The following is a 72,089-nucleotide window of genomic DNA, read 5'->3' as shown; positions in this document are numbered from 1 at the left end:
CCACTAATAATAAAACAGGAATACTTTAATAGAAATATAAAATGATAAACCTTAGTAATATAAATGTAATAACGAAAATTAAGAAATAGCAAAAATAAACTAAAGGAAGTGCAAGTATACTAATTTCCTCATCTTTTGTAGTGAGCAATCACTAGAGAAATTTAAAAATTGATACGCAAAGAATGGAAGTTTGAGTACAATATTTAAGCTATAATCACAACTATCAGGAAAAGAATGATATATAAGTAACAACACTGGGGAGACAGAGGGAAGGAAAGTGGTAGCTAGTTTAAATGTGCTTATCTTCTCATTTATCTTTGAGAAGATAAATCAATTTATCAATTGATTTTGTTGAAAATTGATAAATCCTAGATTGGATCCTGAGACAGAAAGAGACATTAGTGGAAATCCAGTGAAATCTGAATAAATTCTGTAGTTCAGTTAATAATATTACACTAATGTTATTTTCTTACTTTTGATCGTTGATCTTTTTTTATGCTTGTGACAGATGCTAACATAAGTAAAAGCTGAGGGAATGGTATATGAGAGCTCTGTGCTCTATTTTGCAATTTTTTATGTCTATGTTATTTCAAGCTTAAAAGCTTTTTAAAATTGATAAATCAATAAATAATGCTATAAAATTATTAAAATTCATTATGTTACTCACCAGAAGAAAAATAAGGCAAAGAGGCTTTTTCTTCACTTTTATATCCTTTTTCAATGTCTAGAAAATGTTAATCTATGTACATAAAATATTTTTAAAGTTATTTAATTAAAAATCTTAATATTTTACTTGTCTGTAATATTTGAAAAATATATTTAAAGCATGTTTTATAGTTAATATTTTATTTATTATTATACCTTATCTGAACAATTTAAATTTCTTATAAAAATATTATGCTGCAAATGAACTAAACAAACATTCTTGTGATTTTTGCTTATCATTTATGATGGAATTAAACTTTATCATTTATTAAAAGGATGATCCATAAAAATCCATGGGGGAGTCACACGCATGGTCCAGTGGTAGAATACTTGTCTTCCAAGTGGGAGACCCAGGTTTGATTCCTGGGCCATGTACCCTCCCCACCCCCAAAAAATCCATGGGATAACTTGGAAAAAACATCTATATAAATACTTCAAATTGTCCCTATATTTTAATTTCCAGGGTTTTATACTGCTTGTCCATGTTCTTCAAAATATTAATTACCTGTTATTATATATTATCATTAAAGTTCCTAAACTAGGTGAATAACATGCAGTTTTTTCTTAGGCTGGCATGTTACCTCATCATATTATTTTCTAAAAAATGGGCTGAGGTGGGAAAAGATGGTGGTGTAGGGAGGTTTATAATTTAGTTTGTCCTTCAGGGCAGCTAGTAAATAGCCAAGAATTGTCTGGCACAACTGTTTGGGGGACTCCTGTGACCACACACACATTGTACTCGGCCAGAATGGGTAAAAGGGTTGAAATCATGGTGCTGAACTGTTAAGTTCTTCCAAGCCATGAAGGCTGTCACCCCTCTGCCACTGCCACAGCAGGCTGTTTTGGAGTTAGTTCCCTGGAAGAAAAAGCAATCTCTACTAGAAGCAAGGGAAGGTAGCTCAACCAAGTTCCAATCATGGAATTAATGAACAAATTTGGACTGTGGAAAACAAGCTCTGAGCACAGATAAATCTGGAGCAAGCATGAAAGGTACCAGGAGGTCTCTCCCCACCAAAGAGGAGGCAGGGCTGAGAGATAAAATAAAAAACAAAAACAAAATAGAGGATTTTGGAGTTGGCAAAGCTCTGGATTGGTGAACCGGGGGGGTTGGGGACTGGCACAGAAAACAACTTTTTTCCATCTATCTATCTATCTATCTATCTATCTATCTATCTATCTATCTATCTATCTATCTATCATTTTTCTCTTCTTTCCTTCCTTCCTTCCTTCCTTTCTCTCTTTCTTTCTTTATCTCTTTCTTTCTTTCTTTCTTTCTTTTTTTCTTACTTTCTTTCTTTCCTTCTTTCTTACTTTGTAGCAGCCCATCAAATAAAGTTGCAATCAATCTCAGGTTTCAGCATGCCCCAGGCAAGGGATGTGGACCTTCCTGGCAAGGTGGGACAGAAATCCTAGAATGAGCTGGGATTCAGAGAAAACCTTCTCGACAAAAAGGGAGAAAAATGAAATGAGACAAAATAAAATGTCAATGGCTGAGAGATTCCAAACAAAGTTGAGAAGTTATCCTGGAGGTTATTCTTGTGCATTATATAGATAGCACCTTTCTAGTTAAGGTGTAATGGAGAGGCTGGAGGGAACTGCCTGAAAAAGTAGAGCTGTGTTCCAGTAGCTATGTTTCTTGAAGATGATTGTATAATGATATAGCTTTCAGAATGTGACTGTGTGATTGTGAAAATCTTGTGTCTGATGTTCCTTTTATCTACTGTATGGGCAGATGAGTAAAACATATGGATTAAAAATAAATAAATAATATGGGGAACAAATGTTAAAATAAATTTAGTAGATCTAAATGCTAGTGATCAATGAAAGGAAGGGGTAAGTGGTATGGTATGTATGAATTTTTTTCTGTTTTCTTTTTCTGACTTGATGCAAATGTACTAAGAAATGATCATGATAATGAATATACAACTGTGTGATGATATTGTGAATTATTCATTATATATCAAGAATGGAATGATTGTATAGTAAGAATGTTTGTGTTTGTATGCTGTCATGTTGAATGAAAAAGCAAAATATAAATAAAAATTTTAAAAAATGATATGTCTGAGAAATAATGTGTAACAAGTTAGGTGAAGGAGACAATTGTCTAAAGGGTATTTCTTCCCCAAGAAAAGGTGGGGGCATGGCCCAGCACAAATAGTGGCTCTGATTTAAAGAATTCAGACCCCAGAGGCCAGGAAACAGGGACAGTTTAGGCCCACCTTCTGCCTCTGCCTCTGTCTCAACAATACCCCTGGAAGGGACAGTGTCTGCTGAGAATTAAAGGCATTGTATCACTTTATGCTGGTGGGGAGCTGCAGGCTGACTAATGCCACCTGCTGGGAGGGATAAGAAAAATACAGAATCAAGAGGCCTCACAAGAAAGACTGGCACCCTTCCAGCCAACACCCTCCTCCTGTCTACATGGGACATGACTCCCAGGAGTATGGATCTTCCTGGCAACATGCGACAGAAATCCTGGAATGAGCTGAGACTCAGCATCAAGGGATTGAGAATACCCCTAGAATGAGCTGAGACTCAGCATCAGGGGAATTGAGAAAACCTTCTCGACCAAAAATGGGGAAGAGTGAAATGAGACAAAATAAGTGTCAGTGGCTGAGAGATTCTAAACAGAGTCAAGAGGTCATCCTGCAGGTTATTCTTAAGCTTTAAATAGATAGCACCTTGTTAGTCAAGATGTAATGGGGAGGCTGGAGGGAACTGCCTGAAAATATGGAGCTGTGTTCCAGTAGCCATGTTTCTTGAAGATAATTGTATGATATAGCTTTCACAATGTGACTGTGTGATTGTGAAAACCTTGTGTCTCATGCTCCTTTTATCTACCTTGTCAACAGACGAGTAGAAAAAATGGAATAAAAATAAATAATAGGGGGAACAAATGTTAAAACAAATTTAGAGTGAAATGCTCGTGATCAGTGAGGGGGAGGGGTGGGGATTATGGTATGTATGAATTTTTTTCTGTTTTCTGAATAGATGTAAATGTTCCAAGAAATGATCATGATGATGAATAGGCAACTATGTGATGGTATTGTGAATTACTGATTATATATGTAGAACGGAATGATAAAAAATAACAACTGTTTGCGTTAAAAAAAAAAAAAAAGAAGACTGGCACCCTGACAGCAGGGAATCTTGATACTGATTATACTCGCATCATGAGTCCTGGACCTGTCTTGTCTGGGAAAATCCAATTGGAGTCAATCCTATCTGTCAGGGCAAGAACCAGAAAAACAAGAGCTGAAAAATTCTGATCAGCTTAACAGAAGCCATGCTATAGGTCTAGAATAAGTTGAACTGAATGTCAAAGAGCATATATAGAACAAAGTTAACCAACAAGAAAACTCTAGGTAAAAGAGAGGAAACAACATCCAGAATAAACTAAACAAAGGACATCAGATGTTTAGATATCAGCAAAAAATTGTGAGTTATACTAGGAAGTAGGAAGATATGGCCCAAAGGAACAAATTAGCACTTCAAATGAGATGCAGAAGCTTACACTAATTAAAGATGTTCAAACAAATCTTCTAAATCAAATAAAAAATCAAATCAATGAGGTAAAGGAAAATATGGCAAAAGAGTTGAAGAATACTAAGAAAACACTGGGAGAGTTTGAAGAACTTGAAATCTTGAAAAAACAAATAGCAGAATTTATGGGAATAAAAGGCACAATAGAAGACATGAAAACACAATGAAGACGTACAACAGCAAATTTGAAGAGGCGGAAGAAAGAATCAGTGAACTAGAGGACAGGACATCTGAAATCCTACACACAGACAGGGAAAATAATGAAAAAATATGAAAGGGTCTCAGAGAACTGAATGACAACATGAAGTGCAAGAATGTACATGTTATTTGTGTCCCAGTAGGAGAACAGAAAGAAAAAGGGGCAAAAAGATTAATAGAGGAAATAATCACTGAAAGATTTCCAACTGTTATGAAAGACATAAAATTACAGATGCAAGAAGTATAACATACCCAAAATAGAACAGATCTGAATAGACCTACTCCAAGGCACTTACTAGTTAGATTGTCAGATGTCAGAGACAAAGAGAGAATTCTGAAAGCAGCAAGAGAAAAGTGAGCCATTATATACAAGGGCATCTCAATAATACTGTGTGTGGATTTCTCAACAGAAACCATGGAGGTAAGAAGGCAGTGGTGTTATATATTTAAGATACTGAAAGAGAAAAACTGCCAGCCAAGAATTCTGTATCCAGCAAAACTTTCCTTCAAAATAAGGGGAAGTTTAAAATATTCTCAGATACACAGACATTGAAAGAGTTTGTGAAAAGGAGACCTGTTCTATAAGAAATACTGAAGAGAGCACTACAGGCAGATAGGGAATGACAAGAGAAAGAGAGGATTGGAGAATGGGGTAGAAATGAAGATTATCAGTAAGGATAAAAAGGGAGAAAAAAAAGATATGAGATATGTGCTCATTTAAATTTGTGGACCCCAGAAAAGTCATGTCTTTTAATCCTCATTCAATATTGCTAGATGGGAGTGTTTTGATTATGCATTAAGATGTGAACCATCCAATTGAGGGTATCAACTTTGATTAGATGATTTCCATAGAGGAGTGTCTCCACCCATTTGAGGTCAAGTTGCTTACTGGAGCCTTTTAAGAAGGAAGCACTTTGGAAAGAGCCATAGAGCCCATGCAGCCAGACACCCTTGGAGATGAAGAAAGAAAACATCCCCAGGGGAGCTTCATGAAACAAGAAGCTAGGAGAGAAAGCAAGCAGATGCTACCGTGTTCACCATGTGCCTTTTCAGTTGAAAGAGAAACCCTGAACATCACTGGCCTTCTTGAACAAGCATATCTTTTCCTGGATGCCTTAGATTGGACATTTCTATAGCTTTGCTGTAGTTGGACATTTTTACAGCCTTAGAACTGTAAACTTGCAATTTATTAAATTATTCTTTTTAAAAAGCCATTCCATTTCTGCTATATTGCATTCTGGCAGCAAACTAGAACAATATATAAAATTCAAAAGACAAAGTAGTAGAAAAAAGTACTGCCTTTACAGTAATAACATTAAATGTTAATGGATTAAACTCCCCAATCAAAAAACTTGCAGAATGGATTAAAAAAACAAGACCCATCCATATGCTGTCTACAAGAGACTCACTTTAGACCCAAGGACAAAAATAGGTTGAAAGTAAAAGAGTAAGGCTAGGGGCATGCATGATACCAGAAGAAAAGACAGGGGAAAAAAACCTGGGACTGAATAACAGCAAAACCTAGAGTGGACAGTGATGGTGATTAAATGTACAAATACAAGAGTTTTTCACATGAGAAAGTACAAATGAACATCACCATTGCAAGTTGTTGAAAATGCAATGGCATATGGAAAATATACAATCAATGCAAATTTGGGTCTATAGTTAACAGTAACATTGTAATATGCTTCTACTGATTGTAACAAGGGCAATATACCAAGGCTGAACATCAGTAAGAGGGAGATATAGGGAAGAGCATGGAATTCTTGTTGTTGTTTTTCCTTTTTATTTTTTTATTCTTCATTTTTTTTCTTTTCCTTTTCTTTCTTTATGTAAGAAATGGAAATATTCTCATACAGATTGTGGTGGTGCATAACTGTGATTGTGTTGGGAGCCACTGATTGTTTACTTAGGATGGAGTGTATGGCACGTGAATAAAATTGTTAAATATAAACAGAAGCATACAAGTGCTGGAGAAAATGTGGAGAGAGTGATGTACCAATTCACAGTTGATAAGGAAGTGGAAGGGTGCAGCCCCTCTGGAAAGGCAGTGTGGTGGTTCGACAGGAGGGTACATATAGGATTGCCATATGATCCTGCATCCCATTATTAGGTGTATTCTTGGAAGAACTGAAATCAAGGACATGAAAGGACATTTTCAAACGGATGTTTATGGTGGCAGTGTTCATGATTTGTAACGGATTAAGGTGGCTTCAGGATACAAAAACTGATGAACATAGGGGTGAACTGTGGTGTATACATACAATGGAATATTGACCAGGTGAAAGAAGGAATGAAGTTGTGAGGCATTCAGCTAGATGGATGAACTTTGAGTACAGTATGTTGACTGACATAAGCCAGAAACAAAAAGACAAATTTTGTAAGGCCTCACTAGTATGGACTAACAATAATGTGCAAACTCTGAGAGTTGAATTTGAAAGCATAGGTTATCAGGTGATAGAATAGGAGCAGAGATTGGGCAATCAATAATTAAGAAGTGCAGAATGTTCAATAAGACTTATTTTAAAGATTCCTATATTGTAAGCTTTTATAGCAGTCACATTTTTTCCTGAGTTTTAACTGTTATTTCTAAATTTTGAGGTGCTGAGTGCTATGTAAAACCTGGTCATTCCCTATGACTTTGTGACACCTGAGACTCAGAGATAGACTTCTGAAGCTCTGAAAGTCAACATTACCCTATATGACAATGGTTAAAGAAGCTAAAAAAGAGATCAGACTTCAATTAGAGACATGAATGAAGCTATCTGATTAGGACTGAGGTAAATCAGAATACAGGGTAAAGGATGATATCAACTATGCTTTAAGACTTCAACTTCTGTGTGAAACCATAGGAAGAGATGTTTATTTGGTACAAAGTTTATATTTTCTGTAACACACTATCTAATTTAACTTGTATGGTCAATTTATTCAAACATAATTACATGGAGTCTTGAGTAGGGAATGAGATCTCATTATCTTATTCAGGTTAATGTAATAACCCTGATATATCCCAGAGTAATATGAACAGAAAATAAAAAAAGTATTTGCAAAGTCCCCTTGAGGGACTGGGAAAAATGTGGAAATATGAACTTTCCTATCTGGGGAATTCCTGATATTCTTGCAAGCATTAGGGACTCTGAAGTTAATAAGTTAAGCCCTTGATCTTGGGGCTTGCCTTTATGAAATTTATTCCTACAAGGGAGAAGCTAAGCTTATTTATAAACATACCTAAGAGTCACCCCTAGAGAACCTCTCTTGTTTCTCAGAGGTGGCTTTTCTCTGTCTATGCCAACTCTGCAAACAGACTCACTACCCTCCCCCATCCATTGGATATGACTCCCAGCAGTTTGAGTCTTCTTGACAATGTGGGGCATGACTCCCAGGGGTAAGCCTGACCCTGGTATCCTGGGCTTGAGAAAGCCTTCTTGACCAAAAGGGGGAAAATAAATGGAATAAAGTAAAGTTTCAGAGGCTAGGAGATTTCAAATATAGTTGAGAGGTCATTCTGGGGGTTATTCTTATGCATTATATAGATGTTCCTTTTCTGTTTCTGGTGCGTTAGACTAGCTAGACGGAAATGCCTGAAGAGTTTGAACTGTGATCCAGTGGTCTTGTTTCTTAATGATGATTGTATAGTTATATTGCTTTTATCATGTGACCATGTGATTGTGATTGTGAAAACTTTTAGACTGACATTCCTTTTATTCAGTGTATGGGCAGTTGAGTAATAAAATATAGACAAATAAATAAATGAATAATATGGGGAATAAAGAGTATGGGACATTTTAGCCATTAAAAATATTTTTTTGAATAATGAAAATGTTCTAAAATTGATTGTGGTGATGAATGCAGAACTACATGATGATACTGTGAGCTGATTGTCTATTTTGAATGACTGTGTGGTGTGGGAATATATCTCAATGAAATTGCATACAAAAAAGTCATGCTATGATTTTTCCTTCAGCTAAGCTGTCTTAAATAAAACATTGACTGCCTATATTCCAGGGATTTTTTTCTAAAATATATGTGTTTAGGTAGTACTGACTTTATCAACCAGACTAATTATGATTATATTGACTTATGACTTTCTCTTTGCTTATATGTCATCTCTATTCTTCTAAAATGATTATAATTAAACCATAAAGTTTTGCTAAAACTAGATGGGTTGAAGGTTTGGAAGGCTGCTTGCACAAACAAATTTCAAATAGGGTTTGGGGGGAAGGGATACGTTTCTCAGGATTCAAAAAATATTCTGTGCAAATTTAAGAAACGTTTTTTTCTTGAGCTATTTCCAATAAGCCCAAAGATGCAGGGATCAAATGTATTCAATTATGGATACCTAACAAGTGGATGAGAAAAATGTCAGCTTGTGGATTTATGCAAACTTTTTTTTTCCACCTCCTCAATGGAAAGAATAACAATAATGTAATGAGAATCCTGACTCTAAAATATGGACTCAATTGCACAGGTAGAAATTTTGGTCATTGCTTGAGATAACCAAAAATCTTTAAACCCAAAGAAATTTATCTGGATTCCCTTTGTTTATCCAGCTGATAATTCTACTTTTTCAGCATACAAATGAAATCAGAGACTCAATGATTGGTGAAAGGAAAGTTGCCTGCCCAGGGATAAGGATGTTGCCTATGAATTGGTTTTGGCAAAAATGACTACAGTTCTAAGGGGAAAAAAAAGAGTGTACTGTTTTCTTGATGGCATTTTTAACATATTTAGGAATTTTTTAAAACTAAATTTATGCTTGAAAATTGAGATATAATTCACGTACATCAAATTCACCATTTTAAAGTGTACAGTTGAGTGTTTCTTAAATTATATTCAGAAAGTGAAGTGACACAATCATTACCAGTATCTAATTACAGAACTTTTATCACCCCCTAAGTAAGTCTTATACCCATTAACAGTCATTTTCTATTCCTTCCTGTCCCCAGCCATATTAACCATTGATCTACTTTCTGACGCTATGGATTTGCTTATTCTGGGCATTTCATATAAATATGATAAAAATATGTGGCTTTTTTGTGTCTGGCTTCTTTCACTCTGTGTATTTTCAAGGTTCACTCAAGTTGCCTCATGAATTAGTACTTCATTCCTTTTTATGGATGAACAGTGTTCTATTATATGGCTGTACCATGTTTTGTTTATCCATTCATCATAAAAGGACATATAGGGTTGTTTCCAATTTGGGCTGTTATGAATAATGCTCCTATGAACATTTGTGTATGAGGTTTTGTATAGACATATGCTTTTAATTGTCTTAGGGTATGCATAGAAGTGTTGGGCCATATGGTAGCTGTGTGTTTAACCTTGTAGGAACTGTTAACTTATTTTGCTAAGTAACTGTACAAGTTTACATTCCTATCAGCATCATATGAAGGTTTCAGTTTCTATACATCTTTGCCAGCACTTATTATTCTAGTGGGTGTGAATGGTATTTCATTGTGTTTTTATTTGCATTTCCCAAATAACTAAGCATTTGGAACATCTTTTCATGTGCTTATTGGCCATTTGCATTTCTTATTTAGAAAGTATTCAAGTCCTCTGCCTATTTTTCAATTGTTTTTTTTTTTTTTGCTTCTTTATTATTGAATTATATGAATATTTTATATATTCTCGATATAAGTCCCTTTTTAGGTACATGATTTGAAAATACTTCCTCCCATTCCCTGGATTGTCTTTTCACTTTCTTATAGTGTCTTTAAAAGCACAAAAGTTTTAAAGTTTGAGGAACTCCAATTTATATATGTTTCTTTTGTTGTTCTTGCTTTTGATGACATATCTAAAACATCATTTTCTAGTACAGAGACATGGAGATTTACACTTCTCTTTCTGAGAGTTTATAGTGTTTTCTCTCACATTTAGGTCTTTGATACAAAATTGATCAAATGTCTGAGATAATTTTTTTATGTGGTTTGAGGTAGTGGCCCAAATTCATTCTTTTGCAGGTAGATATCCACTTGTGTCTACACCATTTGTTGACAAGACCATTCTTTCCCATTGAATTGTCTTGGCACCTTTGCAAAAAAACCAACTCTCAATTCTGTTCCATTGATTCTTATACCAGTCTCGATTATTATAGCTTTGTAGAAAATTTTGAAATTGGGCAGTGTGAGTCCTCCAACTCTATTCTTCCTTTTCAAGATTGTTTGGCTATTCTGGGTCCCTTGCAGTCTCTTCATGACAAGGGATGTGAAATTTGGGATCAGCTTGTCAATGTCTCTGAAAAAGTCAGCTGAGATATTGTTAGGGATTATGATCTGTAGACTATTTTGGGGAGTATTTATACCTTAACATTACTAAGTTTTTTGGTCACTGAGCATGGGATATTTTTTCATTTGCTTAGGTTCTTTCATTTGTTACAACAATCTTTGGTAGTTTTCTGAGTATGTTTTGTACTTCTATTGTTAAATATATTCCTATCTTGTTCTTTTTGATTCTATTGTAAATGCAATTACTATTTTAAATTTATTGTGCTTTGTTCATTGCAATTTTATAGAAATATAATTGAATTTTGTGTATTATTATTATATTCTGCAACCTTGATTAGAGTTCTATGTTTTATCTTTTAAATTTTATTCTAGTAACATATGTGACCTAAAGTTTTGCTTTTATTTTTTGCATGAGCAGGCATCGGGACTCGAACCCGGGTCTCCGGCATGGCAGGAGAGAACTCTGCCTGCTGAGCCACTGTGGCCCACCCTAAAATTTTTCCTTTTAGTCAATAATTTCTAATAGTTCTAATGAATTATTAGCATTTTCTACATTTAAGGTGATGCCATCTGTGAATAGAGATAGCGTTACTTTTTTCTTTCTTTTCCAAATGTCTTTTATTTGATTTTCTTGTCTTATTTCCTTAAGTAGAACTTACAGTAAAATGTTGAATAGAAGTAGTGAAGGTGGACATTCTTATTATTTTGTAACTTAGAGACAAACCATTCAGTCTTTTACCATTAAGTATGATGTTATCTTTGTCTTTTCATAGATGCCCTTTATCAGGTTTAGAATGTTCCCTTTTATTTCTAGTTTGTTGAATGTTTTTATTACAAATGCATTTTTAATTGTGTCAAAACTTTTTCTGCATTTAATGAGATTTTCATGTAATGTTTGACCTTTATTTGATTGATATAATTGAGGTTTATAATTAATTAATTTTTGAAAGTTGAAAGTACTTGGGATTTCTGGAGTAAATCTCAATTAATTTTTAATGATGTATAATCCTTATTTATATATTGCTAGATTTGGCATGCTAGTATTTTGTTGAGGAATTTTGTATCTACAGTCATAGGAGATAAATTCTATGTAGTTTTATTTTCTTGTGATGTCTTTGTCTGGTTTAGTATCAGATGATAGTGGCCTCATGGAATTATTTGGAAAATGTTATGGGTTGAATTGCATCACCCAAAAGATATGTGGAGTCCTAAACCCCAGTTCCATGAATGTCATCTTTTTAAAAAATAAATCTTGAAGACGTGATTCAGATGAGGCTAAATTGGATAAGAGTGGGTCCTAATTCAATATGACTCATCTTACAAGAAGAGGAAATTTGAACACAGAGAAAGAAAGAATCTGGGGAGAAGGCCAGGTGGACATGGGGGAGACAGAGTTTGGAATGATACATCTGCAAACCAGGGAATCCCAAGGATGGTAATTAAACAACAGAAGCTGGAAGAAACAAGGAAGGACTCTCCCTTACCAGTTTCAGATGAAGGATGGCAGTGCTGACAACTTAATTTAGGACTCTTTGTCCCCAGAAGTGTGATACAATAAACTTCTGTTGTTTTAAGCCTCTTGGTTTGTGGGATTTTATTATGGCAGCCCTAGAAAATCAAGACAGGAAATGTTTATTTCTCTTCTCTATCTTGGAAAAATTTGTAAAGAATCAGGATTAAATTTTCTTTAGAAGTTTGGAAGAATTCAGTGGTGAAACAATCTGAAACTGAGTTTTTCTTTAAGGGTAGTTTTAAAGTTACTAATTTAGTCTCTTATTATAGGCCTGTTTAGATTTTCTATTTCTCCTTGAGTCATCTTCAGTAATTTGTGTCTTTCTAGGAATGTGTCCACTTCATTTAAGTTATCTAATTTGTTGATATACACAGTTGCTCATATTATTTCTTTAAAATCTTTTGTATTTTTGTAAGGTCAGTAAGTAAAGTCCCCTCTCTCATTCCTGATTATGGTAATTTGAGTTTCTCTCTGTCTCTGTCTCTCTCTCCTGTCCATCAGTGTAGTTAATGGTTTGGCAATTTTACTGATCGTTTCAAAAAACCAACTTTTGGTCACAATGATTTTCTCTAGTGTGTTTTATTCTCTATTTCATTAATTTGTGCTCTAATCCTTATTTCTTTCCTCCTGCTTGCATTTGGTTTACTTAGTCCTTCTTTTTTCAGTGTATTAAGGTGGAAATTTAAATTACTGATTTGAATTCTTTTTTCCTTTATTTTTTTTCACATAAGCACTAATAATCATAAATTTCTCTTAAACACTACTTTAGCTTCATCTCATAAAGTTTGATATTATTGTGCTTCTATTTTTGTTCATCTCAAAGTATTTTTAAATTTCCATTAAGATTTGTTATTTGAATCCTTGGTTATTTAGGAGCATATTGCTCAATTTTCACCTTTTGTGAATTCCCCAAATTTCTTTCTGTTACTGATTTCTAATTTCATTCCATTGTGGTTGAAAAACATACTTTGTAAGATTCAAATTCATTTCAATTATCAAGGTTTGATTTACGGTTTAGCATATGATTTATCCTTGCAAATGTTCCGTGTGCACTTGAGTGAAATGTGCATTGAGCCATTGCTCAATGGTAGAGTGTTCTATACTTTTATGATAGGCCTTAGTGTAATATCGTGTTGTTCAAATTTTCTATACTTTGTTGATCTTCTGCCTATTTTTTCTACTCATTATTGAAAGTGAGGTGTTGAAGTCTCCAGTGATTACTGTTGGACTTTTTCTCCCTTCAAATTTTGTCAATTTTTGCTTCATGCATTTTGGGGCATTCTTGTTAGGTGCATATATATTTTTTCTCATTCCTCTATCTTCTTGATGACTTTAGTCTTTTATCATTATATTTTGTCCTTTTTGTCACTTGTAACAATTTTTTTTGTCTTAAATTCCACTTTGTTTGATATTAGTATATTTACTTCAACCTTCTTTTGGTTACTAATTCCGTGGAATATTTTCCCATCCTTTCACCTTCAACTATTTGTATCTTAGGACCTAAAGTGGGTGTGTTGTAGACAGCATATAGTTGGAACATAGTTTTTATCTGTTCTCCCAATCTTTGCCCTTTAATTGGGAAGTTTAATCCATTTGTAGGTTAAATATAGAAGAGCTTCTGCCACTTTACCATTTATTTTCTGTAAGTTATATCTCTTTATTCCCTCAATTCCTCCATTTATGTCTTCTTTTTGTTAGATTTTTCTAGTGTACCATTTTGACTCCCTTTTTGTTTCTTTACTATATATTTAAGCTTCCTTTAGTCACTGCCTTGGTAATTTCGATTAACATCTTATTTTATAATCATCTAGTTCAAATTATACCAACCTAGTTTTGGTAGTATACAAAAGTTTTTGCTCCTACAGAGCTCCACTTCACCTTTATGTTTTTAGCACCGCAAATTTCATCTTTAGTCATCATATTCATTTTTATTCTTTTTTTCTTTCTGAGATTGAATAATATCATTTGGCTTATCTTCAAGTTCATTTAATCCTTTCTCAACCTGCTCAAAACAGATGTTGAGCTCCTCTAGTGAAAATTTCATTTTAGTTATTGTACTTTTCCAGATTTTGTTTTTTTTTTTAAATAATTTCTAGATTAGTAATGATCTTCTCTGTTGAGACATCATTTACACACTTTCCTTTACTGTTTAAGACATTGATTCCTTTAGTTCTTTGAACACATTTAAAATAGATATTTAATTTCTTTGGCCAGTAAGTCCTACATCTGTGCTTCCTTAAGGACAGCTTCTGTTGACTGCTTTTTCACCTTGTTTCTTTGCACGTCTTTTAATGTTTTGTTGAAAACTGGACATTTAAAATAACATGACAACCTTGTGAATCAGTTTCTCTAACCTCAACAGGTTTTGTTCTTGTTATAAATATTTTTTGGTTGTTTGTTTAGTGACAATTTTGAATTAATCCTACAAAATCTGTATTGCCTGTCATATGTGGCTACTGAAATCTCTGCTTGGTAAATGCAGTGGTCAGTTAAGGATTAGACAGAACTTTTAAAAATGCCTGTTAATATTAAGTCTCTCAGCCTTTATCAAGGGGGACCTTGTGTGCGTGTTGTAGCATACTTCCAACACTCAGCTGGGCTGTTTATAATTCTTCTCTAGCAGTTACGTCCTCATTGTGCAGACCCTGGAAGTTAACCCGAGGTGGTCTTCGGCTTGCTTTTGGAGGTCTTCCAGCAGCGCGCACACTGCTCTGGGAATGTGTAAAGCCCCCCTGCCCCCGCCCCCACATGTTTGGCTTCTTACATTTGAATCTGTGGCAGTTTTTCAAAGTCCCTTATGGACATCTCATTTCTCAGATTTTTCTTTTCAGATTTTTGGTTATACCATTATTTACTCCAACAGGTATCCACTGCCTCAAGCATCCACAATGTTAAGCAATTGCTTCTAACTATAAGAAAAGTTGTGTGTTAACAGAAGAATCCTGAATAGAATACACTCTATTATTATTATCTTGCATTGGTATTGTACATTTGTTACACTTTGATGAAAGCACATTTTATAACTGTACTACTATAGTCTTTGGTTTAACTTAGGGTTCACTGTGTTGTGCAGTTTAATGGATTTTTAAAAATAATTTTTATTCTAGTAACATATGTTTAGTCTAAAATTTCCTTTTAAAACACATTCAAATACAGTCTTAAATCCTGGGAGTTACATTCACAATGTTGTGCTCCATCACCACAATCCATTACCAAAACTTTTCCATAATTCCAAATAAACTTGTATATTTTTTTCAAGTTCCTGTTCCCTACCCTCATCCCACCTTCTCTATTCAAGATTCTGACTCTTTGAGTTTGCTTATTCTAATTATTATACATAATAAATTTGATGGTGTTTTTCCATTTCTATAAATAAGGGTGTTGGAATTTTTACTGAGATTGTATTACATCTATATTGCTTTGGGTAGACTTGACATCTTAACCATATCTAGTCTTCTAATCCATGAACATGGACTGCCCTTCCATATATTTAGGTCTTCTTTGATTTCTTTTAGCAATGTTTTGTAGTTCTCTGTGTCCAAATCCTTTATAAACTTGGTTGAATTTATTCCTTGATATTTGATTCTTTCCATTGCTATTGAAAATGGAGTTACATTATTGACTTCTTCTTCCAGTTGTTCATTATTAGTGTACAAAAACACTACTGATTTTTGGGTGTTGATCTTGTACCCAACCATTTTGCTGAATTCACTTATTAGCTCTAGTAACTTCATTATGGATTTTAAAAGGATTTTCTGTACATAGGATCCTGTCATCTGCATTTAGGAAAAGTTTTATTTCTCCCTTTCCAATTTTGATGCCTTTTATTCCTTTCCCTTGCCTAATTTTTCAGTCTAGAACTTCCAGCACAATGTTGAATAACAGAGGCGACAGTGGACATCTTTGTCTTGTTCCTGATTTTAGAGGGAAAGCTTTCAGTCTTTCACCATTAAGTATGGTTTTAGCCATGGTATTTTCATATATGACCTTCAATATGTTGACAAGTTTTCCAACTGTTCTTTTTTTTTTATCAAGAAGAGGTGCCTGATTCTGTCAAATGCCTTTTCTGCATCAATTGAGATGATTATATGTTTTCCCCCTTCATTTTGTTAATGAATTAATGCATTACGTTACTTGATTTTGCTACGTTGACCCATCCTTGCATACCTGGGATAAATTCCACATGATTATGGTGTACAATCCTTTCAATCTGCTTTTGGATTTACCTTGCTATATTTTGTTTGAGGATTTTTGCAATAATATTCATAAAAGATATTGGTCTGCAATTTTCTTTTTTTGTGCTACTTTTATCTGGTTTTATTGTGAGGGTGATAGTGACCTTGCAGAATGAATTGAAGTCCCCTCCTCTTCAATTTTTTCAAAGACTTTGAGCAGAATTGGTGTTAATTCCTCCTAAAAACTTTGGTAAAATTCCCCTGTGATGTTATCAAGTCTTGAGTTGTTCTTTGTTGGGAAATTTTTGATTACTGATTCAATCTCTTTAGTAGTTATTTATTTGTTAAGATCTATTTCTTTTTGAGTCAGTTAAGTAGTTTGTGTTTCTAGGAATTTGTCCATTTCATCCAGGTTATATAATTTGTTGGTGCACAGTTGTTCATACTATCCTTTTATAGTCCTTTTCATTCTGATGGGGTCTGTAGAAATGCCCCCTTTTCTTATTTTAGTCATTGTGTCCTCTTTTTCTTTGTCATTCTATATACATTTTTGTCAATTTTATTAATCTTTTGAAAGAACCAAGTTTTTATTTTGTTGATTCTCTCTATTGGTTTGAAAATTCTCTGTTTTATTTATCACACTTCGGTGTTTGTTATTTCTTTCCTCTTTCTTGCTTTAGGTTTCGTTTGCTCTTCTTTTTCACATTCTTCCAATTTTTAGGTTAGATCTCTGATTTGAAATCTTTCTTCCTTTTAGCTGTAACCATTCAGAGCTATAAATTTCCCACTCAGCACTGTGTGTGCTGCATCCTATACATTTGGATATGCGCTGGTTTGAATGTATTATGTAAGTCAGAAAAGCCATGTTTTAATCCTGATCCAGTCTCATGGGAGCAGCCATTTCTTATCTAGTACTGTAGGTTGGAAAGTTTTGATTAGAAATGAAGATGTGACACACCTAGTTGTGGGTGTGACCTTATGATTAGGTGGAAATGTGACTCCACCCATTCCAGGTAGGTCTTGATTCATTCACTGGAATCCTTTAAAAAAGGAAACATTTTGGTGAAATCTCAGAAACAACAGAAGCCACACCCCAGAGCTGACACAGATGCCAGCACCTGGAGAACAGAGACATAGATGTCTGGAGATACCTGAAGCCCAGCAGACATTGCCATGAGATGTTGAGCAAGTCAGAACCTGGAGAGAGCCAAGGGAAGCCAAGGGATGAAAGCCAGCCCCAGAGAATCAAGGTGAGGAACCCCAACAGGACCAAAGGCTGAAAGCAACAGACACCAGGAACAAGGGACAAACAGATGCCAGCCCTGTGACATCCCAGTTGACACAGATGCTCCAGACCCATCAGCCTTTCTTGAGTGATGATAACCTCTTGTTGATGCCTTAATTTGGACACTTTCACTCCTTAGAATTATAAATTTGTAATTTATTAAATTCCCTTTTTAAAAGCTGTCACATTTTTGATGTATCACATTCCAGCAGCTTTCAAACTAATGCAGATATGTTGTATTTTCCTTTTCCTTTTCCTCAAGATATTTCCTAATATCTCTTATGAGTTCTACTTTAACTCATTCATTGTTTAAGAGTTAAGGTTTAATTTCCACATGTTTGTGAATATTCCATTTCTCCTTCTTTTTTTAATTTCTAGCCTCATTCCATTGTTGTCAGAGAAGATACATTACATGATTTCAGTGGTTTTGAATTTTGAGATGTGCTTTGCTACCGAAGATATTGTCTATCCTGAAGATGACCTGTGTGCACTTTAGAAGAATGTGTATTCTGTTGTTATTGGGTGAAGTGTTCTATGCATATCTGTCAGATCTAGTTGGTTTAGAGTAGCACTCAAATCTTGAATTTCTTTATTGGTCTTCTATCCAGAAGATTAGTTTTAATACACCATTGAAATTGGTGTATCAAAGTTTCCTACTATTACTGTAGGATCATTAATTTCTCCCTTCAAATCTGTCAGCATTTGCTTCATATATTTTGGTGCTCTGCTGTTAGGTGCATATATGTTTATAATTGTTACATCTTCTTATTGAATTGACCCCTTTATCAGTACATAATGACCATCTTTGTCCCTCATAACAGTTTTTGACTTAAATTTTATTTTATCTGATGTTAGTATAGCTCCCCAGCTCTTTTTTGGTTACCACTTGCATCATTTATTTTTTCCATCCTTTCATTTTCAACCTACTTATGCCTTTGAATTTAAGGTGGGTCTCCTGTCAAGAGCACATAGTTTGAGTAGTTTGAGTCATGCTTTTTTTTTTTTTAACCCATTCTACCAATCTGTCTTTTGGCTGGAGAGTTCAATCCATTTACATTTAAAGTAACTTTTTTCTAAGATTTTGCTATTTGGTCTTTGTGAGTTCTTTACATTTTTTCCCTCTCAATTCTTGATTACTGCCTATTTTCATATGTATTTGATTTTTATATTGTACTATATTGAGTCCCTTCTCATTTCTATCTGGATATATTCTTCATGTAGTTTTCTTGTTGTTACCATGAGGTTAAAATTTAACATGCTAAATATATAACAATCCTATTTGGTTTGATGCAAAGTTGACTTCAATAGCATATACATATATTGTTCCTAACCCCTTCATCTTCTGTCCTATTTTTGTACTTATTACAAATTATACCCTTGTACATTGTATATCAAAAACCATAAATTTAACCTTACTTTTTATGCATTTGCATTTCAGAAACTGTTAGAAGTAAGAAGTGGAGTTACATATAAAAATAAAATACCATGCAATTGTACTGGCATTTATAATTATCCAAATGGTTACCTTTATAAGAAGTCTTTATTTCTTTATGTCATTTTGAACCACTGCCTAGTGTCCTTTCTTTTCAGTCTGAAGAGCTCTACTTAGCGTTGCTACTAGGACAGTCTAGTAGTGGTGAACACACTCAACTTTTGTTTATGTGGGAATGTCTTAATCTCATCTCATTTTTGAAATGAAGTCTTTCTGGATACAAAATTCTTGGCATGCAATTGTTTTCTTTCAGCACTGTAAGAACTTCAACCTACTGTCTTGACTGGTTTCTGCTAAGAACGATGCACTTAATCTAATTGGGATTCCCATTTATATACACGGTGCTTTTCTCTTGCAGGATTAAGAACTTTCACTTGTCCTTTGTATTTAACAGTTTGATCAGGATGTGATGGAGTGTATTATTATTATTTTGCTTGGGCAGGTATCGGGAATTTAACCCAGGTCTCTGGCATGGAAGGCGTGAATTTTGCCACTGAGCCACCGTCTTACAGCCCATTTTTATCAATTTTATCCTGTTTGGTGGTCTTTGGTTTCTTGCGCACATTCATGTCTTTTGATAAATTTGGGAAGTTTTCTGCCTTTATTTTTTGAATATTACTTCTGCTTCTTTTTCTTTTTCTCCTTCTGGAGCCCCCACAATATGCATATTGGTACACTTGCTGATGTCCCTGAGATCTTTTAGGCTATTTTCACTTTCGGTAATTTTTTTCTTCATGCTCCTCAGCCTGACACATTTCATTTGTCTTCCATTCAAATTTTCTGATTCTTTCTTCCATCAGCTCCAATCTGCTGTTTGGGTTGCCAGAAGTGCTTTTGTTTGGGGTTTGGCAAACCATGGTAGATAGCAATTTCTTAGCTGAGGCTTGCATAAGAGTAGCCTCCAGAATAGCCTCTTGACTCTATTTGAACCCTCTCAATCACAGATTTGGTTTCTTTTAAAAATTTTATCCCTTTATTGAGATCATCATATTGTTCATTCATTGTTTCCCTGATATTCTTTCTCTGAATTTGTTTCATCTCCTTGAGCATACTGACTCTTTTTTTCTGAAATCCTTTAGTTCTTTCTTTGTATTTTCCTTCATCTCCTTGAACATATTGAAGATCAATTTTTAAAAGTCTTTGTCTGGTATGTCTTCAGTCTGGTCTTCTTTGGAGATTTTTATTTTTTATTGTTTGAATTTTTATCCTCTTCCTTTGGATGCTTCATTGTTTATTTCTTAGTTTGCTTGCCTTTTAATCTTTTGTTGTCCACTAAACAACTTAATATTTTACAATGTTCACTCTGGGATCTATTCCCTGAAATTTCTGTTTCTTAAGCTTGTAACCAACTGGTAATATGACAGAGATTTTCCTGAGTGTCAGGGGTTAACCAAAAAAACAAGCAAACCTAAGCCAAAAAACAGCTTTCACTGTCTTTGAAAATTGGCTTTGGGCTGGCTGGTGCTCTCTGGCAGAGTTCAGCTCTCCTATCAGGATGGTCAGCCCAAGGCAAATGCGAAGTGAAGGGTCCTCCTTGTCATTTCTGTTCCTGTGTTTTGTTCCTGGCTTGTGCTTGCTAGTAGGAGTTAGCCTGTTTACAGGATTTTCAATGTTCCCTCTGCTTCCCAGAAAACAGACCTTCTCATTCCCCAGGTGTTCTACTACAAGACTTAAGGCAGGTAAGCCTTTGATCCAGGCTGTCTACTTCAACTTCTGGGAAGGGGAGTTTGTTGGAGAGGAGGTTCCCAAGTTAGCCTTTCTTAGCTGAAACAAGGCTAGGGACCCACAAATGGAGTATCAGCCAGTTCCAAACTGTCCTGGGGAGAGGCTGAGAAAGCAGCCAGACAAAGCATCAGGAGCTTTCCTCATGACTATCCAACACAGCATTTTAATGTTGCAGCTCCTACCCAGCAAATATCACCCTTCAGGTATCGTCTGCAACTCTGAATAAGCACAATCTTTCAGTCTCTTCTGATGCCTTTGTCCATGCCAGGTTGAAACAAAAGGCCATCCTTGGAGCAGGGAACCCAGCAATCCAAAATAGTTAATCATAAGCATTCATCAGCAATCAGCTCATGACACCCCTTCACCCACCGCTGAAAACCCAGGGAACTGGATTTTCATGTCCCTGTCTGGCACTAGTAAGCTACACCAGGGTCCTTCTCCCACTGTTGCCTGCTGCAAGACTGAGGGACTGGCAATGGTATCCATCATTCAGAGAGAGTAATTTACTGACATTTATCAAAATTTATCAATTTCTTTCTCTACTTTTTTCCCTGGATGCTGTACAGTGTTCTTCTGTACTCCAGAGATTTAAAATAGTTGATTCAGACAGGTTCCTTCCTGTTTAATAGTTGTTTTGGTCCAGAGTGGTGATGATTATTTCTGGATTTTGAGAGGCTGTTATATATGTATAACATGATATTTAGAGATAAGAATGAAGCTGAACAGGTTGGGGTTAAAGTAATTCAGAACATAAAGTTAAGGAAGACAGTGTCTATATTTTAGAACCACACATACTCTTGGAGACCAATGGAAAAAAGGTTTGTTTGATCTGGAACTGAAATTTCCTGTAGTGCCTAATCTAATCCAACCTATCTATATAGCTCATTTGAACAACTGAAACACTGGGAGCCCAGAATAAGAAAGAGGTCCTTTGATCCTGCATAGTTTATTGTAATGCCTGGAAGCATCCTAGAGATTATTAGGCAGATAATAAAAAAGAATTGGCAAAGTCCCCTAGAAAGAATATGGAATCATTAAACCTTACCATCAGGGAATTCCCTGATACTGCATCAAATTTTAGAGACACCCAAATCAATAGGCCATGCCCTCGATCATGAAGCTTACTCTTGAGAAGCTTATGTAGGTAGTATAGAAGCTTAGACTACCTATAGACATGCTTAAGAGTTACTTTTGGAGGACCTCTTTTGTTGCTCAAATGTAGCCTCACTCTCTCTAAGCCCAACTCTGCAAGTGAAATCATTGCCCTCCCCCCTATGTGGGACATGACATCCAGGGGTGAAAGTCACTCTGGCGACATGGGAGATGATTCCCAGAGATGAATCCAGACCTGGCACCATGGGATTAACAATTCTATCTTGACTAAAAGGGGGAAAAGAAGTTGTAATTAATAAAGTGTCAGTGACTGAGAGAGTTCAAATAGAGCCAAGAGGCTACTCTGGAGGTTGCTCTTATGCAAGCTTCAGTTAGACCTTGTTACCTATCATAACCTGTCAACCCCCAACCAAGATGTTCCAGTCAAGCCTATAGAACACCTAGGGCAATATATAAGATTCCAGAAGGGTTCAATGCACTAGAGTAACTTTCCAGAAACCTACAACCTCCAGATGGGTCCCTGGTCCAAGTAAGTCTTGAAAACTAGCCTAGCCCCTGCAGAACATCAGATGGTTCCATCTCCCTACCCCATATTAGTGACAGACCCTTCCAATATCAAAAGTTAAGAATTGCCATAGCCCAAACAACCCCAATAAGAGGTATGGAAAGATCAAAGGTGATGGTGGAGTTATACATAGAAGATAGGATTTAACAAATGTATATGAATGCTGAATCATTAAATTGATATCTCTTTTAGTCTCTAGTATTTTAGAGCAAGTAAAAACCTAAAACTGTGAAATTGTAACCCATGTCGAAGTCTGAAATATGTTCTACAACTAATTGTGGTGCTGTGCTTTGAAATTTATAGCTTTTTTTGTATGTATGTTATTTTTCGCAAAAAAAGGAAAAAAAGGTTGATTTTGATGTTAAAAAAATATTTATTCCCTCTAGCCTCCTATATTCTGGAGCAGGTAGAAAGAAAAATATAAGACGATTGTATGGTAGCCCATGACAAACTCTGGAATCTGTCCTGTAAACACTTGTTGAAGAGTGCTTTGAAAACTATTGCTTTTTTTATTTCTTTGCTTTGTATATATGTTATCCTATACAATAAAAAAAGGTTTAAAAAAAAAGCTGTTTTTGTGGAGGAACTGAACACCTACTCTGATGTTCCTACTCTGCCATCCTCCCAGAATTTTCTCTGTTTTTGATTGTTTTTAAACAAATAACAAAAATGCAGTTTGTACTGGGAAGATTCGGAGTCAGGTGAAGTAACTATTGTCTTGAGAGTAGAAACTTCCAGAAACCGCCATCTGACAGGTCAAAGAATGAAAATTCTCTGGGAATGGGGCTTTGAAGGAGTTCCAGCCCTGATTTTCTTCCCCCACTGGTTGCAAGACTGCCGGTTTTCACCATGATTACAGCTTACTGGTTTTCAAGGCAATTGCGGCTTGAGAAGGGGAGATGGGATACTGCAATTTAAAATGCCACACAGCTTGCTATTAGATTCAGCAGGTTTTCTTGAATAAATACTCCCCAGATTGTTAAAACCTGTGGTTTAATTTCAAGCATTCTGAAAATATTGATTCTGACCATTGTTGTCAGTACTCTCACTGCTCTTACAAAGAAAATAACTTAGGGGATGTCTTACTCCTCAGTTGTCGCTGATGCCACTCACTAAAGTCATTTCGGTGACAAAACCAGACATCTAATTACAAATCCTTGATACTATAGTTTACCATAGCATTAGACCATTTTCTTACAAAGCCACATGATTTTTGAGACCTTGTTCACGAAGCCTTGCCATTACAATAACACAATAAATGGGACTTTTGACATACAATTGATGTTGGTAATTTGAATGCTTTGTCAAAATCCATGATCTTGAGAAACTGCATACCGTATACTCCCAAGAACTAACTACATCCTTATGTGCTCCCCCTCTAATGAATGGTTGTATTGCAGAGAAGCCTAAGCTGCCACCGGTAGGCTATTATCCTGTCCTTACAAGTGTAGGGTGAGCTTCAGAAAACGGATCAACCCCAGAGGTTGAAGCTTTGCTATGACTTGGTCACCTATTCACATCATGTGACCCTGGACAAGACAGAGAGCTCTTTAAAGTGTTCTGTTGTCATTATAAATGAACAAAGAAACAACAAACAAGCCTGCACCTATGGAGATGAAACTAAAGATTAAAGCATAGATACCTATCTATTCAAGCGAGAAAATAGAAGCTATACTTTTATCTGTTTTTCAGTTCCAAGGCACAGTCTCTCTTTTATGATAGCTGTCAAATCACTTTGAATTGTTCAAAGAAAGGTATTAACTCCCTGGATACAGCCACACAGCCAAGTAGCAGACACCCTTCCTTTTCACCTTCTCACCTGCTCCCAGCCTCCTTTCTAGACACACCCAGAGATTTCTTTTTTCCATTCAGTCTTCTGGGGGTAATTGCTGGGAAAGTGGAGAAACTGAGGTTAGAATACAATGAGCGGAGCTTTCCTTTTAGGGAATTTGGCCTAAATTCATGTTTCTTTTTTTTTTTTTTTTCTGAGCAGCAAATTTGACATGGGTTCAGGAAGAGTTTCTGCCTGGACTCATCCTGCAACACTTGATGCCACACCTTATTTCAGAGTTGCCCAGCCTTGGTATGCATAAGGTGTGGCAGGGAGGACTGATGTCAGTTAAAATCTCAGATGATGCGTTGCCAATATCCTCTTCGCTGCATTATTTTCTTCTTTTTTGACACTAGTTTATTATTTAGCCTTGTCCCCTCTCTATTAAAACTCCCTTCAGGGAAAACACGTGATAAACTAATCAGCTTCATAAAACAAATGAAAGATCAGGTTGAAGAAATATTCCCTCCTGGAGCATTTTAAATTTAAACTTAAGCTATTACTTGAGGTTAAGGATGAAGTTTTCCTAACAGATTTGCTGCACCAGTAGGGCTGGCTAGAGAGCTATTCTGGGCAGATAGTGTGTTTTACTTTTTGCCTTAACTCCCAGATGCCTTCCTAAGGCAAATATGAGAGTTTGTAAGTTCTCACACCCCAGGCAAGGCCCTTTTCCACACCCTTCTTCCAAAAAAGCAGAAATATGACACTTTATCACACTCTCTGTCTACCAGTCAACACAAAGAGCCTCAAGTTTCCTTAAGGACTTGGGTTTCCACACTGCTTTCTACCTCATCCACTGCTACTATTTCTTTCTATCAAGTCCATTATTTTCTTACTTTCATTAAAGTTCTAATTTTATAAACTATATGAAAGTGGGTATTGGTCTTGATCTTCCTCTGAAGTGTCTTCTTCCCTCTGACACATCCATCTCTTGAACTATTGCCACACTCTAGTTCCCTTAATCAACTGCCATTTTTTTTTAAATGCGCTCTAGGGTCTCTGTATTATACCATTCTATCATTTCTCTACTAAGTGCTTTCTAGATAGCCTGGTCTAAAATTTTTGGCACGTTGGCTGATGTATCATTTTGGCCTTGCCAATCTTGAAACTCCAACAGAAACAGCATCTAATAAATTGGCTTTTCCCACTAGAAATTCACACAGTCTAATCTAGTTAGAATCTTCAATACTGTCATATGTTTATTTTTTTCTAGTTGTATCCTATCATTAGCTTCCAAGTCCTCACATTCACTTGATTCCTCTTAATTCCAGTAGACATTTTTTTATTTTCCCATGAAACCCTTCATACTCAGAACAAGGCTATTTGACATGAATTATATTTCCTGCATGTAATTATACTGATACAATGTCACCAACCAGTCTATTTTTATTTTCTTCAAATTCAGAAAAATAAATTTCCCTCATTATTTCCAAAGTTAGTGTCAATAGCTTGAACCTATATGTTTGCATTTCCTGTAAGATCTTCCTCCATCAATTCATTCTTTCTTGTATGTCTCAATTTCTTGGATTCCATGATATTAATCTTCATCTGATTTTATTCCTTATTATTTGATTTTATTCCTTTCATTTAGTACCTTGATTGAAATTATAATGTCATTATTCCATTTCATCAGCTGTCAGTTCTGTCATTACTATCATTACTGTCATTTCTGGTCTGTTTCTAGTCACTAATTTTTCTGCTGGTTATGGGTCATAATTTACTGTTTCTTCAGATGTCTGGTACTTTTTAATTCAATGGTATGCAATGTGAATATTATAATGTTGACATCTGGATTTTGTTGTCTTTTTAAAAGAGTGGTTAGTTTTGTCTTGAGAGACAGTTAAGTTCCTTTTGGATCAACTGAATCCTTTCAAAAATTTTTCAAAAGCTTTGCTAGGGAAGATTTTTTTTTATTGTGGAAAATAACATATATACAAAAAAGCAATAAAAATATCTGAGTACATTTTAAACAAGTATTAATACAACAGGTTTTAAAGTTTGGTATGGGTTACAGTTCCATGATTTTTCATTTTTTCTTCAAGCTGCTGCAAGACACTGGACAGCAAAAGAAATATCAATATGTTGATTCAGCAGTCATATTCACTTGTTAAACCTTATCTTCTTTATTATACTCTCTCTTCTCTCTTTTTTCTTTTTTTATGAAAAATAGCATATATACCAAAAAATCAATAAATTTCAAAGTACATTGCAACAATTAGTTATAGAACAGATTTCAGAGTTTAAGATGGATTACAATTCCACAATTTTTAGACTGTTAAATTTTTTTCTTTATTAGAGCAGTTGTAATTTTTTCTTTCAGCAGCAAAATCATGCAGAAAGCACAGAGTTCCATATTCCAGCTGCTTCAAATGTAGTTTTCCCTATTATTAATATTTGCCTTAATATGGTACCTTTCTTACAATTGATGAAACAATATTATAATTATATTATTAACTACCATCTATGATTACATTAAGGTTCACTTTTTGTGCTCCAGTTTTATAGGTTTCTTAAAATTTTCTGTTCTTGTATGCTTTTCATGTTTAATGAATTTTCTACATTCTGTCTTTTCAGAAGTTGCCCATTTCCTGCCCTATGTAAGCTCCAGTGGTTGTTTGGTTTTAGTTTCCTAGTATTTGTTCTTTCCCCAGAAGTTGCTCCTTATCTAGTCTCATGGACCCTGTCCTTTGCATGTCTAATGTAGTATTCACCTAAAGACTTAAGGAGATTCTGTAAGTAGACTTCTGGAGTTCTTTCTTGCATGCACTTTCTTTCTTTCTCTCTCTCTCTCTCTCTCTTTTTTTTTTTTTTTTTGCAAATTCCAGCTGCCTTTCTGAACTGCAATCTCTGTCTACTCAACTAGCGAGACCACTGGGCTCTGTTTGGGTTCATTTCTCCTTTTATTGTGGTATCCATGAACATGATATATTCCACTAGTTTTTAAGTCCTATGTAATATCTTTAATAAAGTTTAACAATTTTTCTCCCAGAAGTTTTTATTCATCGCTTGTCAGGTTTATTCTCTGGTCTCTTTGTGGCTATTGCATATTTTATCTTTAATTTTACTTTTCATTTCAAACACAGAAATTTTTCAAATAATAGAAAAATTTTAAAGTCAGTGAAAAGAACTACCTTACAATCCAGATGAACATTTAAACATTTTGCCATATTTGCTTTATCATTCTCTCTCTAAACTTAAAGATACAGGTATAGATATAAAATTCCTTCAGTCATCTGAGACTAAATTTCATGTATCAGGTAACTTGACTCTATGTTCGGTTATAAAATTAAGGAATAAATGTTTTAACAGGATTTTAATTGAAGCTATAGTCAATATTTCAGTTTTGTCTCTTGCATCAATAATGCCCTTTATAGCAGTGATGTTTCCAGTATAGATTCCAGTCCAGCATCATGTATTTCGTCTAGTTTTCATGTATCTAGTGTATTTTATTAGGAAGAGTTTGCTGTTCATGCCATTGACATTTTTTAAGAATACAGGACAATTATTTCATAGATTGCACTTAAATTTATGTTTTCTGATGTTTGCTCATGAGTAGATTCAAATTTTGCATTTGTCATGATGTATCCTTCTCAGAGATACAAGTGATAATTTTTTGCCTCTTATTGGTGATGTTACTTTTGGTTACTGTGTGTAAGACTTTTGCCTGGCTCCTCCATTGGTTAGTTACTATTTTTTTCTTTTGTGATTAATAAGTAATTAATCACTATTAATTTAATAATGAAAAGATAACATCATTTCTTCCATTCTTTCCTTCATAATACTGCTCTGACTATGCCTTGATTTTTTTTTTTTCACATGGGCAGGCATGGAAATTGAACCCAGGTCTTTGGCATGGCAGGCAAGAACTCTGCCTGCTGAGCCACTGTGGCCTGCCCTGCCTCAATTTTTGATATGTTCTGTTTCTGTATTTGGTCATGCTAAATATTTAAAAATATTTATTCCATGTTTATCTTTGACCCATGAGTTACCAAGAAATGTGTTTTTAAGTGTTCAAACATATAGGTTTTAAAAGTTATCCTTCTATTACTGATTTCTAACTTAGTTTGATTGTTCATAAAATAAGGTCAATGTGATACTTATGGATACTTGACACTTTTCTTTCTCTCCCATTCCAAATTGTACCCACCAGCAAATCTTTCCAGCTCCGTCTTCCAAATACACCTGGGATATGTATGTCCTATTTCCCACCTTCCCCACTAACAGTTATTCCAAGTCACCATCGTCTCCTACCTGGATTATTGAAACTTCTCCCCTCCCTAAATATTTCCTTTCAAATCTTCTGATTTTCCATAGTCCTACTTACCACTGATATTGTATCCATCCTTATCTATCTAATCTATCTATCTCTCTCTCTCTCTCTCTCTCTATCTATCTATCTATCTATCACTGAAATATAAGCTCCATGAAGGCATGTATTGTTTGCAATATTTCATTTTTCTCATCGTAGCATCCTCTGCAACTCAAAAAGTGCCTGAGCTATTTTAAAATATTTATTCACTGAGTCAATTAAAAATTTTTGTATCCTTGAGAAGAATGCACAGATTCTAATTGTTTTGTACAAGCTTACATTAAAAAATGCAATGTATTTGATCATTACATTTTTTTAAATAGCTTAATAATTTTTTTCCTGATTGTTGTCCCATTGTGGAGGTGAATTTCTTAATCTGCTTTGGTAATTTTATATACTTCTGCTTTTGGAAGTTTTTTAACGATTTGTTTTGAAATATTTTCAAACTTACAGGACAGTTACAAAAATAATACAAACCCCATACAGAGAACTCTAACATACGTCTATCCCCCCAGATTCTCAACTCCACCAATTTCAACATTCTGCCACATTTGCTGTATCATTCTATCTATCTATCTATCTATCTATCTATCTATCTATCTATCTATCTATCTATCTATCTATCATCATCTATCCGTCTATCTCTATCCATTTTCGGAAGTGTAGGTTGTATACCTCATGCTCCTTAATACTTAATATTGCAATGTACATTTCCTAAGAACAAGGATATTCATCTGTGCAACTACCTTAAATGTAGTTTTCAAGTTCAAGATATTTAATTGATGTAAGGCTTGAAGTCTACATTCCTATGTTTTCATATTTCCCTATAATGTCCTTTTGAGCCTCTTCTCCTCCCTTGCTAGATTCCACCCAAGATCACATGTTGCCTTTGATTGCCATTATCTCCTTAGTTGCTCTTTTTCCTTTTTTCTTTTTTTTTTATTGTGGGACCAAATATACAGCATGTTCCATCTCAACAATTCCCAAGCATATCATTCGATGGATCAATCACATTCATGATGTTGCAGTACCATCACCACCTTCCTTTGCTCAAACTTTCCCAACTCCCCCAACAGAAGCCCTACAGCCATTCTGCATTAACTCTCCTTTCCCTCTGCACACTACCCCTGGCAACCTGTACTCTAATTTCTGTCCCTATTAGCTTAAATATTCTCTAATATTTTCTTTGTGGTTACCATGGGGCATAAAGTTAGCATTCTTAATCCATAGCAGTCTCCTTGTTTTGATGACAGTGTAACTTAAAAGGTAAGCACAGACAATGCCCTTATGCCCCTCTGCCCCACCCCACCCCAACTTTAAGTAGTTCTCATCACTAATTACTTGTTTACAGAGTGTGATTCCAAAACCACTGATTTATTGTTACATTTCATGCCTTTGCCTTTTAGATCCTGTAGGAAGTAAAATGTAGAGTGACAAACCAAAAATGCAATAGTACTGGCATTTATAGTTACCACTGTTATCCTCACTGGAGATCTTCATTTCTTCACGTGGCTCTGATTTATTGCCTCTTATCCTTTCTTTTCAACTTGCAGAACTCTCTTTAGCATCTTTTGTAAGGCTGGGCTAGTGATTGCTGCATATATTTGTAACTGTTGCCTCTTATCTGCCTTAACATGCGCTGACATATCCAGACATCTCTCGTTCTTGCAAGCCTTGCTATTCTAACCCCCTGCCTAGCAACTCCTGAGCATATATCGCACCACCTTTTCACCTCTTCTTCATTGGACCATGTACACTCCTCACCTCACCACCCATTATAATATTCAACACACCTCCTAGCCAATCCACGTCCTACACGACACCATACCAGCTGCCCATCAAAGTTTCTTCACCTCTGATTAACTCCCCCTCACCAACCCTATATATTCTTTGTGTTTCCTCCTGTTGGGGTCTTAGCCTCTAAGCCTTGCCAGCCAGCTAGGTCCCGCGAGCCCTTATGCAATAAACTACTGCTATTATTCTTTAGTCTCGGTTTATTGTGCTCGCGCGCCCTCCAGACCTTCGAGCCCCGTGGTCTCGGCTGACGCCGCTCCCCAGCCGAACCACATCCGAGGACGAGACCCCAGTGCGGTCAGGCTAGGCAAGCCCCAAGCCGCAAGTGATGATGAAATGCCTCATCTTTTGTCTACCTTGGAATGTCTTATTCTTTCCCTCATTTTTAAAAAACTTTTTTAAATCATATAATATAACATATATACAAAAAAAAGAAAGCAAAGAGCAATAATTTTCAGAACACTCTTTAACAAGTAGTTACAGGACAAATCCCAGAGTTTCTCATGGCTTACCATACCATCCTCTCAGATGTTCCCTTCTAGCTGTTCCAGGGTGTAGGAAGCTAGAAGGACTAAACATTTTCGTTATCATTACAATCGCCTTTTTTTTCTTTTTTTGGTGAAAAATAACATACATAGAAAAAAGCAATACATTTCAAAGCTCAGCACAACAATTAGTTGTAGAACATATTTCAGAGTTTGGTATGGGTTACAAGTCCACAATTTCTAGCTTTTTATTTCTAGCTGCTCTAAGGTACTGGAGACTAAAAGAGCTATCAATATACTGTTTCAGCACATACTCATTGTTAACCCTGACTTTCTCTGTATAACTACAGCATCTCCTTGATCTTTCTATCCCATTCTTTAGGGATATCTGGAATATGGCCATTCCAACTTTTTCATGTTGGAAGGGGCTGTCAATAATACGGGGTCGGAAGATGTCTCTCCCTCATTTTTTTAAAAAAATATTTTTATTAATAAAACAACATACAAACACACAAACATTCTTTACACACAAATATTCCATTTGTGGTATACAATCAATGACTCACAATATCATCACCTAGTTGTGTATATATCACCATGATCATTTTTTTGAACATTTGCGTCACTCCAGAAAAAGAAGTAAAAAAAGAAAAAAGAAAAAACTCATGCATACCCTACCCCTCTCCCTTGCCTCTCATTGACCACTAGTATTTCCATCTACCCAATTTATTTTAACCTTTATATACCCTATCATTTGTTTATTTTTTATCCAAATTTTTTTTACTCATCTGTCCATACCCTAGTTAAAAGAAGCATCAGATACAAGGTTTTCACAATCACACAGACACATTGTAAAGGCTAAATCATTATACAATCATCTTCAAGAAACAAGGCTATTGGAACACAGCTCTACAGTTAAGGCACTTCCTTCAGTCACTTCAATACACCATAAACTACCAAGGGGATATCTCTCAGCCACTGATACTTTATTTTGTCTCATTTCTCTCTTCCCCCTTTTGTTAAAGAATATTTTCTCAATCACTTGATGCCAGGTCTCATTTCACCCTGGGATTTCTGTCCCACGTTATCAGAGAGGTTTACATCCCTGGGAGTCATGTCCCAAGTAGAGTGGGAGGGCAGTGAGTTTCTATGTCATCTTAAAGAGAGAGGCCACATTTGAGCAACAAAAGAGGCTCTCTGGGGGTGACTCTTAGACCTAATTTTAAGTAGGCTTAGCCTATCTTTTGCAGGAATAAGTTCCATAGGGGTGACCCCCAAAATTGAGGGCTCAGCCTATTGATTTGATTGTCCCACTATTTGCAAGAATATCAGAAATTCTCCAAATGGGGAAGCTGAATTTGCCCCCCTTTTCCCCATTCCCCCAAGGAGACTTTGCAAATACTTCTTTATTCACTGTCCAAATTTCTCTGGGATTTTTTTTTGGCATCACACTAACCGGGACAGACCAACAAAATCTCATGCCCTATCAAGCTTCCATATACTTACGGTATTAATTAAAATGACCATACAAGTTAAATTAGGAAATGCACTACCCAAAATATAAATTTTGCACCTTGTAAACATCTCTCCTTTTAGTCTCACACAGAAGTTGAAGTTTTAAAACATGGATGATGTCATCCTTTACCCAGTCTTCTGATATACCTTAGTCCTATCTAGATCAGCTTCATTCATGTCTGTACTTGATGTCTGATCACTTTTTCAACTTTTAAAAAAGTTCCTATATGGGGTAATGCTGATTTTCGTAGGTTTAGAGCTCTAACTCTGAGTCTCAGGTGTCACATAAATACCCAAAGTTTTTGGGAAAGACCATGTTATGTACAAATAGTTCAGTATCTCAGAATTTAGAATTAATACTTATACCTCCTGAATATATGTGATGGCTGTAAGAGCTTACAATCTAGGACCCTTTGCAATAAGCCCGCAACTTGATAGCCTATGCTCTTGATTTTAGTTCACTGAATTTTTGTATTATACTTAATCCATATGAATTAGGCATGATAACATTTATTTTTTTATTTCTGACATTTCATTCAACATACAGTTCTTAAAGATCATTCATCTAATTGCATGCATCACAGCTTCATTCCTTCTTGTGGCCCTTCAGTAGTCCATTGTATGTATACACCATAGTTCCCCCTTCGATTCCTCAGTCATTGTATCCTTAGGCCACCTCTGTTCATTGTGGATCACAAACACTGCCGCCAGAAACACCAGTGTGCAAATGTTCATTTGTGTCCTCACACTCAGTTCGTCCAGGTATACATTGAGCAAACTCTCCCTCATTTTTGAAAGATAACTTTGCCAGATAGAAAATTCTTGCTTGTCAGTTTTTGGCTTTCAGGACATTAAATATGTCATCTGACTGAATTCTTTACCTGGTGTCTGATGGGAAGTCAACACAATCTTATTGAGACACCTTTGTGTATATAATACGTTCTTTCTCTCTGAGGCTTTCAGACTTCTCTTTTTTTTTTTTGGCACTTAACATTTTGATTATAATATACCACGGCATGAGTCTATTTGGATTTATACTGTTTGGAGCTTGTTGAGCATCTTGGATGTGTACTTTCATATTTTTTGTTAAATTTGGGAAATTTTCAGCCATTATTTCTTTGAATATTCTCTCTGTTCCTTTCTCTCTCCTCCTTCTGGGATGCTTATTATGTGTATATTGGTATGTTCAATGGCGTACCACAGGTTCCTTACACCCTGGTTATTTTTCTGTTTTCTTTCTTCCTTCTGCTCCTTAGATCAGATGATTTCAATTGTCTTATCTTCAAACTCACTGTTTCTTTCTTCTGCCAGCTCCAATCTGTTGTTGAACCCCTGTAAGAAAATTTTAGTATCTGCTATTATTGTCTTTAGCTCTGTTTGGTTCCTTTTGATAAGTGCCATCCTTCTATTGATATTCTCTTTGTGTTCATGTATCATTTTCTTGGTTTCCTTTAGTTCTTTATCCATGTTTCCTTTAGCTCTTTGAGAAAGTTTAGGATCATTTTAAAAAAGTTTTTGTCTGGTATATCCCAGGTCTGGTCCTTCTCATTGATGGCTTCTAATGTTTTTAACTCTTCTCCTTTGCCTGGGTCATCACTTCCTGTTTCTTTCTGTACTCTGTAATCTTTTATAGAAAACTGGAAATTTTGATGTTTTAACATTTTATTGTGGGAATTTAGATTGCACTGGGAAATATGAAACCATGTACTACTGAGAGGATTTGATTTTGTTTTGCCAAGTGCTCTTGGGCACTAAAAGCCCAGCTCCACTTCAGGTTAGGTTTGTAGGATGGGGTTTCCTGGACCACACAGGTAGTATAACTTTGAATATAATATCCATTTGGGGCAAGTCTGTGGTGAGAATATTTTAGAGGAGAGTTTCTATTTTTCAACCGGAGTGCAGCTCCAAGCAGATACATTTCTTCAACATCTGTGTGCCTCTCAGAAAGATATTTTCAGATTCACTGCTTCACTGAGTGAAATGGCCTGAACTTCAAGGAGATTCTAAGATTTAATGCCTCATTTGCACAGCCAGAAACTGTGTCCTGTCTTGGGCAGCTATTAAAAGCTAACCTCTTGGTCTGAGACATTAGCAGAGCCCCAGGGCAGCTGCGGCTTCAACACCCATTTATCATTATATTTTCAGCTTCTAGATTATTTTTAGATAGTCATTTTTCCCTTCAGATCTGAGCAATGCATTTACAATATTGTTTAATGCATTTTCACTCAGTGTTTTTTCTTTTTATATTGAGAAGCTTATCAGATTTAATCACTGTGCCTTTCCTTCCTCATCAATTATTTACTTATTTATTTATTTTTTGCATGGGCAGGCATCAGGAATTGAATCCGGGTCTTCTGCATGGCAGGCGAGAACTCTACCTGCTAAGCCACCGTGGCCTGCCCCTTCCTCATCAACTTTTTACAACTCAAAAATAAGATAGCATTCATGAAGCATCCCTCAGAGTCCTTGGTACCTACTAATAAAAATGCAGTTTCCTTCCTCTTCTTCTTTTAAGTTTTTTATTATCTCCTAGCTGATCATTTTAAAAATTATTTAATCTAATAGTCTCCTAGTCTCTCTGCACCCTTTCTACCTTTATCCAAAGGTAGAATCTGGATAGGATCTCACACTTACACCTGTTCAAAATCTTTCCTATCTCAGGATTTCCTGCTCCATAAATAGTCCAGAGTTACAGCATGGCATTTAAGACATTTCTGCTGCTTGGGCCAGAGTCAGTATGTTTTTATGACGTTATAGCAATTTCATTAATAATAATTGCCACAGATAATTGTTGTCAGCCACATTTCTGGATATCAGAAAACATGGCAGTTAAATGAATACAATATATGCTATGCCACGAATGGTAATTTTTATCATGATTTGATTTTAGTTATGTATTAATGTAGCAATTGTAGTTGACATAACTACTATAACAATATGAACTGTATTTGGTAAAAAAAAAGGATGATATGGAAAGATAATGGAAAACAGAGTTCAGTTGACGTGAGGAAAGTTTACTGATTCCTTGGATGAGTTGATTGCCAAGGCTGGCTAGAGAGGAAAGAGCATGTGAGTTGTGTAGAAATGAAGGATTTACCTGCTGCATTGTCAGAGAAGAGTGTAAATTGAAGAAAGGTTTTCAAGTATTTTCTTTTTCTTTTTTTTTTTTTTTTTAACATGGGCAGGCACCGGGAATCGAACCTGGGTCCTCGGGCATGGCAGGCAAACACTCTTACCTGCTGAGTCACCATGGCCTGCCCTCAAGTATTTTCTTAAAAGAGGATTTTCCTCAGTGGAGTGTTTAAACAGAATTCTCCTTGAACTAGGTGTTCTAATGACTACATGACATCAACTAGCAAGACATAGATAAGTTTTAAATGATGAAATACTAGGACAGTCCATCAAGAGTTGTGCCAGGTTCTAATGACAATATTACTAAGGAGAACAGATTTTTTAAAACTACCAAACATTCTAAAAAAATGTTAAGCAATGCATTCAAATTCTTAATGTATTTGAGGAGAAGCATCAAGCATTCTTTAAACTTGAAAATGAAACTCCTCTGTGGCATTCTATAGATGCAAGGTGAGATTGGTGCTCTTTTCCTGTCTACCAACATGGTAACTGTGCTGGTTTGAAATTATGTATGTGCCCTAAAAGAGCCATGTTTTAATCCTAATCCCATTTTGTAAAGGCAGCCCTTTCTTCTAATCCCTATTCAGTATTGAATGTTTGAAACTGTAACTAGATCATCTCCCTGGAGATGTGATTTATTCAAGAGTGGTAGTTAAACTGGATTAGCTGGAGGCATGTCTCCACCCATTTGGGTGGGTCTTGGTTAATTTCTGGAGTCCTATAAAAGAGGAAACATTTTGGAGAAAGTAAGAGATTTCTGAGAGAGCAGAGAAAGGCATAGTCATGAGAAGCAGAGTCTACCAGCCAGCGACCTTTGGAAATGAGGAAGGAAAATGCCTCTTGGGGAGTTATGTGAAGGGAAGCCAGGAGAGAAAGCTAGCAGATGATGCTGTGTTCACCACATGCCTTTCTAGATGAGAGAGAAACCCTGACTCTGTTCACCATGTGCCTTCTCACTTGAGAGAGAAACCCTGAACTTCACTGGCTTTCTTGAACCAAGGTATCATTCCCTGGATGCCTTTGATTGGACATTTCTATAGACTTGTTTTAATTGGAACATTTTCTCAACCTTAGAACTGTAAACTAGCAACTTATTAAATTCTCCTTTTTAAAAGCCATTCCATTTCTGGTATATTGCATTCCGGCAGCTAGCAAACCAGAACAGATTTTGGTACCGGAGAGTGGGGTGTTGCTGCGGTTTGCAGATACCAAATATGTTGGAATGGCTTTTTAAATGGATAAGGGGAAGAATCTGGAGGAGTTGTGAGAGTCTTGATAGAGAAGGTCTAGGGTGCTTTGAAGAGGCTGTTATAGAAATGTGGACTCTAAAGATACCTCTGACCAGGCTTTAGTCAGAGATGAGGCATGTGTTATTGCAGATGGGAAGGAAAGTGAGCCTTGTTTTAAAATGGCAGATAATCTGGCAAAATTGACTAGTGGCTTTGGCTGGAAAGAGGATTTTAAAAGCCATAAACTTGGATATTTAGCAGAAGAGATGTCCAAATTAAATATGGGAAGTGCAGCCTGGTTTCTCCTTGCAGCTTATATTGAAATGCAACCAGAAAGAGATAAGCTGAAAACTGAACTCTTGGGTACAAAGAAACCAGAAATTGAAGTTCTGGAAAATTCTGGGCCTCCAGTAATGGAGACCCCAGAGAATAGTGCTCAGTGTGAAGATTTAACCAAATGTGGGACCAGCCAGCTATTTCAGAGAAAGCCAGGATTGAACATGAAGTTGTCCAGGAAGGATTTCTGTGTGTAAAAGGAGCCGCTGCCAGTCTGGACTGAGAGGGACAGAGAAGGGACACATTGGAGGAAAAATAACCTCAGAGGCAAAGCCATGGAGGCTGAAGTCTGAAGTCAAGAAGCCTCAGGATAGAAGAGTGGACCCACCCAAGCCCATGGAGAGGGTGAGTTTGCCCCGAAGGCAGAGGATGAACCTTCCACCTTGTTGCAGTGGAAGAGTTATGCCACCTCAAGCCTTAGAGAGGGTGAAGCACATTCCTTGGGGTTTGGGGAGAGCCTAGCTGCCACCACATGGAGGAGTTGAATGTGTGCCCCGATGGAGGAGTTGAATGTGTGCCCCGAAGATGATAGAGAGCCTGGGTGCAGCCCCGATGCTTGGAGAGGGTAGAGCTGAGGAAAAGGTGGTCTCTCCAACGTCCCCCAAGTTTGCATTCAGAGAAAGGCAGGCTTCTGCACAGGCCCTTAGAAAGGGTGGGACTGCTGCTTTAAAAAGCCCCAAAGATAAATGACTCTCAGACTTTGAAATCTAACGGATTTTGCCCTTCATATTTTCGAAACTGTATGGGTCTGGTGACCTGTGTTCCTTCCTCCTTATGGAAATGCATATATGTATCCCATGACTGTTCCCCTTTGCATGTTAGCAGCAAATAAGTTGTTATGAGTTTTCAAAGGTCCAGAGACAGAGGAGAATTTGCCTGAGCACAGACCACACTTGTAACTAACTCTGATGAGACTTTGTACTGGTTTTACCCTTGTATTGCATTTGATTGTCACTGAAATGCTTCAAAGTTTTCTGATATTGTGATGGAATTAAAGTATTTTGTATGGGGAAAACATGCGATTTTTAGGGTCCAGAGGGTGGAATGTGCTGGTTTGAAATGATGTATGTACCCTAGAAAAGCTTAATCCCATTTTGTAAAGACCGCTGTTTCTTCTAATCCCTATTCAGTGTTGAATGCTTGAAACTGTAACTAGATCATCTCCCTGGAGATGTGATTTAATCAAGAGTGGTTGTTAAACTGGATTAGCTGGAGGAATGTCTCCACCCATTTGGGTCGGTCTTGATTAGTTTCTGGAGTCCTATAAAAGAGGAAATATTTTGGAGGAAGAAAGAGATTTATGAGAGAGCAGAGAATGACATAGCCATGCGAAGCAAAGTCCACCAGCCAGTGATCTTTGGAAATGAAGAAGGAAAACACCTCCTGGGGAGCTTCATGAAGGGAAGCCAGGAGAGAAAGCTAGCAGATGATGCCATGTTCACCACATGCTTTTTCAGATGAAAGAGAAACCCTGACTCGGTTTGCCATGTGCCTTCTCACTTGAGAGAAAAGCCATGAACTTCATTGGCCTTCTTTCCCTGGATCTTTTCAAGGTATCTTTGCCTGGATGCCTTTGATTGGACATTTTTATAGATTTGTTTTAATCAGAACATTTTCTCAGCCTTAGAATGGTAAACTAGCAACTTATTAAATTCCCCCTTTTAAAAGCCATTCCGTTTCTGGTATATTGCATTCTGGCAGTTAGCAAACTTGAATAGTAAGTAAGCTTGCCAACGTTCAGAAATTTGATCTGAATACATAAATGCAGATGAGTGTAAAAAGAACAAAACTTACTTCAAACACTGCATTTCAGTATCTTGGTAATTTCAACTTTTCAATTCTCACTCTGGAAAATATATTATAAGCTATGTTGCAGACTTTTCTGGCAGCATCCCATGGACCAATCTGTTTCTTCCAGTTGTTTCTTTTCTGTAATCTGTTCAGTATTCATCTTCATTTATATTGCCCATTTTCATTTTTCCTGCTCTTTTCTACCTGTGACAATTTCCATCTCCAAAGCCAAATTTAGATGTTATTTTTTTCTTTAAGTTTTTCCATTTAGAATATTTCTTTCCATTCCTTGGTCTCCTCCTTTGTTGTCTTTCTTTTATCACACATACTGCTAGGGTCAGCTTTATTAGAGTTACAGTCCTCAGTGCTTATCCAGCCACTTTCACCCCACCCCATCTTCCTGGATGACCATAACCTTTCTGAAATTTAAAACATTTTTAATGATCTTTATTTCCTATGCTGTTTGGCAGGCACTGAAATACATTTCTTGTATTAAATTGAGTTCTGTAGCAAAGCATTTGTTGTGAAACTATAAGGTAATCGCTGACCCTGTTATGGAACAATAGTAGGTAGATATTTTCACTGTTCCAACTTGCACTTCAGCGCAATGTTATTTAATGAACATTGTTGAATAAAACCCCTCACATTTAGGTACTAAAACTATGCAATAATAAAAGCATTTTTGATCCTTCTAATATAAAATAACTTTTATCATGCTAAATTTTTCAAGATAATAATGATAGCAAATTGTAATTTAGCTTAAGTCTGTCTCTTATAATTTACTATAATCTCATAAACCTTTATTGCACACCTATTGGGTCCAAACTAGAGCCAAATCAATTTGCCTAAAATTCATCTGCTTAAAATCTATTCACTTAAAGGCATTTTTTAAAGCTAATATTACATTCATCTAAAATTTATATTTATTCTGTGCCTGTATCTATCATTCTACTCTTATTTTATGTGTAATAGGGTGGTTTTAGCCCATTTTGAGTGTTTTTATTCTTTTACGTGCCTTTTTATATTTTTCCACCCCATGAGCATTTCAAAGATAAGTTTTTAAAAGTGCATTGCTACTAAAATGTAGGTAGATGAAATAATCATACTTTAATTGCTGTCACATTATAAAGCTGGTATAGGAATATTTGTATTTTTGGATTCTTTGATGCTTATTTTTCTGACTAGCATACTTTTGAACCTTTCTAGAATTTTTAAAACCACTGCATTTAATCATTCCTCTTTGAGATGCAGTTTTAGTTAGATATATTCACACACCATACAAAGCTATCCAAAGTATACAATCACTGGCTCACAGTACCATCACATAGTTGTGCATACATCCCCTAATCAATTTTCGAACATTTTCATTACTCCAGAAAGGAAATAAAAAGAAAAAGGAAAACCCAAATCCCCCCATACCCTTTATTCTCCCCTATTATTTACCCAAAGTATTGGTATAGTAGATTTGTTGTTGGTGATGAAAAAGTATTAAAATACGACTAAGTATAGTTCATAGTTTGTATTAGGTACATTTTCCCTATTGACCCTTCTATTATTGACTCCTTATAATAGTGTCATACATTTACTCTATTTCATGAAAGAACTTTTAAAATATTTGTACGGTTAATCACAGCCATTGTCCACCACAAGATTCATTGTGTTATATATTACTATGTTGTAAACTCTACCTTTCTTTCTGGGGACTCTAAACTTCCCCTTTCTACCACATTCACACACTATTCAGCACTGTTAATTATTCTCACAATATCATGCTACCATCACCTCTGTACATTTCCAAACTTTTAAGTTCAATCTAGTTAAACATTCTGTACATATTAAACAACTGCTCCCCATTCTTTGGCCTCATATTATATTCTTATACCCTATATTTTATATTTTGTGTCTATGAGTTTACATATTATAATTAGTTCATATTAGTAATCACTTAAAATTATTAGTTTTTCTAACAAAAATTTACAATAATTTATGTATGAATCTTCAAATCATGTTTTTAAAAAATATTTGTGTATTATTTTGTGAAGCTTTTAGTACCTTTACACATTATATACAATATGTACTACCAAGCCTATTCTCACTTCTTCCCATTTTGTGAGGTATTTCTCTTTTGACCACAGACAAAAAAAAGTCAAAGCTATATCATAAACTTATTTAATTTGATTGTCCTTTATTTTCCTCTATGTTCAAATCATGAAACAATACTGCACTATCAATTGCAAAGTGGTCCATGAATCAGAGCACTATTGCTGTGGTGTAACTGCTTGTGCATAATCATAGAAGTTATATAAATATCATCCCAGTTCCCACTAGGGATCTGTTTTCACTGAAAACTGAAGCACCCAACAGCCTGCTTCTTAAATGTTTCATAATCGCACATTCCAGGTGGTGTCAGGCCATTCAATTGCCCCATAGTGAGAGGTGGCAGCCTGAAGATCTGCCATCAGTGTAGACCAAAAGACATCGTCATTGAGAGGATCATACCTGTGACTTTAACAGAATACTCAAGTTACATCTCTGCACTGTGCAGCAATTCATTTATTCATTCAAAATATTCATTGAGTTCCTGCTGTGTGATGGTCACTCTTCCAGGTGCAGGATATCGTAGTGAATGGAACCATCAAGGTTCTGGAGGGAGAAGCACAATAAAACAGCAGTCACATTTGCAATATGATTTATTGTGCCTTGAAAATCTATAATTTAGGGTAAGGGGGCAGAGAGCTTCAGGGGTGCTCTTTACTCGGGTTGTCAGGGGAGTTCTCTCTGAAGGGCTGGTGATTCAGTTGAGATTTGGAGAACATGGAGGAGCCAGCCACATAAGAGTTTGTGAGGAGAGAATTCGAAGGAGAAGGGCAGCAAGTACAAAGGCTCAGCAATGAGCTACTCTTTGGGAGATTCCAGGATTGGCAAAAAGACCATGTGGCTGAATCTTGTGAAAAGTAAAAACAATAGAACATATAGGAGAGGTCAGGTGATGTCACCAAGTGTCAGGTGACGAAGGCCAAGATGAAGGCTGGATTTTATTCAAAGTATGAAAGAAGGCCATTTGTCTTAGTTTGCCAGCACTGTCATAACAAGTACTACAGACCAGTCGGCAAAAACAATGGGAAGTTACTGCCTCACAGTTTTGGAGGCTTGAAGTCCAAAATCAAGCTGTTGGCAGGACCATGCTTTCTCAGCCTAGCATTCTGGTATGCTGTTGCCATCTCTCTCCCCATCTGTCTCTTCCTCTTAGTGTTTCCAAATTTCCTCTGCTTATATGATTTCTAGTTCCATTGGACTAAGGCCTCACCCTAACTAAAAATGTCTTCAAATATCCTATATACAAATGAGTTCACATCCATAGGACCAGGGGTTAGGACTTGAACATGTCTTTGTGGAGAATATGATTCAATCATAACACCATTGTAAGATGTTGATCAGGGAGAGGCTGGAACTGATTGAGATTTTAAAGGCTCACCCTACCTCTGCCTACAGAGAATAACAGTTAATTCTATTAAAGGTTGAACAGTCTTATTTCAAACACTTTTGAATGATCATAATGAGTTACTTCCTCTCTTGAGCAGCTTCCAACAGTAGATCTAATATTCCCTAATTATTTATAATCTGTGGAAAGACTATACACACACATACACACACATTAACTCTGTGAGCTCCAGGTCACTCTGTAAAAATGGAGTAATAGTAGAGTTTACCACTCGGCTGTAAGCTTCATCAGGGATGTGACAGCTATGTCTGAATTGCTCACACTGTTCCCCCAGGGTCCAGCACAATGCTTGGCATATTAGAGATATCCAATAATAGGTGGTAGCAATGATGACCTCATTTGGAAAAAAAAAGATAAAAGAAACATACACATGTTTTAACCAATAGTTGCATCTAAAAGAAGATCAAGCAGACGGTAATAATCCATTACAAAATAAAAAATATTTACTAGGTCTTAAATCTTATAGGAGATAACCAAAAATGTGCCTGAAGATATTTTTCCCTATATTTTATTATGAGAAAATTTAAATATACAGACAAATTGAAAGAATTGAATCATGAGCATCTATGTAATTTCAACTTAGACTCTATAGTTGTTAATATCTTGTGACATTTACCTTATCAAAATCATATAAATCTATCAATCCATCTATCAGTCTATCTTAATTTTCTTTATATTTCCAAGTGAGTTGAAGATATCAATATGGTTTACTTCTATACACTTCAGCTGACATCAATATTTGTTTGTGTTTCTTATTTTTTAGATAGACTTTATATAAAGTGAAATGCCAAGTCTTAAGTGTCCCATTTGTGATTTTGACAAACCTCATCCACATATAGAACAACAGATAGAACTTCAGAAAATCCCTTTAGTTCCCATCCCAGTCAATTTTCCCAAAGGCAAACATTGTTCTGATTTTTTTTTTCAAACCATAAGTTAATTTTACCTATTTCAGAATTCAATATAAAAGGAATCATACAGTACAGTGTAATCTTTTGTACAAGATTTCTTTCATTCAGCAATACGTTTTTGAGAGTCATTCATGTTGCTGCATAGGATCTTTCTATTATTTTTAATACTATGTGGTGAGTGTTTCCATCTATGACTATCTCACAGTTTTTTTGTGCAATTCTCTTATGGATGGACTTTTAAGCTACACCCAGTTTCTGCTGATTATGACTAGAGCTGCTATTAACATTTAGGTGTAAGTCTTTTTGTGCTCATATATTTTCACTACTCTTGGGTTAGATGTACAGTACATTTTTTTTTTTTTTTAGATTTTTAATTGTTGATCCCATGGTGCCAGGGCTGGATTCATCCCTGGGAGTCATTTCCCACATCGCCAGGGAGAATTTCACCCCTCGATGTCATGTCGCAGGTAGGAGGGAGGGCAATAATTTTACTTGCAGAGTTGGGCTTAGAGAGACTGAGGCCACATCTAAGCAACAAAAGAGGTCCTCCAGAAGTAACTCTTCGGCATGCCTATAAGTAGTCTAAGCTTCTCCACTACATACATGAACTTCACAAGAGTAAGCCTCATGATCGAGGGCATGGCCTATTGATTTGGGTGTCCCTGAAGTTTGACACAGTATCAGGGGATTCCCTGATGGTAAGGTTTAATAGTTCCATAGTCTTTTTCCCATCCTCCCAGTACTTTGCCAATACTTTTTGATTATCTGCTTAATATACTCTAGTATGTATCCAGGCATTACAGTAATCTAACAGGATTAAAGGACTTTTTTCTTATTCTGGGCTTCCTGTGTTTCAACTGTTCAAATGAACTATACAGACAGGTTGAATTATATTATGCACTACAGAAAATTTCACTTCCAGACCAAATAAAACTTTCTTCCATTGATCCCAAAGAGTATGTGCATATAGACACTGTCTTCCTTAACTTTATGCTCTGAATTACTTTAACCCCAACCTGTTTGGCTTCATTCTTATCTCTAAACAGCAGGTTATATATATAAAACAGCCCCTCAAAATCCAAATAATAATCACCACTCTGGACTTAATGCGTCTGCTCTAAAAGCTTACAATCTAAGTCCCTGTTTTCTTATAAGCATTTTCTAAAGGTGACCATACCATTGTTGTTCTTTTGTTTCTGGCTTATCTTTTCTCACCAAATGTCCCACATGTTCATTCACATCATTGCACACCTCCCGACTTAGTCCCTTTTTGTAGCAGCTTGACCTTCGTTCATAATTATACACCATTGTTCGCCATTCTACTTCTCCATCAGTGCATCCTTCAGCCACCTGCATTCATCAGGCATCATGTAGAGGAACCAAAGTCCACAGTCCATCACCATTCTCAATTTTAGATAATTTCATTGTTCCCAAGAGACAGGAAACCAATAAACACATCCTCACCAAATAGGAAATCTAAATCTCCTCTTAACTCTTGTCCCTCCCCCCATTATTTACTTCTACTGCTGCTGTGGTAGTGTTGATGGTTTCCTTTTGAGCATAGCTCATAGCATGCAGTAGCAGTTATCCCTCTGTACCTTGGACTTAAACACTTTTTGTACAAGAATTATATCTTTGAAGTAATTCTTGCAAGAACTAATTCATATTTCTAGAGTTAATCAGTGGGACACGTAGGTCTATGCAACCCCTTTCAATCTTGTTCATCTTCAATATGGTAATATTACTTCTAGACCTACTAGAGAAGCACCTTCACTCCTATCTATTCCTTTATATTGAAGTTCAACCTCATTAGCTAATGGTTCACCCATCTCTAGCTTCTATGTATCTCTAGGTCCCCTATACTGTGTAAAATAAGCCTCTGATTACACTTTTATGCAGCTCATAAAAGTGGAATCATACAGTATCTGTTCTTTTGTGTCTGGCTATTTTCACTTAGCATTATGTTCTCAAGCCTCATCCATCTTGTCATGTACTTCAGGACGTCATTTTGTGTTACTGCTGTGTAATATTCCATCATATGTATATACCACATTTTGTTGATCCACTTTTCTGTTGATGGGCATTTAGTCTGTTTCCAACTTATGGTGATTGTGAATAATGCTGCTATGAACACCAGTTTGCAAATGTCTGTTTGTGTCATTGCTTTCAGCTCTTCTGGGTATATACCAAGTAGTGGTATTGCTGGGACATAAGGCAACTCACTATTTAGTTTCCTGAAGAACTGGCAAACAGTCTTCCATAGTGGCTGCACCGTTATACATTCCCACTAGCAATGTATAAGGGCCCCAGTTTCTTCACATTCTCTCCAGCACTTATAGTCTCTAGTTTGTTTAATAGCAGTCATTCTTATAGATATGAGGGAGTATCTCATTGTAATCTTGATCTGCAGTTCCCTTATAGCCAATGAAAATGAGCAGCTCTTCATGTGCTTTTGAGCCATCTGTATTTGCTTTTCAGAAAAATGCCTATTGTCATGGTTGGGGACATGTGTCAACTTGGCCAGGTTGTGGTACCAGTTTATCTGGTTGGACAAGTGCTGGCCTGTCTGTTGCAATGAGGACATTTGATAGAATTAGATCATGATCACGTCAGCTGCATCCACAGCTGATTCCATTTGTAATCAGCCAAAGGGGAGTGTCTTCTACAATGAGTGATGCTTAATCTAATCAAGTGAAGCCTTTTAAGGAGGACTCAGAGGAGACAGGTGCCATTCCTGCTTCAGCTGGTGAGCCTCTCCTGTGGAGTTCATCCAGCCCCTCCATCGGAGTTGTTGGCTGCACAGCCTGCCCTGTGGATTTTGGACTCTGCGTTCCTGCGGTCATGTGAGACACTTTTATAAATTTTATATTTGCAAGTGTTCCCTGTTGATTCTGTTTCTCTAGAGAGCCCTAACTAATACACCTATTCGTGTCTGTAGCCCATTTAATAATTAGGCTGTTTGTTCTTTTGTTGAGTTGATTGGTTTCTTTGTATATACAGGAAATCAAACCTTTGTCTGATATGTGATTTCTAAATATTTTCTCCCATTGAGTTGGCTGCCTCTTCACCTTTTTGACTAAGTCTTTTCAGTTGCAAAAGTATTTGATTTTGAGGAGTTCCCATTTATCTAGTTTTCCTTTTATTGCTTGTGCTTTGGGTATAAAGTTTAGGAAGCTACCTCTTATTACTAGGTCTTGAAGATCTTTCCCTACATTTTCTTCTAGAAACTTAATGGTGCTAGTATAATATTTAGGTGTTTGATTCACTTTGAGTTAATTTTTGTGCAGGGTGGAAGATAGGGGTCATCTTTCATTCTCTTGGCTATTGATATTCAGTTCTTCCATGCCCAATTGTTGAAAAGACTATTTTGTCCCAGTTCAGAGGATTTGGGGGTCTTGTCAAAAATCAGTTGACTATAGATTTGGTGGTGTATTTCTCCACTCTCAATTCGATTCCGCTGGACAATGTTTCTATCTTTGTGCCAGTACCATGCTGTTTTGACCACTGTGGCTTTATAGTAGGTTTTAAAGTCAGGGAGTGTTAATCCTCCCACTTTGTTCTTCTATTTTAAGATGCTTTTAGCTATTCAGGGTCTCTTTCACTTCCGGATGGATTTGGTAATTAGCTTTTCCAAATCTTCAAGGTAGGTTGTTGGAATTTTGATTGGTACTTTGCTGAATCTGGTGATCAATTTGGGGAAAACTGACACTTTAACTATATTTAGCCTTCCTATCCATGAGCAGGGAATGTCTTTCCACCTAATTAGATCTTCTTTGATTTCTTTTAATGTTATGTAGTTTTCTGTGTTCAAGTCCTTTACATGCCTAGTTAAGTTAATTCCTAGATACTTGATTCTTTTAGTTGCTATTTTGAATGGAATTTTTTCCTTAATTGACTCCTCAGCTAGCTCATTGTTTGTGTATAGAAATGTTACTGATTTTCACATGTTAATTTTGTATCCTGCTACCTTGCTGAATTTGTTGCTCAAATAAAATTGCTGTAGATTTCTCAGGATCTTCCAAGTATAGTATCATATCATCTGCAAATAATGAGAATGTTACTTCTTTCTTTCCAATTTGGATGCCTTTTAGTTCTTTTTCCTGTCTGATTACTCTAGCTAAAGCTCTTAGTTCAATGTTGAATAATAGTGATGACAGTGGATATCATTGTCTTTTCTTGATCTTAGCAGAAAAGCTTTCAGTCTCTCTCCATTGGGTACGATGCTGGCTGTTGGATTTTTATATATTTCCTTTATCACATTGAGGTAGTTACCTTTATTCCTATCTTTTGGAGTGTTTTTTATCAGAAAAGGATACTGAATTTTGTCAAATGCTTTTTCAGCATCAATTGAGATGATCATGTGATTTTTCCCTTTTGATTTGTTAATGTGCTGTATTACATTAATCAATCTTTTTTGTGTTGAACCATCCTTGCATTCCTGGTATGAATGCCACTTGGTCATGATGTATAATTCTTTTACTGTGTTGTTGGATTCAATTTGTTAATATTTTATTTAGAATTTTTGCATCTATGTTCATTAGGTAGACTGGTCTGTAGTTTTCCTTCCTTATGGCATCTTTACCCAGTTTTGTGATTAAAATGGTATTAGCTTCATAAAATGAGTTAGGTATAGTTCCTTTTTCTTCAATATTTTGGAAAAGTTGAGCAATATTAATGTTAGTTCTTTTTGGAATGTTTGATAAAATTTCCCTGTGAAGCCACCTGGCCCTAGGCTTTGCTTTGTAGGAAGATTTTTGATGACTGATTGAATCTCTTTGCTTGTGATTGTTTTGCTGAGATCTTCTATTGCCTCCTGAGTCAGTGTAGCTTGTTTTTGTGTCTCCAGTAATTTGTCCATTTCATCTAAGTTGTCTAGTTTGTTGGCGTATAGTTGTTCATAGTATCTTCTTATGATTTATTTTATTTCTTCAAGGTCTGTGGTAACACACCCTTTCTCACTTCTGATTATGTTTATTTGTATCCTCTCTCTATTTTTCTTTGTCAGTCTTGCTAGTGGTGCATCAATTTTATTGATTTTCTCAGAGAACCAACTTTTAGTTTTATTGATTCTTTCTATTGTTCTTTTGTTCTCCCATTCATTTATCTCTGCTTAATCTTTGTTATTTCTCTTCTTCTATTTGCTTTGGGGTTAGTTTGTTGATCTTTCTCAAGTTCCTCCAGGTTTGCTATTAAGTCCTCGATTTTTGCTCTTTCTTGTTTTTTGCTATAGGCATTTAGGGCAATAAATTTCCCTCTCAGAACAGCCTTTGCTGCATTCCATAAGTTCTGATAAGTTGTTCTCTCATTTTCATTCATCTCCAGATAGCTACTTATTTCTCTAGCAATTTTTTCTTTGACTCACTGGTTGTTTAAGAGTGTGTTATTTAATCTCCATATATTTGTAAGTATTCTCTTTCTTTGGTGGTCATTGAGATTCAGCTTCATCCCATTGTGACCAGAGAAAGTGCTTCGAATAATTTCAATGTTTTTAAGTTTATAAAGACCTGCTTTGTGCCCTAGCGTATAATCTATCCTGGAGTTCAATGAGCACTAGAGATGAATGTATATCCTTGTATTTTGGGATGCAATCACTTATATATGTCTGTTAGGCCTAATTCATTCTCAAGTTATTTAACTTCTCTGATTTCTTGTAGATCTTCTGTCTGGTTGTTCTATCTGTAGAGGAGAGTGGTTTATTGAAGTCTCCTACTATTATTGTTGAAACATCTATTGCTCCCTTCAGTTTTGTCAATGTCTGTCTCGGGTACTTTGGAGCTCCTTCATTGCGAGCATAGACATTTATGGTTGTTATATCTTCTTGGTGAATTGACCCTTTAGTTAGCATATAGTTTTCTTCTTTGTCTCTTATGATGTCTTTACATTTAAAGTCTATTTTGTTCTACATTAGCATAGCTACTTCCACTTTCTTTTGGTTACAACTTGTATGGAAAATCTTTTTTCCATCCTTTCACTTTCAATCTATTTGTATCTTTGTTTCTAAGATGAGTCTCTTGTAAGCAACGTATAGCTGGATTATGTTTCTTAATCCACTCTACCAATTTGTATCTTTTATTTCATAAGTTTTGTCTATTAACATTCAAAGTTATTACTGAAAAGACATTTCTCGAATCCACCATCTTATCTTTTGCATTTTATTTGTCAGAGCTATATATTCTTTTCTCTCTTTCTCTTTGTATTCTTTAAATTATCCTTAGTGGTGTTCTTCAATTCTGTGCCCTCCTCCATAGCTCCCTCTCCTGTCTTTTTTTTTTTCAGCTGGCAGAACTCCTTTTAGTATTTCTTGTAGTGCCAGTCTCTTATTGACAAATTCTTTCAGGACTTCTTTGTGAAAATTTTAATCTCTACCCCGGTTTTGAAGGACTATTTGGCTGTGTACAGAATTCTTAGCTGGAAGTCTTTCTTTTTCAGTACATTGAATATATCATACCGCTGCATTCTGACCTCCAAGTTGTTAGTTGAGTAGTCTGAACTCAGTCTTATTTGGTTTCCCTTGTATGTAGTAGGTTGCTTTTCTCTTACCACTTTCAGGATTTTCTGCTGCTCTTCAACATTTGACCGACTGATTAGTATGTGTTTTGGGGAAGATCTTTTTTGGATTTATTCTGTTCGGAGTTCATTGGGCTTCTTTGACTTGTATATTTATGTCCTTTATGAGGGCTGGAAAGTTTTCCTGCATTATATCCTCAAGTACTCTTCCTAGCCCTTTGGTCCTCTCTTCTCCTTCTGGGATGCTGATGATTCTTATATTTGAGCATTCTGTTTTGTCTATCATTTCCCTGAGATCCAATTAAAATGTTTTCATCTTTTTTGCCATTTGCTCTTTTGAGTCTTTGAAGTCAGTTATCCTGTCCTTATTCATCACTTATTCTTTCTTCTGTTTCTTCAAATCATGTGTTGTATGCCTCTAGTATGTTTTTATTTTGTCAACAGAGTCTTTAATCTCTGTGATGGCCACTATTTTTCTATTTATTTTTTCAAATTCCTCTTTATGCTCTTCTGTCTTCTTGATTTCATTTATGTCATTTGCTATCCCACTTATTTTATTAAGTAGAGTTGTATGAATTCTTTGATTAGTTGTTCCAACATCTGTGTCTCCTCTAGTGTTTTAATTTGGTCATTAGGCAGGGTTATATCTGCCTGCATTGTGATATGCTTAATGATCTGCTGTCATTATGGCATGTAAATATCTGTACTGATTTACTTTGAGTGTTGATTTCTTTCAGTAGTCTAATGCCTTGTGTTTGTGGAATGGTTGTACAGCAGGGAGCAGGGTGCAGGATAGGGCACTCAGTGCAGTGATTGTTTCAGGGAAGGTATAGGCACAAGTTGGGGATGTTGGGCTGATGTTGGGAACATGGGTGCCCAGTGGCCAGTGAGGATGTAGTTGTATGGGTGCATTGGTCTGCGGGGCATAATCCTGGTGTGCACTGCTCTAACTCCTGGGGCCCTTTGTGTGCATGTGTAGAGCTGTGGCAGCAGGTCAGCAATATGCCTTCATGGATTGGGGACTGATATGTCCCCGCTGCACAGGTTAGCACTTTCTCAGAGCTGGGAAGTGTGGTTGAGGGTCGTGTGCATGCGCAGATCTAGGACTGTTGAAAACTGAGGTTCTCACAGGTGAATGACATGATTGGGTGCCCGTGTGCATGCATGGGTCTAGGAGTGCTGTAAAATGATGTGCAGAGCTCTGGTGGGGGGCAGGGTGAGGCTGTGTGACACTACAGGCAGGGTGCAGGGGTAGCCTGGGTATGGAGGTTAGTGCCTGCAGCCTTTATGCCTTGGCAACAGCCTGCAGGGAACAGGGAGGGAGAGGTAGTACTTGTGAGGGGTGCAAGAAAGGTGGTCTGGGCTACAATTGAGATGGGGGGGTAGGGCAGGTACATACACTGGGTGCTGGTGGGGTGTGGGCACCTGGAGCACAGGGAATGGAAGCAGGTGACGGGGTTCAGGTGTGTGGGGTGTGGGATAAGTGCTGGTGAGGGTAGCGTGCCCAAGGACTGTGGCCTGGCTTACTTCCTAGTCTCTGGCTCCTGTCCATGAACTCCTGTGGGCTCCATGCCTCTGTGCCAGGCTCCAGCTTTCTGCTTCTCAGTTCATTGGCGTCTGCAACTAGGGCTGACCTATGTGGTGCAGAAGGCTCTCCCAGGTCAGCTGCACTCCTGAATTGCCACCTGAATTGCCCCCCTGTCCCTTGTCTAACTTTTTTGTGGAGCAGGGCTAATCTTAAGCTACTCTATTTGGCCATCTTCCCAGAAGTCACTTGTATGGTACATTTTATAAGAAACTTCAAGACAGTTTTTTTCAAGGTGGTTGCACCATTCTACATTGCCACCAACAAGGTTTGAGAGTTCCAGGTACTTCACACCCTCACCAATATTTGGTTTTGTTATTCTTTTAAATTTTAGACTTTCTGCTGGGTAGGTTATGGTTTTCACTGGTATTTGCTTGATGACTAATAATATACACTTTTTTGTGTGCATAGTGGTCACTGAATAATTTTCCTTTTGAAGTGTCTGTTCAAATCCCTGAAAATTTTTTAGGCAAAAATAATAGAAACAAACAAACAAAAACTTAAAATATTTCATTAAGTGCTATACTTTTCAAAAAGCAATAGTCTTAAAAAACAGCAGATTGAAATATAATTGATTAAGTCAGAAATAAACAAATTAGAACATAGAAAATGATAGATTTAAAAATTATAAAAACTTGTTTCTAAAAATACATGTCCTAGACAATACTCTAGAAAATACATTTAGAAGGAAAAGCATATAAATTTGAAAATACTTTCAAACCAGGCAAAGTACATAAAGTTACAAATGAGGAAGTTAATATAATTTATGCCATGTGGAAAGTAATTATTAGAGGATAAGATGCACCAATGATGCTAACAAATTTGTAAATTCAATGAAAAGATTTTCCTATGAAGTAAAACTATGAAAATCAACTCTTTAAGTCCAGAAGAATGCAATTGCCAGTACAACAGGAGGAAATGTCCAATTCTGTCTGTCAGGAGTAGACCTGTTCTTGCTATCACAAAATATTTATATTCTAAGATCTTGCAACTGTTTATGCTTTGACTCAGGGCATCTAGTTCTTGCTAACCTAGAATTTTTTCTACATCTGTTACTCTGGATTTTCTCACTTTTTTTTTTTTTTATCTTGGTCCATTTTTATTTGGTAACCCACATTATATTACCTTCGTAATTATGCACGCATGGTTGCATGAGGCTCTGTTCAGCACTTTTGTTAGTTTTTTGGTTACCGTCCGAAAGGGCACACAAGGTGTTGGGCAGTATACTGGCAGTAGGTGTCAACAAAGAACAGTTCCTTCCAGCTGATGTCATTGGAAGGTTTGCAGGACTTCAGGACTGCTAGGTTAAGGGTTTCTAGTATCATAGCTAACACTTGGACTTGAAAGTTTAGTGTTAAGAAGGCCACAAATGTCACCACATGTGAAAATGACCTTGATCTTAAAAAACCTCCCCAGCAAAAGAGATGTATTAGAGATGCTCCCCAGCATTCTTGCAGCTACTAAAGAACATCTCCTGCCAAGGGCAGATGGAGAAGCCTGGGTTGCTGGCGATCGGTGCTAACTACAGGCTCTTGCCCATGGAGCAGATGTACCATCGGGCATAGTACTTACAATTCTTCTGCATTAGAGGAAGCAATTTTATCCACAGATCTGATTTCCAGAAGGGTGCTGCTGCGCAATTGAGGGTCTGCTCAGTTCTCCAGCAGGAGGATAAATAAAACTGGTCCAAGGAGGGGGTGAGGCTTAGAATGAATGTTCTTTCTTTCAGAATGACATAAATACAAAGTAATAAGTGCTGGGCTGTTTGGTGGACCAACCCCTTTTCTGACAGTTACAACTCTGTCACAAACCCAAAGCTTCCCTGCATTGAGTTTACTCAATGGATATGCTCAGTTGAAGTAGCCAATGATCCATAAAACTATCTCGATAGATAGAGTGCATGACAAGAGGCAGATGTCATCTATAATCTCCTTGATAATTCTTGATTATACCAAAGTTTTTGAGAAAAGCTTCAGGTGCTGGAGGCCTTAAAGAACAATGAGTATGCAATAAGAAAATGGAGCCACAATTGAGGGTTGAGAAAATAATTTGTGATCCAAAGATTTCCATTATTGCATGCAATAAATTCGCACATTAATTTACTGGAAGACATGTTGAAGAACATCACAAATCAGAAATTCTATTGCTCGTGTATCCTGGAAAAAAACTACTTGAAAGTGTTTTTTGCAAAGAAAGAAATTAATCACAGAAATTACACACAGGAAGAGGAGGATTTAAAGTTATGTTAAAAAACTAAAGCTGTTACCACTGATAGTTGAGAGTGTTGTTATAAAACAAGTCCCACATTAAAACAAATTATTTTAGGTTTATAAAGTAAAGATATATAGTATAAAAATAAAATTTTATTTATGAAATTTCAGAAAATATGTAAAATATTAGAATACATATTAGTACATATGACTGATTATATTAAAATCTACATATTGAAAAACAGCATAAAATTTGATTGTACATAGAGAAGCACCTAAGCAAAATGACAGAGAAACAGTTAAACAAACAGAAGAAGTGCAATAATATACTGGAAAAATGCAAAGTAAAGCAAGCAGGTTGCTAAATTTGGTGGTAATAGTGGCAATTTTAGTATCAGACAAAATTCAACTCAATAGAAACAGCATCAGGGCAGGCCATGGTGGCTCAGCAGGCAGAGTTCTCACCTGCCATGCCGGAGACCTGGAGTCAATTCCCAGTGCCTGCCCACACACCTCCAAAAAAAAAAAAAAAAGTACAAAAAGCATCAAATAGCACAAAGGGTTAGGCTGGATTAATAAAAGGCAGTGATTCTATGATGAAATTATGACATTCAAAAACCTGTGTGTGAAATATAATGCAACATCAAAATAAAACTAAAACTCTTGGAAACAAGACAAAATTGACAAAACCACAATTGCAATTTGCTACTCTACTATTCCTCTTGATTTTTTGATAAATAGGCAATAAGTGAGGATATAGAAGGTTTGAAGAATATAATCAATGAAGCTTACTTTAATAGGCATACACAGAATTCATATCTGATGAAATGTTTCTAAAAACGTATCAAAGCTCTCAATGAATTTTAAAATATAGAAGTATTACTCAATACATACAATGACACAATGAAAAAATTTTGATGTTCATAACCAAAGTTTAGCCAAAAATCTATTCCATCAGAAATTTTAAAGTAAAAACATCAACAATAACAACTATCATATATACATACTAAATCAAAGACAAAATCAAAACTCCAATTCTAAACTATTTAGGAAATGACTGCTATAAAAATACTCTGTATTCAATATATTTGGAAACTGGAAGCATGCTTTAAGTGATCTTATTTTTTTAGAGGAGTGAATATAAATCAAGCATCTATCTCAAGAAATGAGAAAGAAATGAAATATATCTAAGGAAAATAGATGAAAGAAATCAAAAGTATGAAATAGTAAGTTATAAATTTTAAAGAAAAATAGAAATATTGATTAATAATCAACCCTGTAGTAGAAAGATCAATAAAATGTATTGGAGTTATGAAGTTTTGACCTTGGTGGAGGAGGGTGTTTGTTGTATACCTAGAATACAAGCTCATTCTCAATGCTTTAAAAGATATATCCCAAGGTTTCTCATCCCAAGAGAGTGATTAATGTGGTCAGACCTGAAGTGTGGGTTTTATTATTTTAAACATCGTTCCAGAGTTGATATTGACGTCCTTTTCAAATCACAGTCAGTGTGGATCACTTTTAAAGGGGGGGGGGACCCTCAATGCATTCTATTTTGATATATTTTCTATGTTATTTTCATTGTATACATTACACATTACTTATATTTATACTCTTATATATCTTTAAAACCAATCACATTTACTAAGTGAATGCCATTAACAATTTCCAGTAAACCAAAAAGCAACTTTAGTTCAGTGACTAGTGATGTTTGGCTAAAGCTAAACACTGTTGGAACTTACAGGTGGAGGATGAAATGTTGTATTTTATATTTCACTTTCTTAACTCTTAATTTTGAGCCTGCAGGACTATTATACTAGAATCATCATTATCATTTTTGACCACTCTTACGTTCTTTACATGTGATCAGTGTAGTAGTACATTTCAAAATGGATTCTTAATTTAAAAAATGTCCATTAGTTAAAACTCTATTGCTTCTTAACTAATATTGTTACTGCTAAGGAAAATGTTCCAAACTGGCACAAAAATTGAATAAATTCTGTGTGTGTCTAGACAAGGTACAGGCTGCTCAGATTCTGGTCCTGTTCGATGAGTTGGGGATGATAAAAATTCTGGCCAAATAAGAATGGAAGGAGACAGACAAAGGGAAATGGCACAGAAACAAATAACCACCATGGGAAGATATAGAGTTGGTAAAAATATTTTAAACCATTTTCAGGCTAACATTATCTATAGCCCAATCTATATAGCTTCCAACTCTTGATGGGAAATAATCTATAGTTCTGTGCCTTTTGTAATCTTCATCTGGTAATTTCTACAAGTGACAAGATGAATCCATAGTGGATTGAGAAAATCCTTGTTCTACCTTTCACCTGCTCCCAACCATATAAGAACTGGCCTTTAACCAGTTAAGATTTCTTAGCAGGCTTCTCAAATATCATGATAAAACGTCAGTGCTACTACTTGATTTTAATTTTCATTCAATAGGGATTATAGGAAATCAGCTTACCTTCAAGGTTGTACTCAGAAAACATAACCTTAAAATTGTCAGTCCAGTTTGTATATCCAGTTTGTGTGAGAAGCGATATTTAGGGCATCATCTTAAGAGCTTTGAAAAAGAACACCAGGTTAAACCTTCACACATGATCTCCTCAGAAGTAGGAAATTATAGAGATGAAAATAGAAATGAATTAAATATAAGCTGATGTATAACAAAGAAATCTGATAAAAAATCCAATAAAATTGGTCTTGTTAGGAATTTATTGATTGAATACAGGTTTTTGAATATGGGTTGAAGATCTTTGTCTTTTAATTGAAATAATCAATTCAGTTATATTAAGTATAATTACAGATATATTTAGGTTGTAATTCTCTTTTTTCCCTTTTGCTTTTTACTTGTTTCCCTGCTGTGTTTCCTTTCCATTTTTCTTTCTCTCTCTCTTCCTTCCTTCTTTGGCTTAAGTACTTTTTATTATTTCATCTTGTTAATCATTAATTTGTTGGCTATAACTTTTCCGTATTCTTTTCGTGGTTATCCTAGGGATTACAATAGGTCCCTCTGACTTAAAAGAATCTAATGGTCTATTATAAAGTAGAAAATTAAAAAAAATATATGAAAAGTGTTCAGTATACTTTATTTGGTATTATATATAAACTATACCAAAATGTCTTTTGTTAATTAAAAGGCAACCTTTCAGATACAGGGAATTTTTATTAGATTGACACAGTTAAGACCAAAATGATAAAGTGGATATAGCTAACATATTTTCAGCACTTGCCTTTAAGCAGGCTGAGAAACACCAATTGAAACCCAGGTGAGTCCTGCTCTGTTCTATGAAACAGTGAGGGATTTTCCTAGTATTTGAGTGAATCCATAAAACCAGTTATATAAATCTAAATGTAAAACCAATCTCCTGAACAGTGCAATGGTGGCTCAGTGGCAGAATTCTCACCTGCCATGCTGGAGACCCCAGTTAGATTCTCAGTGCCTGCCCTTTTTTTTTTTTTTAAAGAAAACATTTAAAAAAAAACATACAAAAAATGATCTCTAAAAAAAAAAACATACAAAAAATGATCTCTTACACGTTATAGGTTTCTGGAAAGTTGCTCTAGTGCCTGGAACTCCTTTGGACTCTTATAAATTGCCCTACGTGTTCTTTAGGATTGGCTGGAGTGGTCCTGGTTGGGAGTTGGCAGGTTATGGTAGGCAGCAAGGTCTAACTGAAGCTTGTGTAAGAGCAACCTCCAGTGTAGCCTCTCGACCGTATTTGAACTCCCTCTGCCACTGATACTTTATTAATTACACTGCTTTTCCCCCATTTGGTCAGGATGTAATTGTTGATCCCATGGTGCCAGGTCTGGATTCATTCTTGGGAATCCTCTCCCACATTCCCAGACAGACTTTCACTTGTAGATGTCATGTCTCATGTAGGGGGAGGACAGTGATTTCACTTGCAGAGTTGGGCTTAGAGAGAGTGAGGCCACATCTGAACAACAAAAGAGGTCCTCCAGAAGTACCTCTTAGGCATGCCTATAGGTAGTCTAAGCTTCTATGGTACCCACATAAGCTTCACAAGAGTAAGCCTCATGATTGAGGGCATGGCCTATTGATTTGGGTGTCTATAAAGTTTGACACAGTATCAGGGGATTTCCTGATGGTAAGGTTTAATAGTTCCATAGTCTTTCTCCCCTTCCTCAGGAGACTTTGCCAATACTTTTTGATTATGCACTACAGAAAATTTCAGTTCCAAATCAAATAAAACTTTCTTCCATTGGTCTCAAAGAGTATGTGTGGTCCTAAAATATAGAAACTGTCTTCCTTACCACTATGTTCTGAATTACTTTAACCCCAACCTGTTCAGCTTCATTCTTATCTCTAAGTATCAGGTTATATATATAAAACAGCCTCTTAAAATCCAGAAATAATAATCAACACTCCTGACTTAATGTGTCTGCTCTAAAAGCTTATAATCTAGGTCCCTATTTTCTTATAAGCATCTTCTAAAGGTGACCATACCATTGTTGTTCTTTTGTTTCTGGTTTATTTTGTCTCACCAAATGTCCCACATGTTCATTCACATCATTGCATGCCTCATGACATTGTTCCTTTTTGTAGCAGTGCAGCCTTCATTCATAAGTATACACCATTGTTCACCAATCTACTTCTCTGTCGGGGCATCCTTCAGCCACCTGCATTCATCGGGCATCATGTAGAGGGCCCAAAGCCCACAGTCCATCACCATTCTCAATTTTAGATAATTTCATTGTTCCCAAGAGACAGGAAACCAATGAACACACCCTCACCAAATAGGAGATTTAAACCTCTCTTAACTCTTGTCCCTCACCCCATTATTTACCTCTGCTGTTGCTGTGGTAGTGCTGATGGTTTCTTTTTGAACATAACTCATAGCATGCAATAGCAGTTTTCCCCCTGTACCCTGGACTTAAACACTGTTTATACAAGAATCATATCTTTGAAGCAATTCTTGAAAAAACTCATTCATATTTCTAGTGTGAGTCAGTGTGACGCGTAGGTCTCTACAACCACTTTCAATCTTGTTCATCTTCAACATGGTAATATTCTAGACCCACTAGAGAATCACCTTTGCTCCTATCTATTCCCTTATACTGGAGTTCAATCTCATTAGCTAATGGTTCACTCATCTCTAGCTTCTATGTATCTCTAAGTCCTCTGTATTCTGTCTTATAAATCTCTGATTATACCTTTATGCTGATCATAAAAGTGGAATCATACAGTATCTGTCCTTTTGGCTCTGGCTAATTTCAGTCAGCATTATGTCCTCAAGATTCATCCATCTTATCATGTGCTTCAGGATGTCATTTTATCTTACTGCTGCATAATATTCCATCGTATGTATACACCATATTTTGTTGATCCACTTGTCCGTTGATGGGTATTTGGTTTGTTTCCATCTTTTGGCGATTGTGAATAGTGCAGCTATGAACATCAGTGTGCAAATGTCTGTTTGTGTCATTGCTTTCAGCTCTTCTGGATATATACCAAGTAGTGCTATTGCTGGGTCATAGGGCAGCTCGATAGGATAGCAGACAGACATGGAATGTATTCTCCCATCTAAGAGGAAGCATAGCCTTGATGGTAATTTGTTCACACTTCCAGCTTCCAGAACCATGAGATAATAATTTCTCTTAAGTGAATCTTTTTGTGCATACTTTGTTACACCTGTGGCAAACTAAGACACATACCATTACATAATAGAATGGCAGAAGGGGAGAGAGAGAGAGACAGAGAGAGAGAGAGAGAGAGAGAGAGAGAGAGAGAGAGAGAGAGAGAGACAGAGACAGAGGAGACTAAGGAACATAACTAAATGTAATATGGGAGCATAGAATGGATCCTAAAACAAAAAAAAAATGGCATTAATAGAATTTGTTGGAGTCTGAATAAAGGTAGGATTTTAATATTATTCTTCCAATGTCTGCAGAACTACACCAAAAGAACTACTAAAAGGAGTTCTATGGGCAGAAAAATGTGATTCTAATTAGAACATGATTGAATGAAGAAATGAAAAGCAAAGGAAAGAATATGTAAGAATATACAAGTAAATATAAATGAATATTTAGGTTTATAAAACAATTACAGTAATGTCTTGTACAGCATAAAATACCTACAGAATTAAAACATATCAAAATAACCCATAAAATGGGAGGTTAAATGTAATGAAGTGTCATAAAATTTTTACATTGTCTGAAAAGTGGTAAAAGTCCTACTTTCTGAGAGAGCAGGATGTCTGGCTTCTGACCAGGGACCTCTGTCACATGCGATGAGAGAGTGAATTCAAAATGGATGATGTTGAGAGGGGCAAGAAGAAATTTGTCCAGAAATGTGCCCAGAGCCACATGGTGGAAAGGGGAGGCAAGCACAAGACTACACCAAATCTGCATGGTCTCTTTGGGTGGAAGATAATCAGTCCCCTGGATTCTCTTACAAAGTTGCTAACAAAGCAAATGCATCACTTGGGAAGAGCATACACTGATGGAGTATTTGGAGAATCCCAAGAAGTATATCCCTGGAACAAAAATGGTCTTTCCTGTCATTAAGAAGAAAGCAGAAAAGAATGAAAGAGGATCCGTATCTCACACCTTACACAAAAAATTAACTCAAAATGGATCAAAGACCTAAACATTAGAGCTAAGATCATAAGACTTTTAGAAGAAAATGTAGGGAAATATCTTATAAAACTTGTAATAGGAGGCAGTTTCCCAGATCTTATGCCCAAAGCATGAGCACTGAAGAAAGAAATAGATAAATGAGAATGCCTCAAAATTAAACACTTTTGGGCATCAAAGAACTTTGTCAAGAAAGTAAAAAGGTAGCCTATGTAATGGGAGACAATATTCGGAAACCACATATCAGATAAGGGTTTAGTATCCAGAATATATAAACAGATTCTTCAACAACAAAAAGATAAACAACCCAATTAAAAAATGGGTCAGAGACATGAACAGACACTTCTCAGAAGAGGAAATACAAATGGCTAAAAGGCACATAAAAAGATGTTCAACCTCACTGGCTATTAGGGAAATGCAAATCAAAACCACAATGAGATATCATCTTACACCCATGAAAATGACCAGTATCAAAAAAACAGAAAATGACAAGTGCTGGAGAGGTTGGAGAAGAGGCACACTACCACTGTTGGTGGGAATGTAAAACGGTACAACCACCGTGGAAGGCAGTTTGGTGGTTCCTCAGGAAGCTAAGTATAGAATTGCCATATGATCCATCAAGCCCATTGCTAAGTATCTATTCAGAGGATATGACTGCAAGGACACAAATGGACATTTGCACACCTATGTTTATAGCAGCATTATTTACAATTACCAAAAGATGGAAACAGCCCAAATGTTCATCAACAGATGAGTGGATAAACAAGTTGTGGTATATACGTACAATGGAATATTATGCAGCTGTAAGGCAGAATAAGGTCACGAAGCATGTAACAACATGGATGGATCTTGAAGACATTATGCTGAGTGAAATTAGCCAGAAATAAAAGGACAAATACTGCATGGTCTCACTGATATGAATTAACATTAATGAGTGAACTTGGAGAATTTAAGTTAAGAACAAAGGTTATCAGGAGATAGAAATAGAGTAGAGATTCAGTAATGGGAGCTGAAGGGATACAGATTGTGCAACCGGACTGATTGTAAAAATTCAGAAATGGACAGCACAATACTACCTGATTGTTGCACAATACTGTAAGTACACTGAATGAAGCTGAATGTAAGAATGATAGAGTGAGAAGGGCTGGGGGCACATACGAAACCAGAAGGAAAGATAGACTGAGGTGGTATAATTTAAGAATGCCTAGAGTGTACAATGATAGTGACTAAATGTACAAATTAAAAGATACTTTTGCATGAGGAAGAACAAAGGAATGTCAGTTTTACAGAGTGTTGAAAATAGATGGTCATTCATAATTTAATTCATTTATTTCTGCATGAGACTAAATGGAGAAATATTTATTTGGTGCAAAATTTATATTTCCACTAGTATGTTTCCTAATTTAACATGTATGGTCAGTTTAATTGAACACCATAAGCAAATGGGATTTTGAATAGGACATGAGGTTTTGTTGGTTTGTCCATGTTAGTGTGATGCCCTGATAAATCCCAGAGTGATTTGAACAGTGAATAAAGAAGTATTTGCAAAGTCCCCTTGGGAGAACAGGGAAAAGAGGGAAAAATTCAGCTTCCCCATGTGGAGAATTCCTGATATTCTCGCAGGCAGTGGGGACAACCAAATCAATAGGCTGAGCCTCAATCTTGGGGTTTGCCACTATGAAACTTATCCCTGCAAAGGATAGGCTAAGCCTGCTTAAAGTTATGCCTAAGAGCCATCCCCGGAGAACTTCTTTTGTTGCTCAGATGTGGCCTCTCTCCCTCTGTACCAACATGGCAAGCAAACTCACTGGTCTCCCCGCTCTACATGGGACATGACTCCCGGCGGTGGGACAGAAATCCTGAGATGAGCTGGGACTCAGCATCAAGGGATTGAGAAAACCTTCTCGATCAAAAGGGGGAAGAGAGAAATGAGACAAAGTGTCAGTGGCTGAGAGATTTCAGAGTTGAGAGGTTATCCTGGAGGTTATTTTTTTGCATTATATAGATACCCCCTTTTTAGTTTATGGTGTATTAGAGTGGCTAGAGGGAAATACCTGAAATTGTAGAGCTGTGTTCCAGCAGCCATGTTTCTTGAAGATGATTTTTATAATGATAAAGCTTTTACAATGTGGCTGTGTGATTATGAAAACCTTGTGTCTGATGCTCCTTTTATCTACAATATGGACAAATGAGCAAAAAATATGGATAAAAAATAAACAAAGAATGGGGGAACAGGTTAAAATAAACTGAGTAGATTGAAATACTAGTGGTCAATGAGAGCAAGGAGTAAGGAGTATGGTATGTATGAGTTTTTTCTTTCTTTTGCTGGAGAGATGCAAATGTTCAAAAAATTATCATGGTGATGAATACACAACTATGTGATGATATGAGTCATTGACTGTACATCTTGTATAGAATGTTTGTATGTCAAGAATGTTTATATGTTTGTTTATCATTTATAATAAAAAATATTTTTAAAAAAGGAAGAAGAAAGCAGAAAGAGCAGACTCGATAGCTTATCTCAAAAAAGCTATTAATGAGTAATAGTTGACCACTACATTATTTATTATAAAACAGATGTCATGTGACTTTTGTATATGCATCATATTTAAATTGATCTCATACAACAGAATTCAGATCATGAATGACTGGTAGGATATTTTTGTTGGGCAGTCCTGAGTTAAATAAGATTAGCTTACAATTAAATGAATATGGTCAAGCTTTTTAAATATTGATGGTAATTCTCGTTTGGCAAGTGCTATCATTATTTCCCCTTTTTCAAGATATAATTGATGGCTGCTATTAAACAATCAGGAAGCTATAAATGTTAGAGAGGATGTGGAGAAACTGGGATACTTACGCACTGCTGGAGGGAATGTACAATGGTGCAGCCACTATGGAAGACTGTTTGGCGGTTCCCTAGGAAACCAGCAATCCGTGGTGTTCTTTGACTTGGGGCACTACTCAATTTCTGCCTCCATTTAATGGTTGTCTCTCTGTCTTTGTCTGAATATCTGCATGCAACTTTCCTCTGCTTATATGGACACCAGTTGTATTGAATTAAAGGCCTATCCTAATCCAATTTGGCCTCATCCTAACTAATAACATCTTCAAAGATTTTTAATCACAAACAAATTGACATTTACAGGGCTGGCAGTTAGGACTTGAATATGTGTTTTGGAGGGACACGATTCAATCCATAGTAGTATGCACTGTGGTTTTAATATACAACTTTAATGAGCATGAAGCTGAGCATCTTCCATGTATTTATTTTCCATTCATATACCTTGTTTTATGAACTGTTTAAATACTTTGCCCATTTAAAAAATTGGGTTTTTCATTTTCTTAATATTGAGTTTTGAAGGGCTCTACATGCATTCTTATCAGAAATGTGATTTGTAAATATTTTATATATTTTTGTGGCTTGTGTTTTCATTTTCTTACTGTCTTTTGAAGAGCAAAAGGTTTTTAATTTTGATTAATACAAATTAATCAATTGCTCTTGAATGGGTAGAGCTCTTGGTGTCATATCTAAGAATGCTTTGTAAAACTCAAGGTCACAAAGAATTTTTTACTTCTGCATTTTTCCCTAAGTTTCATAGATTTACATTTTGCATTTAGGTCTATGATCCATTTGGAGTTAAGTTGTATATACAATATGAGGTTTGGGCATAGTTGATTCTTTTGCCTATGGTTAGTCAATTGTTCTGGCATCTTTTATTGAAAAGACTGTCCTTTTTCCACTGATTTGCCTTTTTAATTTTGTCCAAAATTAGTTGACTACATTTGTGTTTTTTGTTCCTTTGGTCTTTATGTCTATCCTTTCAGCAATATCATGAAGTCTTGAATATTGTTGTTTAATATTACGTCAGAAAATCAAGAAGTTTACATTGCTCAATTTTGCTTTTCTATTTCAAAATTGGTTTTGCTATTCTGATTCCTTTACCTTTTCCTGTAAATTTTTTGAATTAGCTTGTCAACACCTATAAAAAGTTCTGCGGGGATTTTAGTAGCAACTGCAGTGACTCTAGGTAAGTTTTGGGAGAATTGGTATCTTAACAACATTGAGCCTTCCAATTCCTGAAAATGGTATGTTTCCATTATTTAAGTTTTCCTTGATTTCTTTCAGTAGAGTTTTGTAGTTTTCAGCATACAGATCCTGTACATATTTTGTCATATTTAATCCTAAGTATCGCATGTTTTTGATGTTATTGTAAACAGTATTTTAAAACTTTTTAGATTTCCAATTGTTCTTTGTTAATTTATAGAAATACAATTGATTATATATATATATCTTGGCTACTTGGCTTTGCTAAACTCACTTTTGGTTCTAGATTCTAGATTTAACACAATCATGTTATTTGCAAATAAAGAAAGTTTATTTCTTCCTTTCTAATCTACATGCCTTTGTCTCTTCTTCTGCCTTATTTATGGGCTTGAACGTGTTATGATGTTGAATCAGGCTGATGAGAAATAATATTGTTCTAGTTTGCTAGCTGTCAGAATGCAACACATCAGAGATGGATTGGCTTTTAATAAAAGGATATTTATTTAGTTAAAAGTATAAAATTCTTCAGAGGAAAGGCAGCTAACTTTCCACTGAGGTTCTTTCTTACACAGGAAGGCACAGGGTGTTGTCTGCTGGCCTTCTTTCCAGGCCTCTGGGTTCCAACAGCTTTCCCTGGGGTAATTCCTTTCCACATCTCCAAAGGCCTGGGCTGGACTGTGAGTGTTGCTAGGGATGTGCTATGTTGAACGCTCTCATTTAAGCTTCCAGTCAATTAAATCAAACATCATTCATTACAGCATACCTCCTAGCCGACTGCAGATGCAATCAGCAACAGATGAGGCTCACATACCGTTGGCTCATGGCCACAGCAATAGAACTAGGCACCTTCACCTGGCCAAACTGATGCCTGAACCTAACTACCACAAATATCCTTGCTTTGTTCCTAATGTTAGAGGGGAAGGCATTCAGGCATTCAATTTTCACCATTAAATATGATGTGCACTGTAGATGATTTGTAGATTGTTTCATCAGGTTCAGGAAATTCCCTTCTATTTTTAGAAGGGAATGGATATTGATATTGTCAAATGCTTTTTTCCCTATCGTTAGTCTGTTAATATGGTGAATTGATGATTTTCTAATTTTGAACCAACCTTCATTTGGTCATGAGATATTATTTTGTATATATTGTTGGATTTGATTTGCCCTCTCTTCTAGAGTATTTTTACTTATATATTTTCTCAGGAAGCTACTAAAATATGGGTACCACCAAACCAAGTGACTATACCAAATAAAAGGAAAACATGAAACAGAGAGGAAATGCAACAGATGAGAGAAGCAATGGGAATCCCAGGATGGTTTTGAGGATAGATCCCAAAATGAAAGCATTAGGCCATGGTTAGAGGGCTATGAAATCCAGATTGGAGCAGCATCACTCAAGAGACAAACTGTTGAGGGCTGCCATCTCTGTGATTCCTGTTGTCAATGTATGGTCTTTTTAACCTGAAGACTGAAGAGTGAGTCTGGCCTAGATTCTTCTCAGTGCCATGTGCTGATGAAATTCCTGCTCTATCTTCCATGTCCTGCAGCCTATGAAGGCTGAAGTTACTCATTTTGTTCCACAGAAGTGTTTTTCTTTGAAGTATCCCTGACAGAGGTTGGCCCAAGTGAGCTTCAAAAAAGAAAACCTGTCCTTACCTCCTAACCATATTCTTCCTGGAGCACACAACATCCTTTCTCTAGAAGCCCCAAGTCTTTCTCTGGTTTCACTTCTGACCTTTACCACTGACTTCCCCAGATGGGTTTTTGTAAAGTCTTATGGAAACCAATGCAAGACTGTGATCAAGGGAGAGATTCATATCAACTTCTCCTACCCTAGAGGTTTAACTAACAATGGCAAAATTGTCCTTTTTTGAGAGAGCGACTTTAAATATCTATATTTTTGTAGCATGTATATTATGCATATACATATATATAAGAAAACACTAAAATATAACTGTGTAAAAGATTTATGAAGCATTCAGCATAGTGGTGACTTTTGAAGGACACAAAGGGAGGGAGATAAGGCCAGGGAGACATTTCCAAGGTACCGGTAGTGTTCTCTTTTATAAACTGGGTGATATGTACATGGTATTTATTTTATTGCTAGATTCAAACACATGCACACAAATATGCATACATTATGAACTTTTCTTTATGTACTATACCTTTAAGAACATAATTAAAATAAATTTAAAATCTTCTTTAAATTACAAAACAGAAAATTTGGTAAACCCTAATAGACATCTCTGTATACTCCAGGTATCGCCCAAGCTGGTATCTTTTGGTTCCACCAACAGAAATTTTGTTCAACTGCTATGGTAGCACTTTCATTGAAGTTTTTCTCTTCTATGTAAACATAAAACTTTTTCTTTTCGAATAGTAAGTAGGTTAATAGAAAGTAGAAGAAAATCAGGGTTACAATTTGGATACTGGCATTTAGTTTTATAATAAATCAGGTCATTGGTCTCATATTAAAAGCTCTTTCTACTAGGAACCTAGTCTATATTTTCTAAGGTTGCTTGCTCATAATAGCTGCTTCCTCCTTGTAAGTATTTGCTTCAGATTGATCAAGATCTATTTTTTCCTGATAGATGGAAGCATAGGAGAAATTCTCCTCAAAAGAAGCAAATTAATACAAATGACAAAACAATACAAATTTTTTTATTGCAGAGCATAGAAAAATGGACTCAACAGCAGAGAAACATACCCCCAAATAAGGCCGCATATTGAATTAATTATTTAGAAATTTCTGACTTACATGTGTTAGGATAAAATTGTCATTTACTGAAGTTGTGAAACACTCCATGTATTTAGCATTCCATTCTTCAACAGTCTTCCCTGAACTCAATTCTCATGAGACCTTTTGTTTCCTTGTTTTTCATATGGAACTCATTTTAATTTTGTGTAAATAAGAATTAAAGATCATGACATTTAAATCTTGTATTTCCTAAGTTATGGACATGTGCAATTTCTGCTTTGATGTCCTATGCCAATGAATAAGGAAATAATACTCCATTCTGCAGAAATGAAATCAGTTCAGAAGTATCTTAATACTGAAAATAAGTCTCTTGAGAGCTAGGTCAATAGGATGTGTTTAGTGATGAAAGCATCTGAGACATTCTGGAGTAATCGCATTTGCCAAGAAGGTTGATGAATTGATTTGCACTAGTCTTTCAGCAGTCCATACATCCTCCCAGTCAAGCAGAGAATAGCCTACCTAATACCTTCTAAGTATCATTTTTCTACATTGAAGAGGTGTAACGTCAGTTGTGTCTTGGCAGGTGGGGGGTGGGGATAGATCATGAAATTTCAAAAGTTCCAAGAGAAAGATAAACATTTGAATGATATTTCTGAAAAGAATTTCGTCAAGACCTTCCCCTGCGCCTTTCCTGCTAATATTGTTCTTTTCCTTTACTGAGTTACCTTAGAAACTTCAGTAGACCACTTTTAGAGAGGCGAGGTGTATTATGTACCCTGATATAAGTAACACATTTATCTTCTAAACTCTGGAATATAGAAGTTATGTTTCAACAAATGATCTTGATAATTTTTTTTGGCTATATGTGCATTAATATTCACCTTCCACCATTATAACAGCCTTTCACAGGTGCTGTACACCTCCTTTAGAACACTTATGCTGGCTGTTAATTTCTTGCTGTCCCTGCTAGTCTGCGATTTCCATGTGATTAAGGCCTGGCTCTCATAGCCTCAATTTCCAATCATTAGTGAATGCCCAAAATGTAGCTAATGAGTATATGAGAGGATATTGAATAAGGCTTGCCAAATTCATCATGATGATGTTATTTAGTAATACTAATGGTGTTCCAGTTTTTTTAAAAAAAAAAGTGAATTATATATTTCACCTAGGACAAAGCTTGAATCATTGAATTGTGGTATTTATGAAAATATGTTCTACAGAAGTCTAGTTCTGTGATATTTTTAAACTTGTTAACAAAACAAACAAAAAGCCTTATGTCAAGTTAAATACATTTGAAAAAACAGTAATTGCTGGATGAAACAAAATTCAACAGGTTCCTTAACCATGGGACATAGAAATGCACTCAAGGTTGCATGGTTGGTTCAGTGGTAGAATGCTCGTGTTCCATGAGGGAGACACTGTTTAATTCCAGACCATGTACCTCCCACCCCCCAAAAAAAGAAATGCAGTCAATAAATAGCTAGACACTGCACATTTCTAAGAGGGGGAAGAGACCACATCTTTTATCAGACTTATTTGATTAGAGAACTTTTCAACAAGCTTCTTGCGGGAATAATATTCCACTCTGGGAACTGCTATTAGAGCATTCTTGTTTAACTGAATATTCTGTTTTATTTCGAATTTGTCTTTTGACCTGATATCATTTATGATCATCTATAAAACACAGATGAAGAAGAGAGACAAAAATTGTTTGCCATTCCATTATGAATTAGTATTTACAGCCATACAATGGAAAGGCTCTATTTTCCTTGTTTTACAGATGAGGAAACAGACTGAGGCCCAGAGACGTCACCAGCTAGTATGTGTGGATCAGGAGTCTGGTTCAGGTTTGCTTGATTCCAATGCCCAAACTTGTCCTGCTGAGTTTAGCAAGTGTCCCACTTGGGCCCTTCTAAGACATGAGTCGTCAGGATGGTGACTTATGTGCTTTCCATGGGAGCACCAGCATCCTTGAAAGAGTTGCCTGGAATGGTCCTGCTGCCACACTCCCTTGCTAGAGAACCTGTATCTTTGTTGCTCCTTAGAGAGTTTTCTTTTTCAGTTCCAGTTTCCTGTGACACTGATTATATTTTTTTCTCTTAAATTCTGTATTATTCCTAATTTCTTGAACAAGTTCTTGCGGATTTTTCCTTCCTGAAATAAAATTATCTAAGACAAAGCCTGTCAGAGGGAGGAAACTTAATTTGAGCTGTTAATCTATGCAAGGCTCTCTGGTAGCGGATTTTGTGTGTATTTAAAGTGACCATAATATCATTCAAAACAGGATATTCACAATCATTCCAGGATAGCCTAATCAGAATAGGAGAATCATTCCAGTGCACAAAGCATAAACCAAGATACGGTCCCAGACAAGTCACAGTGAGTGTATGTGTATGTGTGTGTGTGTGTGTGTGTGCGCAAGTGCATATGAGCCTTAAAACAAACTCATGGAGTTACACGGCAAAAGTTATGAGCAGCAAATGAATGGCATTCTGGAAGAGACAGCCTTGACCATGTATAGAGATTTCTCACTATGTTATACCTAAATGTAATCGCAAACTAGTTGATTAATATTAGATGATTTTATGAGACAAGCCTGATAGCCAAACAGAAATCAGGGCAAAAAATTGTATAATGCTAAAGCTGGTACCAGAGTTTGAGGTTGTACCAAAGATGATTTCTGGTAGTTCCTTTCATGCTCTTCCATTAATTATATCTTTATATCCTTTGGCACCATTTTGAATGGGAGTGTCTAACTTTTCCTTAGTTATTTATGAGCCTTTTAACTATAAAGTGTATTAACCATATGTATTTTATATGGATTGCATATGTTCTCCCCTAGTTACCTTTTAATTTTGTGGATGGATTTTAAAAATGCACATAGGATTTAAATTGTATATAACTATATATATAGGCATATATAGTCCCTTACAGGTTCTTCTAACATGTTTATTCTTTTTTTTTCTTAGAAATTTTTAGTCCATTCAGACAATAATTTAGAGTCATATATTTCACACTTATTTTGAATGTTATTTTATCATGTTGTAGGGTATGTCGAAGGTAAGCTACTTAAGTACTTTGTGGAACAAACCTGGAAATCATGTGCATATAGTTAAATAAATGAATAAATAAATAACTGAATAGAAAAATAAACACAGTATTGGCCCAGACGTCATATTCATTTTCACATTTTTGGCACCTGGTATGAGAGTTGGACATACAAGTGCCCAGGTTATGTCGGTTGAGTCAACGATCAACGAATGAATCACAATGTATTGCAAGATTTATAGAGCATATCCTTCCTGCTCTTATAGCTTGGGGAAGAAACTTCTAGTGAGCATGCCAGGTATGCTGCAAAGTTATTTTATCCTCATTCTCTCCATCTAGCCAAGGAATACCCCTTTTTCATATATGAAGGAGAGAGGCAGATTTTTTTTTTTTGCATTATTGCTTATGTTCAAGGGCCTAAATAGATAAACATTGTGTTGGCTTTCTCTAAGATTTCTGTTCTTAACTAGAAGAGTTACCCAGAACTGATGGTTTTCTTTTCTTATTGTGTGTCTTAAAAAATAAGGTTTCCTGATTTAGTAAATAAAAATACAGGATGATCACTTGAATTTGAAAGCTCTAACTGCTGACTTTTTGTAGTTTATTGAATAAAGCTGAATAATAGAAGACATTTAGGGCAGCTTAACAAAGTCAGTATAGAATAGGAAAAAATAACTAAATATAGGACATGATTTGAATATTCAGGGTGCCTGGCAATCCCACCAAAAGATCTCCCCACCAACTCCCTAAGGAAGAAGTCCCATGCCTAGAGCACCTTGTTCTAGTTTGCCAGCTGTCAGAATGCCATACACCAGAAATAGAATGGCTTTTAAAAGGGGAATTTATTAGGTTGCTAGTTTACAGTTCTAAGGCTGAGAAAACGTCTCAATTAAAACAAGTCTATAGAAATGTCCAATAAAAGTCATGTGGGGAAAGATACCTTGGTTCAAGAAGGCCAATGAAGTTCAGGGTCTCTCTCAAGTGAGAAGGCACATGGTGAACACAGTCAGGGTTCCTCTCTCATCTGGAAGGGCATATGGCGAACACGGCATCATCTGCTAGCTTTCTCTCCTGGCTTCCTGTTTTATGAAGCTCCCCGGAGGCATTTTCCTTCTTCATCTACAAAGGTTGCTGGCTGGTGGACTCTCTTTGTGGTGCTACAGCATTCTGGAGAATGAGACTGAATATTCAATATATGACTGAATATTCAAGTCATATAAAAAAAATCCTCTTTTATAGGACTCCAGAAACTAATCAAGACCCACCCGAATAGGTGGAGATATGTTGTCACCTAATCCAGTTTAACAACCACTCTTGATTAAATCACATCTCCGGGAGATGATCTAATTACAGTTACAAACATACAATGCTGAATAGGGATTAGAAGAAGTGGCTGCCTTTACAAAATGGGATTAGGATTAAAACATGGCTTTTTACATACATCATTTCAAACCAATGCTGATTATGGGTGCTCCAATATGGTTCTTTCTGCCGTGTTAAATTCAGCCATATTTATTGAAGACTTACTATATGGGAAGCACCATGCTGGGCTCTGAGACATATGAAAATGATTGAGAAGTAGTATTATCTTTAACAAATTTAAAAGGAGACAAATGTGTAAAGAACCATGAAAGAAAACACCATAACAGATGTCAAATATTATATTATGGTTGTATTTATCTTTATATATTCTCTCTCCCTGCCTGCACATATTCACATGAATGTAGGCTCTGGGTGATGGCAATTTTGTCCATTTTTTTCACAATTGTATCCCCAGTATCCAGGATAGTATCTGGCACATAGTAGGCATTCTATAGATATTTGTCACATAAAGGAAGGAATTACTGAATGATAAAAAGGAAACAGATAAATTGCAACAGAAAGGATTTGAAGTAATATTCCATAAAAGAGGAAGGTCTGCATAGTAGAAAGGGAAGCATAATTAGTTTGGTCCAAAAGAATAGTGTAAACAAATATGGGGAGTCATGAATTTTACAGCAAGTCTGAAAAAAGC

General features: G+C 36.1%; 1 long non-coding RNA gene across 1 annotated transcript; it reads right to left on the bottom strand.

Moving 5' to 3' along the window:
- Positions 1-41,280: 41,280 nt before the first annotated feature.
- On the bottom strand, positions 41,281-63,177 carry LOC143684940 (uncharacterized). Its single transcript, XR_013176278.1, has 4 exons — positions 63,142-63,177; positions 56,146-56,244; positions 42,671-42,796; positions 41,281-41,603 (listed from the first exon to the last, which is right to left on the bottom strand). It is a non-coding gene; the product is annotated as an uncharacterized LOC143684940 (long non-coding RNA).
- Between the last annotated feature and the right edge of the window lie 8,912 nt (positions 63,178-72,089).

The sequence above is a fragment of the Tamandua tetradactyla genome, chromosome 1 (genome assembly GCF_023851605.1).
Source record: "Tamandua tetradactyla isolate mTamTet1 chromosome 1, mTamTet1.pri, whole genome shotgun sequence".
Lineage (NCBI taxonomy): Eukaryota > Metazoa > Chordata > Mammalia > Pilosa > Myrmecophagidae > Tamandua > Tamandua tetradactyla.
Note: the sequence above shows the minus strand (reverse complement) of the source record. Positions and strands in the feature narration are given on the sequence as shown.